We start from the raw sequence: 69,420 nt of genomic DNA, 5'->3' as shown, positions 1-69,420 counted from the left end.
TCTCGGTCTCGCTCTCTCGCTCTCTCGCTCTCTCGCTCGCTCTCTCGCTCTTGGTCTCTCGCTCTCGCTCTCGCTCTCGGTCTAGGTCTCTCGCTCTCGGTCTCTCGCTCTCTCGCTCCCTCGGTCTCACGCTCTCGCTCTCGCTCTCTCTCGCTCTCTCGGTCTCTCGCTCTCGGTCTCTCGCTCTCTCGCTCTCTCGGTCTCGGTCTCTCTCGCTCTCGGTCTCTCGCTCTCGCTCTCTCGCTCTCTCGCTCTCTCTCTCTCGCTCTCTCGCTCTCTCAGTCTCTCGCTCTCGGTCTCTCGCTCTCTCGCTCTTGCTCTCTCGGTCTCTCGGTCTCGCTCTCTCGCTCCCTCGGTCTCTCGCTCTTGCTCTCTTGGTCTCTCGGTCTCGCTCTCTCGCTCCCTCGGTCTCACGCTCTCGCTCTCGCTCTCGGTCTCTCGCTCTCTCGGTCTCTCGCTTTCGGTCTCTCGCTCTCTCGCTCTCTCGCTCTCGGTCTCTCGCTCTCGGTCTCTCGCTCTCTTGGCCTTTCGGGCTCTCGCTCTCTCGCTCTCTCGCTCTCTCGCTCTCGGTCTCTCGGTCTCGCTCTCTCGCTCTCTCTCTCTCGCTCTCTCGCTCTCTCGCTCTCGCTCTCTCGCTCTCTCGCTCTCGGTCTCGCTCTCTCGCTCTCTCGCTCTCTCGCTCTCGGTCTCTCGGTCTCTCGCTCTCGCGCTCTCTCGCTCTCGCTCTCGGTCTCTCGCTCTCGGTCTCTCGCTCTCTCGCTCTCTCGCTCTCTCGGTCTCTCGCTCTCGCTCTCTCGCTCTCTCGCTCTCGCTCTCTCGCTTGCTCTCCCACTCTTGGTCTCTCGGTCTCGCTCTCTCGCTCTCTCGCTCTCGCTCTCTCGGTCTCTCGCTCTCTCGGTCTCTCGGTCTCACTCTCTCGCTCTCTCGCTCTCTCGGTCTCTTGCTCTCTCTGTCTCACTCTCTCGCTCTCTCAGTCTCGCTCTCTCGGTCTCTCGCTCTCTCGCTCGCTCTCTCGGTCTCGCTCTCTCGCTCTCTCGCTCGCTCTCTCGCTCTCTCGCTCTCGGTCTCGCTCTCGCTCTCAGTCTCGGTCTCGGTCTCTCGCTCTCGGTCTCTCGCTCTCTCGCTCTCTCGCTCTCGCTCTCTCGCTCTCTCGCTCTCGTTCTCTCGCTCTCTCGCTCTCTCGCTCTCGCTCTCTCGCTCTCTCGCTCTCTCGCTCTCGGTCTCGCTCTCGGTCTCTCGCTCTCTTGCTCTCTCGGTTTCGCTCTCGCTCTCTCGCTCTCGCTCTCTCGCTCTCTCGCTCTCTCGCGCTCTCGCTCTCTCGCGCTCTCGCTCTCTCGCTCTCTCGCTCGCTCTCTCGCTCTCTCGGTCTCTCGCTCTCTCGCTCTCGCTCTCTCGGTCTCGCTCTCTCGCTCTCGGTCTCTCACTCTCGCTCTCGCTCTCGGTCTCGGTCTCTCGCTCTCGGTCTCTCGCTCTCGGTCTCTCGGTCTCTCGCTCTCGCTCTCTCGCTCTCGCTCTCTCGCTCTCGCTCTCTCGCTCTCTCGCTCTCGGTCTCGCTCTCTCGCTCTCACGCTCTCGATCTCTCGCTCTCGCTCTCGCGCTCTCTCGCTCTCTCGGTCTCTCGCTCTCGGTCTCTCGCTCTCTCGCTCTCTCGGTCTCGCTCTCGCTCTCTCGCTCTCGCTCTCTCGCTCACTCGCGCTCTCGCTCTCTCGCACTCTCGCTCTCTCGCTCTCTCGCTCTCTCGCTCTCGCTCTCTCGGTCTCGCTCTCTCGCTCTCTCGCTCTCTCGCTCTCTCGCTCTCGCTCTCTCGCTCTCGGGCTCTCGCTCTCGGTCTCGGTCTCTCGCTCTCGGTCTCTCGCTCTCGGTCTCTTGCTCTCTCGCTCTCTCGCTCTCGCTCTCTCGCTCTCTCGCTCTCGCTCTCTCGCTCTCTCGCTCTCTCGCTCTCTCAGTCTCTCGCTCTCGCTCTCGCTCTCGCTCTCTCTCGCTCTCTTGGTCTCTCGCTCTCGGTCTCTCGCTCTCTCGCTCTCTCGGTCTCGGTCTCTCTCGCTCTCGGTCTCTCGCTCTCGCTCTCTCGCTCTCTCGCTCTCTCTCTCTCGCTCTCTCGCTCTCTCAGTCTCTCGCTCTCGGTGTCTCGCTCTCTCGCTCTTGCTCTCTCGGTCTCTCGGTCTCGCTCTCTCGCTCCCTCGGTCTCTCGCTCTTGCTCTCTTGGTCTCTCGGTCTCGCTCTCTCGCTCCCTCGGTCTCACGCTCTCGCTCTCGGTCTCGGTCTCTCACTCTCGCTCTCTCGGTCTCTCGCTCTCTCGCTCTCGCTCTCGGTCTCTCGCTCTCGGTCTCTCGCTCTCTCGGTCTCTCGCTTTCGGTCTCTCGCTCTCTCGCTCTCTCGCTCTCGGTCTCTCTCTCTCGGTCTCTCGCTCTCTTGGCCTTTCGGGCTCTCGCTCTCTCGCTCTCGGTCTCTCAGTCTCGCTCTCTCGCTCTCTCGCTCTCTCTCTCTCGCTCTCTCGCTCTCTCGCTCTCGCTCTCTCGCTCTCTCGCTCTCTCGCTCTCGGTCTCGCTCTCTCGCTCTCTCGCTCTCTCGCTCTCGGTCTCTCGGTCTCTCGCTCTCGCTCTCGCGCTCTCTCGCTCTCGCTCTCTCGGTCTCTCGCTCTCGGTCTCTCGCTCTCGGTCTCTCGGTCTCTCGCTCTCTCGGTCTCTCGCTCTCTCGCTCTCTCGGTCTCTCGCTCTCGCTCTCTCGCTCTCTCGCTCTCGCTCTCTCGCTTGCTCTCCCGCTCTTGGTCTCTCGGTCTCGCTCTCTCGCTCTCTCGCTCTCGCTCTCTCGGTCTCTCGCTCTCTCGGTCTCTCGGTCTCACTCTCTCGCTCTCTCGCTCTCTCGGTCTCTCGCTCTCTCGGTCTCGCTCTCTCGCTCTCTCACTCTCGCTCTCTCGGTCTCTCGCTCTCTCGCTCTCTCGCTCTCTCGCTCTCTCGCTCGCTCTCTGTCTCTCGCTGTCTCGCTCTCTCGCTCTCGCTCTCTCGCTTTCTCGCTCTCTCGGCCTCTCGCTCTCTCGCTCTCTCGGTCTCTCGCTCTCGGTCTCTCGGTCTCTCGCTCTCGGTCTCTCGCTCTCTCGCTCTCTCTCGCTCTTGCTCTCTCGCTCTCGCTCTCTCGGTCTCTCGCTCTCCTCTCTCGCTCGCTCTCTCGCTCTCGGGCTCTCGCTCTCTCGGTCTCTCGCTCTCTTGCTCTCTCGCTCTCAGTCTCTCGCTCTCGGTCTCTCGCTCTCGCTCTCTCGCTCTCTCGCTCTTGGTCTCTCGCTCTCGGTGTCTCGCTCTCAGTCTCTCGCTCTCGCTCTCTCGCTCTCTCGCTCTCGGTCTCGCTCTCTCGCGCTCTCGCTCTCGGTCTCTCGGTCTCTCATTCTCGCTCTCGCGCTGTCTCGCTCTCTCGCTCGCTCTCTCTCTCTCGCTCTCTCGGTCTCTCGCTCTCGGTCTCTCGCTCTCTCGCTCTCGGTCTCGCGCTCTCTCGCGCTCTCGCTCTCTCGCTCTCTCGCTCTCTCGCGCTCTCGCTCTCTCGCGCTCTCGCTCTCTCGCGCTCTCGCTCTCTCGCTCGCTCTCTCGGTCTCTCGCTCTCGCTCTCTCGGTCTCGCTCTCTCGCTCTCTCGCTCTCTCGCTCGCTCTCTCGCTCTTGGTCTCTCGCTCTCGCTCTCGCTCTCGGTCTAGGTCTCTCGCTCTCGGTCTCTCGCTCTCGGTCTCTCGCTCTCTCGCTCCCTCGGTCTCACGCTCTCGCTCTCGCTCTCTCTCGCTCTCTCGGTCTCTCGCTCTCGGTCTCTCGCTCTCTCGCTCTCTCGGTCTCGGTCTCTCTCGCTCTCGGTCTCTCGCTCTCGCTCTCTCGCTCTCTCGCTCTCTCGCTCTCTCTCTCTCGCTCTCTCGCTCTCTCAGTCTCTCGCTCTCGGTCTCTCGCTCTCTCGCTCTTGCTCTCTCGGTCTCTCGGTCTCGCTCTCTCGCTCCCTCGGTCTCTCGCTCTTGCTCTCTTGGTCTCTCGGTCTCGCTCTCTCGCTCCCTCGGTCTCACGCTCTCGCTCTCGCTCTCGGTCTCTCGCTCTCTCGGTCTCTCGCTTTCGGTCTCTCGCTCTCTCGCTCTCTCGCTCTCTCGCTCTCGGTCTCTCGCTCTCGGTCTCTCGCTCTCTTGGCCTTTCGGGCTCTCGCTCTCTCGCTCTCTCGCTCTCTCGCTCTCGGTCTCTCGGTCTCGCTCTCTCGCTCTCTCTCTCTCGCTCTCTCGCTCTCTCGCTCTCGCTCTCTCGCTCTCGGTCTCGCTCTCTCGCTCTCTCGCTCTCTCGCTCTCGGTCTCTCGGTCTCTCGCTCTCGCGCTCTCTCGCTCTCGCTCTCGGTCTCTCGCTCTCGGTCTCTCGCTCTCTCGCTCTCTCGCTCTCTCGGTCTCTCGCTCTCGCTCTCTCGCTCTCTCGCTCTCGCTCTCTCGCTTGCTCTCCCACTCTTGGTCTCTCGGTCTCGCTCTCTCGCTCTCTCGCTCTCGCTCTCTCAGTCTCTCGCTCTCTCGGTCTCTCGGTCTCACTCTCTCGCTCTCTCGCTCTCTCGGTCTCTTGCTCTCTCTGTCTCACTCTCTCGCTCTCTCAGTCTCGCTCTCTCGGTCTCTCGCTCTCTCGCTCTCAGTCTCTCGCTCTCGCTCTCTCGCTCTCTCGCTCTCTCGCTCTCTCGCTCGCTCTCTGTCTCTCGCTGTCTCGCTCTCTCGCTCTCGCTCTCGCTCTCTCGCTTTCTCGCTCTCTCGGCCTCTCGCTCTCTCGCTCTCTCGGTCTCTCGCTCTCGGTCTCTCGGTCTCTCGCTCTCGGTCTCTCGCTCTCTCGCTCTCTCTCGCTCTTGCTCTCTCGCTCTCGCTCTCTCGGTCTCTCGCTCTCCTCTCTCGCTCGCTCTCTCGCTCTCGGGCTCTCGCTCTCGGGCTCTCGCTCTCTCGGTCTCTCGCTCTCGCTCTCTCGCTCTCGCTCTCTCGCTCTCTCGCTCTTGGTCTCTCGCTCTCGGTGTCTCGCTCTCGGTCTCTCGCTCTCGCTCTCTCGCTCTCTCGCTCTCGGTCTCGCTCTCTCGCTCTCTCGCTCTCGGTCTCTCGGTCTCTCATTCTCGCTCTCGCGCTCTCTCGCTCTCTCGCTCGCTCTCTCTCTCTCGCTCTCTCGGTCTCTCGCTCTCGGTCTCTCGCTCTCTCGCTCTCTCGCTCTCTCGCTCTCTCGCGCTCTCGCTCTCTCGCGCTCTCGCTCTCTCGCGCTCTCGCTCTCTCGCTCGCTCTCTCGGTCTCTCGCTCTCGCTCTCTCGGTCTCGCTCTCTCGCTCTCTCGCTCTCTCGCTCGCTCTCTCGCTCTTGGTCTCTCGCTCTCGCTCTCGGTCTAGGTCTCTCGCTCTCGGTCTCTCGCTCTCGGTCTCTCGCTCTCTTGCTCGCTCGCTCTCGCTCTCTCGCTCTCTCGGTCTCTCGCTCTCGGTCTCTCGCTCTCTCGCTCGCTCGCTCTCGCTCTCTCGCTCTCGCTCTCGCGCTCTCTCGCTCTCGCGCTCTCTCGCTCTCGCTCTCTCGCTCTCGGCCTCGCTTTCTCGCTCTCTCGCTCTCGGTCTCTCGCTCTCGCTCTCGCGCTCTCTCGCTCTCTCGGTCTCTCACTCTCGGTCTCTCGCTCTCTCGCTCTCTCGGTCTCGCTCTCGCTCTCGCTCTCTCGCTCTCTCGCGCTCGCTCTCTCGCGCTCTCGCTCTCTCGCTCTCTCGCTCGCTCTCTCGCTCTCTCGGTCTCTCGCTCTCTCGCTCTCGCTCTCGCTCTCTCGCTCTCTCGCTCTCTCGCGCTCGGTCTCTCGCTCTCGGTCTCTCGCTCTCGGTCTCTCGCTCTCTCGCTCTCTCGCTCTCGCTCTCTCGCTCTCTCGCTCTCGCTCTCTCGCTCTCTCGCTCTCGCTCTCTCGCTCTCTCGCTCTCGCGCTCTCTCGGTCTCTCGCTCTCGCTCTCGCTCTCTCTCGCTCTCTCGGTCTCTCGCTCTCGCTCTCGGTCTCTCGGTCTCTCGCTCTCTCGCTCTCTCGGTCTTGGTCTCTCTCGCTCTCGGTCTCTCGCTCGCGCTCTCTCGCTCTCTCTCTCTCTCGCTCTCTCAGTCTCTCGCTCTCGGTCTCTCGCTCTCTCGCTCTTGCTCTCTCGGTCTCTCGGTCTCGCTCTCTCGCTCCCTCGGTCTCTCGCTCTTGCTCTCTCGGTCTCTCGGTCTCGCTCTCTCGCTCCCTCGGTCTCACGCTCTCGCTCTCAGTCTCGGTCTCTCGCTCTCGCTCTCTCGGTCTCTCGCTCGCTCGCTCTCGCTCTCGGTCTCTCGCTCTCTCGGTCTCTCGCTCTCGGTCTCTCGCTCTCCCGCTCTCTCGCTCTCGGTCTCTCGCTCTCGGTCTCTCGCACTCGGCCTTTCGGGCTCTCGCTCTCTCGCTCTCGCTCTCTCGGTCTTGCTCTCTCGCTCTCTCGCTCTCTCTCTCTCGCTCTCTCGCTCTCGCTCTCTTGCTCTCTCGCTCTCTCGGTCTCGCTCTCTCGCTCTCTCGCTCTCTCGCTCTCGGTCTCTCGCTCTCTCGCTCTCGCTCTCGCGCTCTCTCGTTCTCTCGCTCTCGCTCTCTCGGTCTCTCGCTCTCGGTCTCTCGTTCTCTCGCTCTCTCGCTCTCGCTCTCTCGCTTGCTCTCCCGCTCTTGGTCTCTCGGTCTCGCTCTCTCGCTCTCTCGGTCTCTTGCTCTCTCGGTCTCTCGGTCTCACTCTCTCGCTCTCTCGCTCTCTCAGTCTCTCGCTCTCTCGGTCTCGCTCTCTCGCTCTCTCACTCTCGCTCTCTCGGTCTCTCGCTCTCGGTCTCTCGCTCTCTCAGTCTCTCGCTCTCTCGCTCTCGCTCTCTCACTCTCGCTCTCTCGCTCTCTCGCACTCTCGCGCTCTCGCTCTCTTGCGCTCTCGCTCTCTCGCTCTCTCGCTCTCTCGGTCTCTCGCTCTCTTGCTCTCGCTCTCTCGGTCTCGCTCTCTCGCTCTCTCGCTCTCTCGCTCGCTCTCTCGCTCTCGGTCTCGCTCTCGCTCTCAGTCTCGGTCTCGGTCTCTCGCTCTCGGTCTCTCGCTCTCTCGCTCTCTCGCTCTCGCTCTCTCGCTCTCGCTCTCTCGCTCTCGCTCTCTCGCTCTCTCGCTCTCTCGCTCTCGGTCTCGCTCTCTCGCTCTCGGTCTCTCGCTCTCTTGCTCTCTCGGTCTCGCTCTCGCTCTCTCGCTCTCGCTCTCTCGCTCTCTCGCGCTCTCGCTCTCTCGCGCTCTCGCTCTCTCGCTCTCTCGCTCGCTCTCTCGCTCTCTCGGTCTCTCGCTCTCTCGGTCTCGCTCTCTCGCTCTCTCGCTCTCTCGCTCTAGGTCTCTCACTCTCGCTCTCGCTCTCGGTCTCGGTCTCTCGCTCTCGGTCTCTCGCTCTCGGTCTCTCGGTCTCTCGCTCTCGCTCTCTCGCTCTCGCTCTCTCGCTCTCTCGCTCTCGCTCTCTCGCTCTCTCGCTCTCGGTCTCGCTCTCTCGCTCTCACGCTCTCGATCTCTCGCTCTCGCTCTCGCGCTCTCTCGCTCTCTCGGTCTCTCGCTCTCGGTCTCTCGCTCTCTCGCTCTCTCGGTCTCGCTCTCGCTCTCTCGCTCTCGCTCTCTCGCTCACTCGCGCTCTCGCTCTCTCGCACTCTCGCTCTCTCGCTCTCTCGCTCTCTCGCTCTCTCGCTCTCGCTCTCTCGGTCTCGCTCTCTCGCTCTCTCGCTCTCTCGCTCTCGCTCTCTCGCTCTCGGGCTCTCGCTCTCGGTCTCGGTCTCTCGCTCTCGGTCTCTCGCTCTCGGTCTCTTGCTCTCTCGCTCTCTCGCTCTCGCTCTCTCGCTCTCTCGCTCTCGCTCTCTCGCTCTCTCGCTCTCTTGCTCTCTCGCTCTCTCAGTCTCTCGCTCTCGCTCTCGCTCTCGCTCTCTCTCGCTCTCTTGGTCTCTCGCTCTCGGTCTCTCGCTCTCTCGCTCTCTCGGTCTCGGTCTCTCTCGCTCTCGGTCTCTCGCTCTCGCTCTCTCGCTCTCTCGCTCTCTCTCTCTCGCTCTCTCGCTCTCTCAGTCTCTCGCTCTCGGTCTCTCGCTCTCTCGCTCTTGCTCTCTCGGTCTCTCGGTCTCGCTCTCTCGCTCCCTCGGTCTCTCGCTCTTGCTCTCTTGGTCTCTCGGTCTCGCTCTCTCGCTCCCTCGGTCTCACGCTCTCGCTCTCGGTCTCGGTCTCTCGCTCTCGCTCTCTCGGTCTCTCGCTCTCTCGCTCTCGCTCTCGGTCTCTCGTTCTCGGTCTCTCGCTCTCTCGGTCTCTCGCTTTCGGTCTCTCGCTCTCTCGCTCTCTCGCTCTCGGTCTCTCTCTCTCGGTCTCTCGCTCTCTTGGCCTTTCGGGCTCTCGCTCTCTCGCTCTCGGTCTCTCAGTCTCGCTCTCTCGCTCTCTCGCTCTCTCTCTCTCGCTCTCTCGCTCTCTCGCTCTCGCTCTCTCGCTCTCTCGCTCTCTCGCTCTCGGTCTCGCTCTCTCGCTCTCTCGCTCTCGCTCTCGGTCTCTCGGTCTCTCGCTCTCGCTCTCGCGCTCTCTCGCTCTCGCTCTCTCGGTCTCTCGCTCTCGGTCTCTCGCTCTCGGTCTCTCGGTCTCTCGCTCTCTCGCTCTCTCGGTCTCTCGCTCTCTCGCTCTCTCGCTCTCTCGGTCTCTCGCTCTCGCTCTCTCGCTCTCTCGCTCTCGCTCTCTCGCTTGCTCTCCCGCTCTTGGTCTCTCGGTCTCGCTCTCTCGCTCTCTCGCTCTCGCTCTCTCGGTCTCTCGCTCTCTCGGTCTCTCGGTCTCACTCTCTCGCTCTCTCGCTCTCTCGGTCTCTCGCTCTCTCGGTCTCGCTCTCTCGCTCTCTCACTCTCGCTCTCTCGGTCTCTCGCTCTCTCGCTCTCGCTCTCTCGCTCTCTCGCTCTCTCGCTCGCTCTCTGTCTCTCGCTGTCTCGCTCTCTCGCTGTCTCGCTCTCTCGCTTTCTCGCTCTCTCGGCCTCTCGCTCTCTCGGTCTCTCGCTCTCGGTCTCTCGGTCTCTCGCTCTCGGTCTCTCGCTCTCTCGCTCTCTCTCGTTCTTGCTCTCTCGCTCTCGCTCTCTCGGTCTCTCGCTCTCCTCTCTCGCTCGCTCTCTCGCTCTCGGGCTCTCGCTCTCTCGGTCTCTCGCTCTCTTGCTCTCTCGCTCTCAGTCTCTCGCTCTCGGTCTCTCGCTCTCGCTCTCGCTCTCTCGCTCTCTCGCTCTTGGTCTCTCGCTCTCGGTGTCTCGCTCTCAGTCTCTCGCTCTCGCTCTCTCGCTCTTGGTCTCGCTCTCTCGCTCTCTCGCTCTCGGTCTCTCGGTCTCTCATTCTCGCTCTCGCGCTCTCTCGCTCTCTCGCTCGCTCTCTCTCTCTCGCTCTCTCGGTCTCTCGCACTCGGTCTCTCGCACTCTCGCTCTCGGTCTCTCGCTCTCTCGCGCTCTCGCTCTCTCGCTCTCTCGCTCTCTCGCGCTCTCGCTCTCTCGCGCTCTCGCTCTCTCGCGCTCTCGCTCTCTCGCTCGCTCTCTCGGTCTCTCGCTCTCGCTCTCTCGGTCTCGCTCTCTCGCTCTCTCGCTCTCTCGCTCGCTCTCTCGCTCTTGGTCTCTCGCTCTCGCTCTCGCTCTCGGTCTAGGTCTCTCGCTCTCGGTCTCTCGCTCTCGGTCTCTCGCTCTCTCGCTCGCTCGCTCTCGCTCTCTCGCTCTCTCGCTCTCACGCTCTCTCGCTCTCGCTCTCTCGCTCTCTCGCTCTCGGCCTCGCTCTCTCGCTCTCTCGCTCTCGGTCTCTCGCTCTCTCGCTCTCGCTCTCGCGCTCTCTCGCTCTCTCGGTCTCTCGCTCTTGGTCTCTCGCTCTCTCGCTCTCTCGGTCTCGCTCTCGCTCTCTCGCTCTCGCTCTCTCGCTCTCTCGCTCTCTCGCGCTCGCTCTCTCGCTCTCTCGCTCTCGCTCTCTCGGTCTCGCTCTCTCGCTCTCTCGCTCTCGGTCTCTCGCTCTCGGGCTCTCGCTCTCGGTCTCGGTCTCTCGCTCTCAGTCTCTCGCTCTCGGTCTCTTGCTCTCTCGCTCTCTCGCTCTCGCTCTCTCGCTCTCGCTCTCTCGCTCTCTCGCTCTCGCTCTCTCGCTCTCTCGCTCTCTCGGTCTCTCGCTCTCGCTCTCTCTCGCTCTCTCGGTCTCTCGCTCTCGCTCTCGGTCTCTCGGTCTCTCGCTCTCTCGCTCTCTCGGTCTCGGTCTCTCTCGCTCTCGGTCTCTCGCTCTCGCTCTCTCGCTCTCTCGCTCTCTCTCTCTCGCTCTCTCAGTCTCTCGCTCTCGGTCTCTCGCTCTCTCGCTCTTGCTCTCTCGGTCTCTCGGTCTCGCTCTCTCGCTCCCTCGGTCTCTCGCTCTTGCTCTCTCGGTCTCTCGGTCTCGCTCTCTCGCTCCCTCGGTCTCACGCTCTCGCTCTCAGTGTCGGTCTCTCGCTCTCGCTCTCTCGGTCTCTCGCTCGCTCGCTCTCGCTCTCGGTCTCTCGCTCTCGGTCTCTCGCTCTCTCGGTCTCTCGCTCTCTCGCTCTCTCGCTCTCGGTCTCTCGCTCTCGGTCTCTCGCACTCGGCCTTTCGGGCTCTCGCTCTCTCGCTCTCGCTCTCTCGGTCTCGCTCTCTCGCTCTCTCGCTCTCTCTCTCTCGCTCTCTCGCTCTCGCTCTCTTGCTCTCTCGGTCTCGCTCTCTCGCTCTCTCGCTCTCGGTCTCTCGCTCTCTCGCTCTCGCTCTCGCGCTCTCTCGCTCTCTCGCTCTCGCTCTCTCGGTCTCTCGCTCTCGGTCTCTCGCTCTCGGTCTCTCGGTCTCTCGCTCTCTCGGTCTCTCGCTCTCTCGGTCTCTCGGTCTCTCGCTCTCGTTCTCTCGCTCTCTCGCTCTCGCTCTCTCACTCTCTCGCTCTCGCTCCCTCGCTTGCTCTCCCGCTCTTGGTCTCTCGGTCTCGCTCTCTCGCTCTCTCGCTCTCGCTCTCTCGGTCTCTTGCTCTCTCGGTCTCTCGGTCTCACTCTCTCGCTCTCTCGCTCTCTCAGTCTCTCGCTCTCTCGGTCTCGCTCTCTCGCTCTCTCACTCTCGCTCTCTCGGTCTCTCGCTCTCTCGCTCTCGGTCTCTCGCTCTCGGTCTCTCGCTCTCTCGCTCTCTCGCTCGCTCTCTGTCTCTCGCTGTTTCGCTCTCTCGCTCTCGCTCTCGCTCTCTCGCTTTCTCGCTCTCTCGGTCTCTCGCTCTCTCGCTCTCTCGGTCACTCGCTCTCGGTCTCTCGGTCTCTCGGTCTCGCGCTCTCGGTCTCTCGCTCTCTCGCTCTCTCGGTCTCTCGCTCTCGCTCTCGGTCTCTCGCTCTCTCGCTCTCGCTGTCTCGCTCTCGCTGTCTCGGTCTCTCGCTCTCTCGGTCTCTCGCTCTCTCGGTCTTTCGCTCTCTCGCTCTCTCGGTCTCTCGCTCTCTCGGTCTCGGTCTCTCGCTCTCGGTCTCTCGCTCTCTCGCTCTCGCTCTCTCTCTCTCGGTGTCTCGCTCTCTCGCTCTCTCAGTCTCTCGCTCTCTCGCTCTCGCTCTCTCGCTCTCTCGCTCTCTCGCTCTCGCTCTCGGTCTCTCGGTCTCTCGCTCTCTCACTCTTTCGGGCTCTCGCTCTCTCGGTCTCTCGGTCTCTCGCTCTCGCGCTCTCTCGCTCTCTCGCTCTCTCGCTCGCTCTCTCGCTCTCTCGCTCTCGCTCTCTCGCTCTCTCGCTCTCGCTCTCTCGCTCTCTCGCTCTCGCTCTCTCGCTCACTCTCGGTCTCTCGGTATCGCTCTCTTGCTCTCTCGCTCTCTCGCTCGCTCTCTCGCTCTCTCGGTCTCTCGCTCTCGGTCTCTCGCTCTCTCGGTCTCGCTCTCTCGCTCTCGCTCTCGCTCGCTCTCGGTCTCTCGGTCTCGCTCTCTCGCTCTCTCGCTCTCTCGGTCTCTCGCTCTCGGTCTCTCGCTCTCGGTCTCTAGCTCTCGGTCTCTCGCTCTCTCGCTCTCTCGCTCTCTCGCTCGCTCTCGGTCTCTCGGTCTCTCGGTCTCTCGCTCTCTCAGTCTCTCGGTCTCTCGCTCTCGGTCTCTCAGTCTCTCGCTCTCGGTCTCTCGGTCTCTCGCTCTCTCGCTCTCGGTCTCTCGCTCTCGGTCTCGGTCTCTCGCTCTCGGTCTCTCGCTCTCGGTCTCTCGCTCTCGGGCTCTCGCTCTCGCTCTCTCGGTCTCGCTCTCTCGCTCTCTCGCTCTCTCGGTCTTGCGCTCTAGCTCTCTCGCTCTCTCGCTCTCTCTCTCTCGGTCTCGCTCTCTCGGTCTCGCTCTCTCGCTCTCTCGGTCTCTCGCTCTCTCGGTCTCTCGGTCTCTCGCTCTCGGTCTCTCGGTCTCTCGCTCTCTCGCTCTCGGTCTCGGTCTCTCGGTCTCGGTCTCTCGCTCTCGGGCTCTCGCTCTCGGGCTCTCGCTCTCGCTCTCTCGGTCTCTCGCTCTCTCGGTCTCTCGCTCTCTCAGTCTCGCTCTCTCGCTCTCTCCGTCTCGCTCTCTCTCTCTCGCTATCTCGCTCTCTCTCTCTCGGTCTCGCTCTCTCGGTCTCGCTCTCTCGCTCTCTCGGTCTCGCTCTCTCTCTCTCGCTCTCTCGCTCTCTCTCTCTCAGTCTCGCTCTCTCGCTCTCTCTCTCTCGCTCTCTCGCTCTCTCTCTTTCGGTCTCGCTCTCTCTCTCTCGCTCTCTCGCTCTCTCTCTCTCGGTCTCTCGCTCTCTCGGTCTCGCTCTCGGTCTCTCGCTCTCGGTCTCTCGGTCTCGGTCTCTCGGTCTCTCGGTCTCTCGCTCTCTCGCTCTCTCGGTCTCTCGCTCTCTCGCTCTCGGTCTCTCGCTCTCTCGCTCTCTCGCTCGCTCTCGCTCTCGGTCTCTCGCTCTCGGGCTCTCGCTCTCGGTCTCTCGCTCTCGGTCTCTCGGTCTCTCGGTCTCTCGCTCTCTCGGTCTTGCCCTCGCTCTCTCGCTCGCTCTCTCGCTTGCTCTCGCTCTCGGGCTCTCGCTCTCGGTCTCTCGCTCTCGGTCTCTCGCTCTCGGTCTCTCGCTCTTTCTCGCTCTCTCTCGCTCTCGCTCTCTCGCTCTCTCGCTCTCTCGCTCTCTCGGTCTCTCGGTCTCTCGCTCTCTCGCTCTCTCTCGCTCTCTCTCGCTCTCTCTCGCTCTCTCTCACTCTCGCTCTCTCGCTCTCTCGCTCTCGCTCTCTCGGTCTCTCGGTGTCGCTCGCTCTCGCTCTCGGGCTCTCGGGCTCTCGGTCTCTCGCTCTCGGTCTCTTGGTCTCTCGGTCTCTCGCTCTCGCTCTCTCGCTCTCTCGGTCTCTCGCTCTCGCTCTCTCAGTCTCTTGCTCTCGCTCTCTCGGTCTCTCGCTCTCGCTCTCGCTCTCTCGCTCTCGGTCTCTCTCTCTCGCGCTCTCTCTCTCTCTCTCTCTCTCAGTCTCTCTCTCAATTCAATTCAAATTGCTTTATTGGCATGACAAGGTACATCTTATGTTGCCAAAGCACAGAAAAACATGTATGATTGAACATGTAAATGCAGATCTAGACATAGTGTATAGACAGATATATCCCTGTATACATAAACTAGCTGGGGGGAGCCCGGCTTTGCCAGGACTGTTTTGGGCTGGGCTGTTTAAATCGAGTGCCAGGCTTTGGGCCCTGTCTGTGTCCCTCTGTGAATCTGCTGGCGGGCAACATTTCTACCTTTTAATGCCTTGAAAGATGAAAGTGAAAGTACTTATAAAACGTTTTTGGTAAATCTTATGCTATTTTTAAAAGAGAAACTAACTTTTTCAAAGCTGGATAAGGAGAGTAGTTTGAGCTGCAAGCAGTGAAAGAATGGCTGGCAGATCCCTGAGATGAAAACGATTAGTCCCGCCCACACACACACTTAATACCTTGAAAGATGAAAGTGAAAGTACTTATAAAACGTTTGCCGCTAAAGTTACGCAATTTCTCTGTTCCCCTAATAGATATGGGAGTTTTTGGTGGTCATTCAAATTTTTGAATTCAGGGCATATTTTTATTAATTTGGGGTAGAAATTCCCCCTTATGTCCTGATAGTTTCCACAAATTATGAGGAAGTGCATCTGTCTCCACCACTCCCTGAATGCAGTGACAGCATATCCCAGTCTCTCCCTCTCAGTGATTCCCAGTCTTTCGCTTTCAGTGATTCCCAGTCTGCGTCTCAATGATTCCCAGTCTATCTCAGTGATTCCCAGTCAATTCAATTCAATTCAATTCAAATTGCTTTATTGGCATGACAAGATACATCTTATGTTGCCAAAGCACAGAAATACATGTATGATTGACCACATAAACCCCGATCTAGACATAGTGTATAGACAAGTATACCCATGTATAATGTGATGAAATATTCCATTCATCACTGCCTGTGACTGTGGTTGGTTTCAGGTTTCCCCTCACCATTGTATTGCCTGTGACTGTGGTTGGTTTCAGGTTTCTCCTCACCATTGTATTGTATATTGGAATGTATGGAATGTGTTGTGTGTAGGGCTCCACCCATACCTGGCCTCTATGTAAGCCAGCTCAGTCTGGCCTCATATCCAGTACTGCAGAGCTCCAGATGGAAGATACCTCTCTCCACTGCGTATTATCTTCTAAGTTAATAAAAGCCTTGTTTCGTTTCGCTAACATCGAGTCTCGGGATTATTGAGGCACATCAATTTTATTAACTTATTTTTCAACACAATGGATCAACTCCTGAAACCCGAACGTTTGGATTTGGATCAGCATGCTCCGGACGCATCAGCACGCTTCGGACACTGGTTTATGTGTATGGAATTCTTCCTGGACAATTCCGCAGCCGTCAAAGACACTACGGACGCTGCGAGTATGAAACTCGGAATTCTGCGGAATTGGGTAAGCCACCGGGTTTACCCCCTCATCCAAGATGCCGACACGTACCTGGCCGCCTGCGACATCTTAAAGGCGCATTACCAGCAGCCTATGAATGAGGTGTATGCTAGGCATCTGCTCGCCACTCGCGCACAGCGACCTGGGGAATCGGTGGAGGAGTTCCTAGGCACCCTGAAAATGCTTGCCAAAGACTGCAAGTGCCGAGATGTAAAAGCCACAGTGTACACCGACGAGCTTGTTCGCGATGCCTTTATCACAGGCCTCAGCTCCACTTACATCCGGCAAAGACTGCTGGAAAAAACGGGATTGGACCTGAAACAGGCTGCGGACACCGCGCGATCCCTGGATGTGGCCCAGAGAAACTCGGACGCCTACTCTTCAGCCCGCGCCGTCCACGCTGCCACGTGTGCCCCAAGGGCGCCGCCATCTTGGAAGGCATCCTCCCCGCCCGGCAGCCCGACACCGCCGGGGCCCCGCTCTCCCCCCAGAAGCCCTACGACAGCCGCGACCCGTCGGGGACCCAACTGCTACTTCTGCGGGCAGCCAAAGCACACCAGAAACCTGTGCCCGGCGAAAGGCACCACCTGCTTTAAGTGCGGTAAGAAGGGGCACTTCGGGAAGGTGTGCAGAGGGAACCCCGCCGGAAAACCAAAACCCGCCACCGCCGCGTGTGCACCGTGGGAGCGGCCATCTTGGACGCCATCTTGCCCGACCTCGTGGGGTCCGCCATCTTGTGAGCAGACAGCGTGGACGCCATCTTGTCTCGATCAGGGCCCTACAGTGGCATCGGTCACACTGGACCAGACCAGGCCCCACCCGCTATCCAAATCAATGGTGGACATCGAGGTAAACGGGTGCGGGGTTAAATGTTTAATTGACAGTGGAAGCACGGAGAGTTTTATCCACCCTGAACTGGCACAACAACTCTCCCTAAAGGTGGTCCCTACTCGGGGTACCATCTCTATGGCTGATAAAACCCAGACATCGACCATTCTGGGTTACTGCACGGTACAATTGTCCGTTAACGGGACTGTATACGATCATTTTAAAGTATTAATCATGAAGAATCTATGCGCGAGCGTGATCTTGGGCCTGGATTTCCAGTGCAACCACCAAAGCATCACGCTCAAGTACGGTGGGTCCCAGCCGCCCCTCACAGAGTGCGGCCTGGCTACCCTGAAGGTAAAGCCGCCTTCGCTATTCGCGAACCTTACCCCTAACTGCCGGCCAATAGCGACCAAAAGCAGGAGGTACAGCTGGGAGGACAGGCGGTTTATCGCGACCGAGGTAGACAGGCTCCTGAAAGAGCGCATTATTGAATGCAGCAATAGCCCGTGGCGTGCCCAAGTGGTGGTGGTAAGGGGTAGCGAGAAGAAACGGATGGTGATCGACTATAGCCAAACGATCAACAGGTACACCCAACTAGACGCCTACCCGCTACCCCGCATATCAGAAATGGTGAACCAAATCGCCCAATACCGGGTGTTCTCCACCATCGACCTCAAGTCAGCGTACCACCAGCTCCCTATCAGACCAGAGGACCGCCCGTACACCGCCTTCGAGGCGAACGGACGCCTCTACCAATTCCTCAGAGTCCCCTTTGGGGTGACGAATGGGGTCTCGGTCTTCCAGAGGGAGATGGATCGCATGGTCGATGACCACCACTTGCACGCAACCTTCCCCTACCTCGACAACGTCACCATCTGCGGTCACAACCAGCAGGATCACGACTCGAACCTCGAGAGGTTCCTGAAAACCGCACAAAAACTCAACCTCACCTACAACGAGGACAAGTGTGTTTTCAACACCACGCGCCTCTGCATACTAGGCAGCGTGGTGGAGAATGGGGAAATCAGACCAGACCCCGACCGATTGCGCCCCCTACAGGAGCTGCCCTGCCCAACACTCCCAAAGCCCTGAAAAGGTGCCTGGGGTTATTTTCTTATTATTCCCAATGGGTCCCCAACTACTCCGACAAAGCCCGCCCCCTCTTGAAAGCATCCTCTTTTCCGCTCTCTGCTGAGGCCCACGCCGCCTTCAAAAGCATTAAGCAGGATATTGAGCGGGCCACGCTACAGGCAGTGGACGAGAACACTCCATTTCAAGTGGAAAGTGATGCGTCTGACTTTGCCTTGGCGGCCACCCTCAACCAGGCGGGGCGGCCCGTAGCTTTCTTCTCGAGGACCCTCCAAGGGCCCGAGATCAGACACTCCTCCGTGGAAAAGGAGGCCCAAGCCATCGTGGAGGCAGTGCGCCACTGGCGCCACTACCTAGCCGGCAAACGCTTCACCCTACTTACCGACCAGCGGTCGGTAGCGTTTATGTTCAATAATAAACAGAGGGGGAAGATTAAAAATGATAAGATTCTTAGGTGGCGGATCGAGCTCTCCACCTTCGAGTATGACATCATTTACCGGCCAGGGGCCCTTAACGAATCCCCAGATGCCCTCTCACGAGGGATGTGTGCCAGCGCCACCGGGGATCGGCTACAGACCCTCCACAACGACCTCTGCCACCCAGGGGTCACGCGGCTGTTCCACTTCATAAAGTCCCGCAACTTACCCTACTCGATTGAGGAAGTTCGGTCTCTGACCAGGAACTGCCGCACTTGCGCTGAGTGCAAGCCTCGGTTCAACCACCCTGATAGAGCCCACTTAATCAAAGCTACACGGCCCTTTGAGCGGCTCAGCTTAGATTTCAAGGGCCCCCTCCCGTCCGTCGACCGCAATGTTTACTTCCTGAACATTGTGGACGAATACTCCCGGTTCCCATTCGCCTTCCCCTGCCCAGACATGACCAGCGCCACGGTCATTAAATGCCTCAACAGCCTGTTCTGCCTGTTCGGTATGCCGAGCTACATCCACACGGATAGGGGGGCGTCCTTCATGAGTGAAGAGCTACGCCAGTACATGCTGTCCAGGGGTATCGCCACGAGCCGTACCACCAGCTACAACCCCCGGGGTAACGGTCAAGTGGAGCGAGAGAACGGGACAGTATGGAAAGCAGTCACTCTAGCTCTAAGGACCAAGGGCCTCCCTATCTCCCGCTGGCAGGAAGTCCTCTCAGATGTGCTCCATTCGATACGGTCGCTATTGTGTACTGCCACTAATGCCACGCCTCATGAACGAATGTTTAGCTTTCCCCGGAAATCCACCTCAGGCGTATCCATGCCGTCATGGCTCTCCACCCCAGGTTCGGTATTCGTGCGAAGGCATGTGAGGGGCCATAAGACGGACCCTCTCGTGGAGCCAGTGCACCTACTCCACGCCAACCCCCAATACGCGTATGTCCGGCACGCCGACGGAAGGGAGGACACCGTGTCAATAAAAGACGTCGCCCCAGCCGGTAACGACAACAACCACGGCAATAGCAGCAACAACGACCACAGCAACTCTTACCCACCCACTACTCTTTCATCACCCCCGGAAGAACATCGACCAACGGCACCCCCACCAACTACCCCTTCAACAACCCTGGCGGCACCCCCGGCAGAGACCCAGGAGGCCACCGGGGACACCCAGCCGACACCCGCGACACCACAACAGCCACGTCGGTCGCAGAGGACTACCAAACCCCCGAACAGACTAAATCTATAGAAGGGGTGAATGTGATGAAATATTCCATTCATCACTGCCTGTGACTGTGGTTGGTTTCAGGTTTCCCCTCACCATTGTATTGCCTGTGACTGTGGTTGGTTTCAGGTTTCTCCTCACCATTGTATTGTATATTGGAATGTATGGAATGTGTTGTGTGTAGGGCTCCGCCCATACCTGGCCTCTATGTAAGCCAGCTCAGTCTGGCCTCATATCCAGTACTGCAGAGCTCCAGATGGAAGATACCTCTCTCCACTGCGTGTTATCTTCTAAGTTAATAAAAGCCTTGTTTCGTTTCGCTAACATCGAGTCTCGGGATTATTGAGGCACATCATATATATAGATATACACACATATAATATGCATATAATCTTTTCTTAGATTTAATGTGTCACTGGTTGTCCCTCTGCTTGTGGCAAGCTGTAACATAGTTTGCCGCTATAGTTACACATTTTCTCTGTTCTCCCAATAGATATGGGAGTTTCTGGTGGTCATTCAGATTTTTGAATTCAGGGCATATTTTTGTGAATTTTGGGTAGAAATTCTCCCTTCTGTCCTGATAGTTTCCTCTCTCAGTGATTCCCAGTCTCTCTCAGTGATTCCCAGTCTGTGATTCCCAGTCTCTCTGTGATTCCCAATCTCTCTTAGTTTTTCACAGTCTCTCAGTGATTCCGTCTCTCTTTCGCTGTGATTCCCAGTCTCTCTCTCTCTCTCTTGCAGTGATTCCCAGTATCTCCCAGTGCATCCCAGTCTCTGTAATTTTGTCTCTCTCTCTCTCTCTGTGATTCCCAGTCTCTCATTCAGTATTTCTCTGTGATTCCCAGTCTCTCTACAGTCTCTCTGTGATTCCCAGTCTCTCTACAGTCTCTCTGTGATTCCCAGTCTCTCTCAGCGATTCAGTCTTTCGCTTTCAGTGATTCCTAGTCTCTCTCTGTGTTTCCTTGTCTCTCTCAGTGATTCCCAGACTCTTTCTCAGTGATTCCCAGACTCTTTCTCAGTGATTCCCAGTCAGTCTCACTGATTCTCGGTGTTTATTTTTCTCGGTGCCTCCTCCTGGTGACTGGAGGCCGCGGTGCGGTGCTTGTCTCCGCCTCTCGCCGTGTTCGGGGTGAGTTGTGCTGTGACCGCTCGGTATTTATCGGCGGCTTTAAAGTCCACGGATTCCCCATCGCTGCGGGGCCAGCAGCTGCGAATGAACCCAGGCCTGGGCCGCCGGGAGGTGAGTTTGACGCGCACAGGATATCGCGGGCCTGGGGCTGGAGTGGGGGCCGGGCCGGGCCTGGGGCTGGAGTGGGGGTCGGGCCGGGCCTGGGGCTGGAGTGGGGGTCGGGCCGGGCCTGGGGCTGGAGTGGGGGTCGGGCCGGGCCTGGGGCTGGGGCTGGAGTGGGGGTCGGGCCGGGCCTGGGGCTGGGGCTGGAGTGGGGGTCGGGCCGGGCCTGGGGCTGGAGTGGGGGTCGGGCCGGGCCTGGGGCTGGAGTGGGGGTCGGGCCGGGCCGGGCCGGGCCGGGCCGGGTGTGGGTGCGGCACTGGGCCCAAGCCGATCAGAAAGCGACCAGCGGACGGGTCCGGGAGTCATTTTAAATTCTGACGGTGGCGCCACTGTTAATTTGTTTTTTTTAACTCCTCGATCTTAGCCGCCCCGAGTTACAGCCACTTTTTAAATGTTTCTCATTTTAAATTATTCCTTGTCAGAGCGCCTGGTGTTAATTTATTAACATGAATTTGTGGACTTATTTTGGAGGATATTTTTCATTTACACTTTTTTTGGTTTTAAAACTTTTTTTTAAGTCCACTAGTATCTGTTAAACCACTGGAAAGTGGACTGTAAGTGAATCCCTTTCAGAACTTCAGCAGAACAGGTATTGGTGAGGAAAGAGGACATGGGAAAAGCATGTCTTCCACAAAGCATCCAAGTGTAAGCTGGAGAGTTGTGTGGTGAGCAGCATGTGAAGGTGATGGGGGCTGGTTTGGATGTCCCCAAATACAGTATTTCATGGTTGAAGTGGTACGAAATGAAAGAAGGCATGCCAGAAAGATCAGCAAGCGCCTAAGCTGCAACGGCCATTATATCACCAAACATACCTGCACGTCTTGGCACACCAACTGCCAATAATCAAGGACAACTGCCTCCACAGGCTCCATGACAGTAGGAATCAGTTGCAGAGCATTGCCATTTGCTGCAAGGACCCCTGCAGCTAACCTACAACATAGGCATGGTACTGACAGTGGCTACAAAGAGCTTGTGTCTGGGGCTTATTGAAGATATGCAACACTGCTGTTCTAGTCTGTATCCTGGAATGCCAGAGAGGGCACCTCTTCTCGTAACGTGCCTCCATATTGGGTTTCCTTTCACTTCATTTTTGCCTAGCACGTGTTTCCGCCTCTTTCCTTTTAGACTTGGCTAGGTGGAAGATAGGAGGCTGGCCAAGAGAACATTGGGGTAGTCAAGTCTAGAGGTAACAAAGGGATGGATGAGGGTTTCGGCAGCAGATGAGCTGAGGCAGGGGTGGAGACGGAGGTGGAAGTACACAGTCTTGGTGACGGTCCAATAAATTACATTTTAAGTGCAGTAAGTGTTGTTATCTAGGCAGTTATAACAGCCAATTTGTGCACAGCAAGGTCCTACAGACAGCAAATGAGATGAATAACCAGTTAATCTTTTTTGTGGTGTTGGTTGAGGGATAAATGTTGGCCGTTAAGGTTTTAAACAATCTAATACCCGAGTGGTTGAGCATCTGCTCTTAAGAGGCATTATTACAGTAACCTCTATCCACTGCCAGTATGCAAGAGGTTTTCTTCTCTTTTTCTATTTTAATGAAATATGAGCTTTGGGCCTAGGCAGCGGAAGGCACAGCCGCCAATGGTGGAGCAATTAAAATCAGGGATGTGCAACAGGCCAGAATTGGAGGAGTGCAGAGATCTCGAAGGCTTGTAGGACTGGAAGCGGTTACAGAGATAGTGCGGGGCGAGGCCATGGAGAGATTTGAAAACAAGGATGAGGCATACGCTGGTATAAGGGCTGTGTGATATCTAGTAAAGGGAAAACAATGAATGAATATTGTATGAATTAATGTGAACAACCTAAAAATTGTAATCAACTGAAACTAATTGACCTACTATCTTGTCAGTGTCTTGCTGTAGGGATGAAAGAAGTCAAGAAGGTTGGTCAGGCAGAATATTACCTCTCTGAATCCATTTTGACTGTTGTTAATTAAGTTATATTGTACAGATAATTTACAAGTTTACACCTAATAATTGAGTCCATATTTTATATCAGATGGCACTAAGACTAATAGGCCTGTAGTTACCTGTCTGTTTTGTCCCCCTTTTTTTAATATTGGCAACACATTGGCCTGTTTCCAATCTACTAGCACCTCTCCAGTGTCCAGCGAGACTCTCGTAATGATTGTTTAACTACTACTAGATTATACTGATGTTAAATAAAAAGAACTAGCATTTATACAGTACCGATGTCAAGGATCGCAAGCTTCATCAACTCTTGGACACCAACGCCCCTCCGGAACCTTCTTCCCCTTCACTTTCCTCTGACCCCCCTCTCCCAATCTCACCCCCTGCCGTGTTTTCACTATCCCCTCTGACCTTCCACTCTCTGACCCCGAACGATCAGTCCTCAGCAAAGGCCTGAGCTTCATCCCCTTACGCCCCCACCTCAATGAATTTCGAGCTCGGCACGATGTTGAGCTCTTTTTCCGCCGCCTTCGTCTCCGTGCCCACTTCTCTGGCCAGGAGTCTTCCCCCTGCACAACTGACCCTTTCTCCCGCTTGCAGAATTCCCATTCTACCTGGACCCCTCCCCCTGGCCTCTTACCCTCTCTAGATCTTTTCATCGCTAACTGCCGCCGTGACATCGGCCGTCTCCATTTCTCTGCTCCCCTCACTCACTCCAACCTACCTCCCTCTGAACTTGCAGCACTCCATTCTCTTAGATCCAACCCTGACATTGCCATTAAACCCGCTGACAAGGGTGGTGCTGTTGTTGTTTGGCGCACTGACCTCTACCTAGCGGAAGCTGAACGCCAACTCTCCGACACCACCTCCTACCTCCACCTGGACCATGACCCCACTACAGAACATCAAACCACCGTTTCCAAGACTGTCACTGACCTCATCTCCTCTGGAGATCTTCCCCCCCAGCTGCCACCAACCTCATAGTTCCCCAACCCCGCACAGCCCGCTTCTACCTCCTTCCCAAGATCCACAAACAGGACTGCCCTGGTAGACCCATCGTTTCAGCCTGTTCTTGCCCCACGGAACTTATCTCTTCCTATCTTGACTCTATCTTTTCTCCTCTTGTCCAGTCTCTTCCCACCTACATCCGCGACTCTTCGGACGCCCTCCGCCACTTTAACAGTTTCCAGTTTCCTGGCCCCAACCGCTTCCTTTTCACCATGGACGTACAATCCCTCTACACCTCCATCCCCCACCGGGATGGCCTGAGGGCGCTCCGCTTCTTCCTTGAAGAGGCCCGACCAGTCCCCATCCACCACCACCCTCCTCCGCCTCGCTGAACTTGTTCTCACATTGAACAACTTCTCCTTTAACTCCACTCATTTCCTCCAAATCAAAGGTGTTGCCATGGGTACCCGCATGGGTCCTAGCTATGCCTGCCTTTTCGTGGGCTATGTGGAACAATCTTTGTTCCAGTCCTACTCGGGTCCCCTCACCTCTTTTTTCCGATACATTGATGACTGTATCGGTGCCATTTCCTGCTCTCGCCCCGAACTTGACAATTTCATTCACTTTGCCTCCAATTTCCACCCTTCCCTCACCTTCACATGGTCCATCTCTGACTCTTCCCTTCCCTTCCTCGACTTCTCCGTCTCCATCTCTGGGGATAGGTTATCGACCAATATTCACTACAAGCCCACTGACTCCCACAGCTACCTGGACTACACTTCCTCCCACCCCGCCTCCTGTAAGGACTCTATTCCATTCTCCCAGTTTCTCCGTCTCCGCCGTATCTGCTCCGACGATGCCACCTTCCACACCAGTGCTTCAGACATGTCTTCCTTTTTCCGCAACGGAGGATTCCCCTCTACCGTGGTTGATACTGCCCTCGACCGTGTCAGTTCTATCTCCTGTACTTCTGCCTTCACCCCTGCCCCTCCCTCCCGGAACCACGATAGGGTTCCCCTTGTCCTCACCTTTCACCCCACCAGCCTCCACATTCAACGGATCATCCTCCGGCATTTCCGCTACCTCCAAAGTGATCCCACCACCAAACGTATCTTCCCCTCCCCTCCCCTTTCAGCATTCCGTAGGGACCGCTCCCTCCGAGACACCCTAGTCCACTCCTCTATCACCCCAAACAGCCCTTCCCCTTCGCCCAGCACCTTCCCATGCAAGCGCAGGAGATGCAACACCTGCCCATATACCTCCCCCCTTCCCACTGTCCAGGGCCCCAAACACCCCTTCCAGGTGAAACAGCGATTTCTTGTACTTCTCGCAATCTAGTATACTGTATTCGCTGCTCACGATGCGGTCTCCTCTACATTGGGGAGACCAAACGCAGATTGGGTGACCGCTTTGCGGAACACCTCCGTTCAGTCCGTATGGGTGACCCCGAGCTTCCGGTCGCCTGTCATTTTAATTCACCGCTCCATTGCCACTCGGACCTCACCGTCCTTGGCCTCTTGTATTGTTCCACGGAAGCTCAACGTAAACTCGAGGAACAGCACCTCATCTTCCGATTAGGCACTCTGCAGCCTTCCAGACTCAATATCGAGTTCAACAATTTCAGATCATAACCTCGGCCCCATTACATTTTTCTTGTAATTTTTCCACTCCTTTTCCCCCCCCCTTTCCTTTTGTTTCTCTCTCACACCTGGCAGCTATCTCCTGCCCTGCCAGTACACTTCACACCTAATCTCAGCCTATTACCATCTCGTCTAGCTTCGAACACCTTTTATTGTCTCTTTCTCTGCTTTTGTTTCTTTTACTTCTTTTGTCAGATCGCAGATTTTCTTTCCAGTTTTGAAGAAGGGTTCGACCCGAAACGTCAACTCAAATTTCTCTCCACGGATGTTGCCTGACCTGCTGAGTTTTTCCAGCATTTTCTGTTGTTATTTATACAGTACCTTTTGTGTCCTCAGGTTATATCAAACTGTTTCAAAGCCAATGAATTATTTTTGATGCGTAATCACTTATATAGGTTGATGCAGTAGCCACTTTCTGCATAGCAAGACCCTGTGCTAGGACACCGTTAGAACAAAACTGCTTTTCTTTGGATAGTGCCAAGATATTTTTATATCCACTTAAGCAAGCAGATGGGGCCTTGGTCCCAAATATTCTTCTACTGTATTTATCTTGTGATCTTGTAACCTTTCCCCCTGAAGTTTTCACCTTTTAGAATGCTGGTGGAAGCATGCAGGTTTACAAAAATAAAAAGCATTTGCAATGGGGAAGTTCTAAGTGATTTTGAAAGAAAGCTGCTTAAGTTTCTGACATTAATTTAACTTTGCAAATAATATGATATACTAGACAGTTCAAAAACATCAGGGTAAGGTAAACCAGCCATTATATAACTTAATTTCAGATATGAAAGATTGTGATGGGGTGAGTAGGGAAAGACTAGTTCTTGTTGGGGAATCATCAATTTTAAATTGTCACTGAAAGTGAAGAGAGCTTAGGAGAAATTTCTTTACCCAGACTGTTTTAGGAGCGTGGAGTGCTTTACCTTAGGGAGCAGCTGATGCAGAGAGCATTGCAGGGGAATATACAGTGCTACGAGGAGAGAGCAGGTAAGTGGGATTCATTTTGGATTGTTGTAGCAAAGCTATGGCCGAATGGCAGCCTTCTCTACCATAAATTTCTATGGTTAGAACATAAGAAACAGGAGCAGGAGTTGGCCAATCGGCCCCTCAAGCCTGCTCCGCCATTCAATAAGATCATGGCTGATCCAATCTTGGCCTCAACACTACTTTCCCGCTCTCTCCTCATACCCCTTGACTTCCTTGTAGTTCAAATGTCTTGTCAATCTCCACCTTGAATATATTCAATGACTCCACCTCCACAGCTCTCTGGGGTAGAGAATTCCAAAGATTCACGACCCTCAGAAGAAATTCCTCCTCATCTGTGTCTTAAATGGGCGACCCCTTATTCTGAAACTATGCCCCCTAGATCTAGATACCCCCACTAGGGGAACCATCCTCTCAGCATCCACCCTGTCAATCCCCTTCAGAATCTGAGATGTTTCAATAAGATCACACCTCATTCCTCTAAACTCCAGTGAGTATAGGCCCAACCTGCTCAACCTTTCGTCATACGTCAACCACTTCATCCCAGGAATCAACCTCGTGAACCTTCTCTGCACTGCCTCCAATGCAAGTATATCCTTCCTTAAATATGGAGACCAAAACTGTACGCAGTACTCCAGGTGTGGTCTCGCCAGCGCCCTGTAAAGTTGCATCAAAACTTCCCTACTTTTATACTCCATACCCCTTGCAATAAAGGCCAACATTCCATTAGCCTTCCTAATTACTTCTATGTCCTAATGATAAAAATAATAAACTGCATATGCTACTGCTTAAGTTTCTTATTCACGCCAAAGCAGTTGCATTTTTAATTTCTGACCCTGTCACAACCAAGATGCAAGATGCAGATTCCCAGCTCATTGCACCTCACTGACAAATTGGAAGCACATCACCTTCAGGTCAAGTCATGCAGTAACAATGGGCCGGATATTCAGATCCCTACGGGTGCGTACGCGCTGTGTACACACCTGTAGGACATCGGAAATGCCGGTTTCAGGCATGCGACGCGCATGTGCTGAAAACTGGCATTTCCAATCTGTCACGGACGCCTGCCCTGGAGAAGGGCCTCTGTGGGCGGATAGTTCCGCTTTCTAGAGAACCTCCGCCCGCTGAAAACCCTTAGAATTCTTATGTCTGGTAAAAGCAGGCATTTGTCCTGCTTTTACCAGCATAAAATTTAAAAAGTAAAATAAAAAAATTCACTCATTTATAATTTTATTAAAATACTTTTTTTTTAAAGTAAATTTATTTTTAGCCTGGTAAAAAACTTTAATTTTTTTCAAAACATTACATTTTTGTTTAAAATATTTAATTTATTGTAATTTCAACTAATTTAAAAAATGTATTTAATGTTTTGCAGTGTTTTTGGGGTGATCTCCATTCATATATTTGACAGGTCTATCTGTCAAATGTATGAAGGGAGATTCCCTTCTTCGATTGGCTCCCCATGGCCCACGTGATCCCAGGGACGCTTGCGAACCGCATGCGCCTCTGGGATACGTGGGCCCTGCGCATTTCGAGTTGGAGAGGCTCAGGAGCGGAAGTGTCTGGACCTCGGGAGCCCTTGGGAAAGTCCGTAGATTTTTTCCAATCGGAGGCCTCCGCACGCGGGAAGCCTCCGATCGGGAAATACGACCCAATAATGACATCGAAAGTCACAACACAACCAAAGTAGCATAAAACCCACCCATTCAAACCTTCCATTAGTCCACAAACTCAGTAATAATTCTTTGCCTGTTTGTATTGTCTTTCAGGATGGCTGCACATTGCATAACGAAAATTGCTTTCCAAACACTGCAAACTAAAACTGGTTATACTAGTCGGTATCTTTGTACTGAGAGTGCAAGGCATTTTAGCACTTTGTTTGTACAAACCATGGTGAAAGTAATGACTCCCCCATCCAGATGCATCATACCCTACTGGAAACCAGGCCCCTGGATTATGCCTCTAAAAACCTTTACAACAGCTGGTGAGGGTGAGCCTGGGACAGCACAGCACAGGGAGAAACAGGATCCAAGAGCACGAAGAACAATAGGGAGCATTGGCAGAAAAATTCACCACCGGATCATTCACGTGATAGATGAAAATGGAGAGAACCTGGGAAATCTGCACAGAGCTGATGTTATTCGTATCATGGATGAGCGTGGGGTCAAGATTGTATCTCTCAGGGAAAACGCAGACCCTCCAGTATTCAAACTAATGACAGGAAAACAGATCCATGAGGAACAAATGAAACTCCGAGAAAAACAAAAGGACAAACCTAAAACTGGTAAGTGGATGGATTGTTTCTTCTTAACTGAGATATTTATCAAATGTATCCTTTTTTAATGAAACCTCTTCCTTCTCCCCCCCCCCCCCCTCACCTATCAGAAAAAGAGAACATTCTAAATATGGTGATTGATTGATTTTTCTTAAAACTAGGACCATCTGGTGCCATGTTTCCTCCATCGGATAAGGCATTAAGACTGTGGGTATTTCTGGTGATTCCGATGGACATTAAAAGGTCCATTGGCAGTATTCAGAGACCTGTAATGTTCCCTCTCTCAAACCTCCTCTCAGTCAGTAACACCTAAAACAGATTGACTGGGTGTTCAACTCATTACTGTTTGTGGGACATTGCTAACACACAATATCTATTATGTTTACCTTCAGTTTAATAATAAATATTGGGACTCTCACCTGTAAATAATTAATATCAAGGTCTGGCTGTAGGCCGAGAAGGGCTTGATAACTAGATAGCACCAAGACAATATCTGTTGATTACAAAAACTTAGTTGTTAAATATTAACTGAGCAGTCTAAAAAAATCTAAATTACATCAAAAATGGAAGCAAAAGCTGAACAATTTATCTCTGCAGAGCGAATGGGTGGCCAGAGCCACCCAGTGGCGAGACTGTGGAACTGCAACATCACAGGCTGTCACATTAATGGGAGAATTCTATCACAAACGTGACAAGGCAGACATCATCAAATGTGGACACAATTATCATTGAAAAGCTCATACCCACTGTTGACATAGGACTTCTGAATGGAAAGATAACAGAACATACTGATCTGAATAATATAAAAAAATATAAACGTGGGTTTTCTCCGGGTGCTCCGGTTTCCTCCCACAGTCCAAAGATGTGCGGGTTAGGTTGATTGGCTATGATAAATTGACCCTTAGTGTTAGGGGGATTAAATACGTGGGGTTACGGGGATAGGGTGGGATATGTGTTGGTGTAGGGGTTACGGGGATCGGGTGGGACATGTGTCGGTGCAGGCTCGATGGGCCGAAATGGCCTCTATCTGCACTGTGGGGTTTCTGTGATTTCTGTGACTCAGGACATGAAAAGCAAATTTAAAAGTTTTTAAAGAACATCTTTACTCAGTGAGAAATATTTAAAACCATTTTCTAAATAGGGCAATATAAGCAGTAAAATGGATGTTCAAAATACAGCTGCATGCTACAATGGAAGAGTTAATACACTAGAGATGAGCTTTGATGGGCTGAATGGATTTCTCGCCTGACTTTTCTTACGTTCTTACTAAACAAATGATCAGATAGTTAAGGTGTCAAATTAAGAAATATGAGGGGAGAGTCTGTATACATAAAAATTTGCATTTATATAGTGCCTTTAACATAGAAAAACATTCCAAAGTGTAATAGAGGTGTAACCAAAAATGAACACAGAGGCAAGGAAGGAGCTACTAGGTGTGAACAAAAGCTTGGTTAAAGAGGTGGGTTTTATGGAAAGACTTGGAGGTGGAGTGGCAGAGGGATTTAGAGAAGGATTTTGAGCATGAGGTCTAGATGGCTGAAGGCACAAATTTTAACAGAAACTAAATTTAAAAAATTGTACCAAAAGATTTTTTCTCACTCCTTCTGAATGCAGGACCTTGCCAAATCAAGGAGCAGACTTTCTCCGCAGATATTGCAAAGCATGACCTGCAAACAAAAACTAAGCAGATCCAGCAGTGGATTGAGAAGAAGCACCATGTTCGGATTACAGTTAGAAAAGGAGCTGCTGTGGACAAAGCAGATAAAATGGTAGGACTTTATGCATCTGATTAACAAAGACCAAGTATGTCTTGGGTAAATCAATCTACATTTTTATGCTCTTGACAAAATATAGATGACTGCCTCTAGTACCATATTCATTCTTCAGATGGAAGCAGCTTTCATATACCACAATAAGCCCAGTGCCCCAGACTTGCATAAATGTGACCTTTTAAGATATTTTGACATGGTAGCATTATGCATTTGACCCTTCCCCCTTGTTACCTCTCCTGATTCTTTAGTGCTTGGAAAAACAAAATTTTGGAATCACCATTTGTAACCAAAAGGTAGCAACTGTGACATGATCAGCAATGGTGCATAACCTGCCTGTTTTCTTGACATTTTTTGTAATTCAAATGTAAAGATAGACACTAGCAAATGTTCTGCATGAAATGAACATGTCTTTTGAGTCATAGTGTATCTCATTTTATTGAAACTAAAGGAGTCTCATCTGATTAGAATGGTTAGATGATTTGCAGATGCTTGCTTTCAGAGAATGATAACCTTACAAGGTGGGCAACTTCATTCCTGTCTTCCACACACAACTAGGATGACAGCAAAGTGGTACTGTTACTGAATTGAGGAGATAACACACTAATATAGAAATGCTCTTCCAAAATGCAAATTGTCTTCTGTAGAGGCCCAAATATTTGGTGAAGCTTTGCAGTGTGCTCTGTGTCTATGCTTTAAATGTTTTCAAATTTTACACTTGGAAGTACCAAAAACGTAGCCATTGAAAAAGTCATAGTCATTGGTTTTTCTTCAAGTTCAAATGGTAATAATGCAGAGCATATTATACCATCTGAACATTGCGAGCTATAGGCCATGAAAATATGATTTCTAACCTGCATGGTGTGTTGTAGATTTAATGAGTTAATAGATAAAATTGTAAGGGCCTTGGAGAGCTATGGTGACTGCAGCAATATAACATAAAAGCACAATTTACCAGGTTGGTGCTCATCTAGTGAGGGAGGTATCTCTGGTTTCCTTTGTAAAATGAAGTGACATAGTTGAAAGCAGACCATCTCGATTTGGAATCTGGTACTTGAAATTGCAGCGTGATTTTAACTGGTTAGCTGGGAATTTCTTCAGGGGCGCTCCTGAAAACTGTGTCTATCGTGGGTTCCCAGTTAAGTTGGCTGACCAGGATAACTTGAGGAAATTCCCAGTGCTAGTTCTTGAAGAATCAGCTTTTAAATCAATTCCCCAGGCATTAGTTATGCAGTGTAAAGTTGTTCCTGCTGAGGATATGGTAACTTGCTAAAAATAGGCTTGACTGACCCCTTTGAGTTTCCATACAGCTATCCTAGTGATCGATAATGGATTGCATGTGCAGAATTTATTTCATAGCTGACTTGGTTGGTGCTGCTAATTAGTTTGCTTTGCTGTATCCCACATCATAAAAGCCCAGTTATAAAATGTGGTGAAGCTACAATTTGCACTGGCCTTAGCCCACTCAGTCCTGGCCAAAACAAAAATCCAGAATAAAGAGAGTTTGTGTGTAATGTGGTTTCTCTGCAGCTTGCCTTCTTGGGCTGCACTATTTCTGTCATAAAGCAGATACTAACTTTCTAGAACACAGAATTGCCAACGGTTATGGCTGTTTTCAGCAGCATAGTTGGAAATTTAGCTTCAGTCACAAACACAACGTGGTCAGGAAAGAGAAGATTTACATTTTATATGGTTCATCAGATATCGCATCTAGTATTTTTCTAATTGTAGATACTATTTGCAGTTGGATTGAGCTAGGATACTTATTTCCATTTAAAATTTTGAATTTACAGTACATGTGTGAATGTGGAATAATTTTTCAAGCTTTCTTCTAATCTAATAATCTCTTATCTAAGGAAATGCTGCTGGATCAAATTGTTCAGTCCATGCCTGACAAAGCTACCTACGTGTTCAGACCAAAGGTCACTAAAGAAGGGAAAGCAGTTATGTGCATTCTACGGCACCTGTCTGAAAAAGAACTGAAGGAGTACAAACAAAAAGTGAAAGCTGAAGCAGACTCTGTCTAAAGGTGCATGCTCCAAAACTACAAAAACTCACTATTCCAAAGCAAGTCAAAAACAGAACTTTAATTGTTAAATATATTCTTAACTTGTTCACAAAGCATTTCTGAATCCTTCATTTAACACAAGTTACATTGCTGACATTACATTTCAGATTTATCATAAAAAGTTGACTAGGAATAACATGCATGTTGACAGAATAAGGCCACTTCGGTGAAGTGCCACAGGGTAAATGGCAGCACTGGAACTGGAAGGCAGCAAGCAGTGTGGAGGAGAAAAAACATTGTTTAACAAATGTATTTAACAGAAAAAGGCCATTTGGCCTAATATATAGCAGAACTATAGTGAGCAGGTTTTTTACTATAGAATGACAGGATTAAACTATTAGTATATAAACAGACAAGAAAGTATTAGGAAGTATGAAAATAAACAATGTATAGGAATAAGAAAAGCCACAGTATTGCTTCCTATTACTGTTAGGAAGTAAAGGTAGATTTGAGCTCCTCAAGCTCAAACAATAAATAGTAGGGTATAGCATTGGAAAGGTCACGGACGTATCCATGGAAAGTCTTGATTGAAGTCTGTAATCTGGTTACAAAATCTCATTACCCTTTGAAGCAAGTTAATGAAGAATTTACAAATACCACATAGCAATGTAACAAGCCTTCAGAGTCCAAGATTTCCATCTCATTAATACTATAAATGAGGACATTAATTGGCTACCACCGGCTCAGTCAGCTCAGTTTTTTCCTTTATTTCTGACATCTTGGCCTTTTCAAGCATTTCAGTTAAAGTACTCGAGGCAGCAGCTGGCTGTTTCTTGGGAGGGATGTATCCAGCAAGACGAGAGGAAAGACCACGCTTCGGCCGTTTTCCCTGTCGGAAACAAGATGTAAACTGTATGACAGAACTAAAAGATTATTTTCTCAGAAGCACCCTGCTGCTTACTATGAAGCCCTGTGGGCTAACTACAAAAGACAGAATAATTCATGTTGAAATAAGTTTTCATTTTATACTAGTGACGATTGAAATCCCCAGAAGAGTAAGCAATGAAATGCCATCAGATTTGCTGCTCCAAGATCATTTTGTATCTCTGCTGGATTATTACATCCTCTGCACTTGTGTTAAAACTAGATTTCCTCTGCTGTTTTGATGATCTTTTTGAACTTTTGGGCGTTCCTTTTCCACCAGCAGGTAGTGGTTTCCAGTGCACAAACTAAACAGTGGGGAAAATATAGTTTTAGTGCAACTAGAAAATGCATCAGGGACTGGAGTTTAGTGGGCTAATTAATGAGCTTGCAGACTATAGTCAGGATACCTCAGCTAAAATAATAAAATACCATAATCATGGAACATGCTGGCAATGCACAAGTTAGTCAACAGCTAGACAAGAAAGATGGATTAACTTTGCACATGGAATCCTTCAGCAATATTGACAAAAGCAAATACTGTGGATTCTGGAAATCTGAAATAAACACAGAAAATGCTGGAAATACTTAGCATGTCTGGCAGCATCTGTGCAGAGAGAAACAGAGTTAACACTTCAGGTCAATGACTGTACATCAATTCTAATAAAAAGTAATTGACCTGCTGAGTGTTTCCAGCATTTTCTGTTTTTATGTCTAAAATGTTAACCTGGCTTATCGGATGTACATTTACTGGCTTAGCAGTTTTTCTTTTCAACTTTTGATATTCGATCCATGCAAAATAGCAGTGCCAAGCATCTAACTGTGCTAAGGTTAAAGAATTCTGGAAAAGTACTTTATAAATACACTAATTGTAGAAGTAAAATATAAAAAGGACCAACTACACTTTATCAGTAGTTCTTGAGCCAAGAATGTGTCCCCAAGCAGGACACTTCCTGCACTATTCCAGTTAAAGTACTGAGAATTACAAGTGCTCAAATAGCTTGAACTTTAAAAATCTCATTGGCTCTTTCACAACCACTGAGTGGTTCAATCTCTTCTACTACTAACATCTGCAGGAGTGATGAAAAATTTAGTATCACACCTGTCTTGTGATTATAAGGAGGCATGGATGATCACTGTGTAAGAGTTCACATATATTGAATTATTTGCATGCATTTACTTTTTGGCACACAATATAGTCACATAAAATACAATTTTTTTTTTTTTAATTCAACAGTATAAGAGGTACCTTTAACTTCTGTTTTTTAGGGTCATGAACAACAGAGTGGCGTTCCAAGCTTTGCTGCAACACAAATAAGTGGTAATATTTTAAGCATCTTACAATATTGGTCTATTTAGAGCACACTTGTCAGTTAAGGGGAATTTGCTCCATTAATTTTCAAAAGAATGGTTTTGTCCATAAATTAGTACATGCAAATAGTGTTTCTGTATTCAGTTATAAATTTATACCAAATAAACAGTCAATTTGTGTACTACATTCTGCAGATGTAGGGAACTAGATCTCTAGAATCTGTAACTACTTTTAAATTTGAATCAAAACAAGACAGAAACATTAATGTTCACACCAAAAAAAGCTAGGCTACTATGTGGAATCATTGTCAGCAGGTTCTCAATAAAAGGCTTGTACTATAACTAATATTTATAATTTAGAACAAAATAAAAAACTTACTTTCATGGAAAAGTCTTTCCTACAGCCAGGGTGTTCACAAACAAAATTTCGTTGTCCGTCGTGAAATGAGAGAATATGACTTCGCAGATTAAATGACGTTGTGTAGGTTCTCTCACAGCCCTTTCTGGGACATCGGAAGACTTCCCTCTCTTGAGTATGAATTTTAAGGTGTGCTTGTAAAAAGTCTTTGCGTTTGAAATTCTTATTGCATTGGCTACAAACAAAGGCTTCTAAATAAAAATTCAAAAATATATTAAGCAAAATTATAAATTACATTCCACCAATCGCATTTAATATAAAAATTTTTAAGTTTCACTTTCAAGCACTTCTCTCTCCACATTTTACATAAATAACTACTCTAGTGAGCGAAATGAAATCTACTAAGTACAAATAAGCTAGCAGCCCAAGAGAAAATTTATAACTATCCCAAACCCTCTCCCCAGAACAGCAGTTGTGGATCAGTACAGGTGACAGTTCTATATTTGAGTTCTGAAACTGTAGATATTCTTTAGAATTCAAGAAAAAAAAATCAAGATAATCCTCATCAGCAGCCTTTAAAATTAATTTAACATCTCATATCTTTCATTTTTGTTTAAATGTTGGAATATGTAAACTACAGGAAACGCTCTTAACCGGCACCTAAATATCCAGAAATCTCTCTTAACCGGCAAAATTCAGGAGTAGGTTCAGGTAAGTTTTACTATATATTAGTGGCCGTGTAACCGGGATTCCTGCACCTGTGGCCGTGCAACAGGGACTCCTGCACAAGTGCCGTGTAACCGGGGCTCCTGCACCTGTGGTCGTGTACGGGGCTCTCGTACCTTGGTAAGTATACCTCTCTGTAATACGGACTTTTTGATCAACCGGCACCACGCCGGTCCCGTCGGTGCCGGATAAAAAGAGTTTCCTGTACTATGCAAGCATTACTGACCGAACATGCATAAAAGGATTAATAGAAGGGAAACATGGCTCAGTAGCTTAAACCTAGAGCTATGAAGAAAAGCCAAAGCAGCGACAGGAGAGTAAGGGGGTGTGGGGGCAAACATGATCCAACTTTTTAAAGTAATGAAAAGAATCAATACACGGGTTATGAATATTTTATTCAACGAGGGGCCAAAATAAAATAAAGACACTATAATGAGCTGAAGCCAAGTGGTAAATGAGTAACTTCCTCATACTTAGTGTTACAGAATAGACACTGTTGCCTGGGACAGTCTCTTTAAAACACTCCAAAGGAAATCTTAAAACTTTCCAATAGAAAACGTACAGATTCCTGAAATAACAGAGGATATGGGCATGAGGTAGGATTTAGATGAAAACAATAAAATTGGAATCTGGATGAGAGGGTGAGTTAGGTGCCATTTTTCTCATCCATGTTATTACAATTGCTAGAGATGGTTATTAAATCAACAGTACATCAAACAACCTGGTTATTTCATTCTAGCTCGTTTATCCCACAAGGCTAAAAAAAAATTTAAACAAAAATGTCAAAGGGATATTCCAGGATCTTATTGCCATAGAATCAATTTAAATCCAGCCCTCTTATTATTAAACAGGATGCATTGCACATTGTCGAGCACAAGATAGAATTAAGCAGTAAGCATTTTTGTCCCACATACAGGAAACTCTCTGGTATCTGGCACGGAGAGGGTTATCTACCGAGGTTATTTTTAACAAACAAAGAGCCAAACACCTGTTACTGAGGTGTTCGGACTTCCGACAGCGCCAAGAAGCTGAGTAGTGGCAGTTTGGAGAACTACCCCCACTGACTAACTCGACCACCGCGGGGGACTCAGACTCGGCAACATTTCCGGTTATTGAGGTGTTTTCGGAGTATGAATTTTGCCGGTTAGTAGAGAATTCCGGATATTTAGGTGCCGTTTAAATGAGAGTTTCCTGTATGTCAACACGATTCAATTACTTTAGAGTTGATACTCATTTCTGTGGTTACCTGTGTGTTGCTTCTGCTTGTGGTCAAGTAACTCTGTCCAGGTCTTACCAATAAATGAGCAGCATTCCACTTTGCATGCATAACCTGCAGAACAATATGGCAATTCAATTAATTGTTAAAACTTCACTCTATATTTTGTGTACAGAACTGCCACTGGGGAATAGAAGAGCAGAAATATGCAACTCAAGTCTGGAGCTACATGCTTGCTGATGTCAAGTTTATTTTTTTCAAATCTAAGTTGACATTTCCATTAATCTGTACTGCCTGTGTGGTATAATAATTCAGTTTTACAATTAATATGTTGACTAATCATAAAGATCATTTTCTTCTGTATAAAGAAAGATAAGTGTATCCACATGAGCCAGAAATCCAAATAAAATATGACAGTCCAATTATATACAAAGCAAATGATTCTTGATAAAGTACTAGTAATTTAAATATTGTTGGGCTTTTCATTCACCAGTGTTTCGACACACTAGTTTAACACCAGATCTTGCAAGAAACCAATTGGTCTATATACCTGACCTTTTAACAAACCAATAAAATTTAGGTAATCAGTTACTGATGGTATTTAATTAGCCATTGTAGCTGAATGGTACCAAATGTATAGATCTGAAAATGGAAGAGACACTTGTCAAATTTTCAAAACACTACAGCAAAATAATACCCATTACATTTTTGGTTCTTTTCTAACCTTGGCCCAGATTATTTCAGCTCTTGTATTTTAGATCACTCATGGATAAGTCCCAACTCCCAATACCTTTCAGTGTGTCTATCGTTGCATTAAGATCTAAAGTAAGCTTTCGGTAACATACCTGGGAAATGAACAGCAAACCCTGTCTGATAATTGCTTTTACATACTAGACTTACTCTGCCTCCCCAAGATCTCAATTCCGTCTTTGAAAGCATTACAAGACATAATTTTAAGTTTAAATGATCAAGCAAATTTACTGTACAAAAGACAAGCAGGCAAATAAGTTAGTCATAAGAGCCATGTATTTACAGTAGTCATCCTGCCATCTAACTCAGCAAGTGAACAAAATAATAAAAATCACAACTCTTAAGCTAATGCTTGTAAATAACTTTTAAATAGTCTCTTTTCCTAGAATTTCTTAACATTGTGGTAAAATAGTTCATCTAAACTTTTTTTCCTGGAAATTCCAGATGTTTTTTCTCTTCTAGGAGTTTCAAACGGATTGAAAATGTCAGGTATCAAATAGACTCAATTTATGCAGCTTGCCAAGGTTGGGCATAGGTTATTACCCTTTTCGCTAATTATATTGCATATTCTACAATATGTAACCATCTGTTCTGGTGTGAGAGACTCATTAAAGAGTCCTTTTTATATCCTAACTTACTGTTTGACATTTCCTGGATTTTGAATATTGGATCATTCAAATTTATAAAGAAACTGTCATATACAAACTGACCCAACCACACAGCATTCCTCCAGCTTGTAACTGACAAAAGTTGCAACATTGGGCCGGATATTCCGCCCCCCTCGAGTGAGTAAGAGATGTGTACGCACCCGGAAGGGCCTCGCAAGTGCCGGATTCAGGCATGAAAAGCACATGCGCCAAAAGAATTCTCTTAACAAATCATCCGCATGCCCGGGAGAAGGGCCTCTGCAGACAGGGAGTTGCGCTTTCTGCACAACTTCCGCCTGCTGAAAACCTTTACATATCTTGCGCCTGGTAAAAGCAGCATAAGAGTTTTAAAAAAATTTTAAATACAATTTTTTCACTGGTTTATAATTTAAAAATACTTTTTAAAAAGGTTTATTTTTAGCCCCATAAAAAACTAATTATTTTTCAATAAATTAAATACATTTAATTGTCATTTTAATTAATTTAAAATGAGGTTTAAAATTTTTAAAAAATATTTGTTTAAGTGATTCCCATTCATACTTTTGACAGATCGGTGCATAGAGACCTGTCAAAAGTGTGAAGGGGGATTCCCTTCTTTGATTGGGATGGCCCACGTGATCCCAAAGTCGCTTGGTAACCGCATGCGCCCCAGGGATACCTGGGCCACTGCGCATTTCGTAGAGCAGAGGCCCAGGATCGCAAGCCTCAGGACCTACGGAGCCAGCAGCTAAGTTCGTAGATTTTTTTCCGATCGAAGGGATCCGTCCGCACATCGGAAATTCAGGCCCACTGTATTGAAATAAGCTTGCATAGGGATCTGAACTACAGTAAACTGCTTATGTACTGTGACTGGATTTAAAGGAAGCATTATATCAAAACTATACAAATACAGGGGTACTTCCTTTTTGTCACATATGCCTATATTTAAATCCACTTGCTGATGGGAGCTGTGCATTTTAAAGAGCAACCATCCTACACAAGTTTGTTTTTTTTGAGGGGTGGGTGGACAGTATAACAGAGAAAGAACAGTTAATGGTGAGTTGTACTAAAAAAAAAATCACAATATTGTCGCACCAGTCTCATTGCATAACTGCACCATAATATACTGGCAAAGGGGAATCCTAACTCCAGTTACAAACAATAGGATAAACCCGTATATAACAGTTTTTGCCATTTATCGTAATCAACAGATTAAAAACACTTTACCAGAGTAGTCGGCCCTATTTGCATTACTTAGAAGCCGGTTTTATCATGTGTGACGAGATGTTAGGAATAGTTGAACTATGCCATTCTCCTATTTGAAGGTTGGAACATAGAAGGACACACCTGCATGTATCTTTTCATGACGTTTCAATTTGCTTGGAAGACAGAAACGTTTGTCACACCCCTCATAATTGCACCTAGTAAAAAATTGAAATTCAAATAAATGTTAATGTTTCATGATAAAAAAAAAGTGCAATTATAGCAGAACTTGATACCTACTTGAATGGTGGCACATTTGTGTGTTCATATTGATGCACTTTGAGTTGCTGATGTTTCTTGAATGATCTACCACATCCTTCAAAATCACACTACATGGCCAAATACAAATTTGTCAATAATCACATGTATCAAATCTAATATAGCAGTTGACAGGTAAAAACCAAAAGATATTCATAGGTTCTTAGTTATATTTAATCTTGTAGAAGTGTGACAGCCCAAGCAGCACTTATATTCAAGCAGTAACTCCAATAATTAACACAAACAGTTGCTGAACATGGTTAAAGTTTTAACAACTTTTGTCAGCCTCAACTCAGTAGCAGCACTTTCATACAAGTCAAAAGGTCATGGGTTCAAGCCCCACTCCAGAGACGTGAGCACATAATCTAGGCTGACACTCCAGTGCACTACTTAGGGAATGCTGCTTTGTTGGAGGGCCTAGTCAGGGTTGCAATAGGACAGCTATAATCAGCTTCAACTCCCCTGGACCAGGAGAAAATCTTGCATGATTTTCATTCCTGATCACTATCCAGTAGCCCGTACTAGTATGTGTATGGATGCAAGAGATGCCATGATCAGGGTGGCTGTTACACTTCTCCCGCTCCCTTCTCCCCCTCCCTTTCCCCCCCACTAAAACAGCCTGCCAACATTCCAGGTCTAGTCTCATACAGGAAGATAGGCCACTAGGAAAAGATACTGGAGGGAAACCAACATCCATGAAAATGTACTTCCGCAGGAGTCAATGCCTTCAGGAGAGGAGACGGAGAAAATTGGCAAAGAAAATTCTACTATATTCAACAGTTACCATAATATGCCAGTGCCCCAGCTGTCAACCTTTGGGAAATCTGGCTCCTGGAATTTCACAGCCTAGAACACTAACACTGCTTTATGTATACAACACCATACTCGCTGTATGCGAGGAAGCTCCCATTTTGAGAACACAGGACACATGCATTACCAGTTTTTGGTCAGTTTGGAGTGGCCTATTTGGGATTTCTGTCTAAAAATATATACATTGGTAATTATACAGTTTAAAAGGAGCAGATAAGGGCAAAAGATTAATTACCAAATAAAGCTTTTCTACATTGTCATGCTTTCTTGAGATATGCTTCTTCAAATTGTCCTTTGTAGTGAAAGTTTTATTGCATCTTTCATCTGTACATCTGCAAGGCATAAAAAGTTAAAGGATAATCCATTTGGAGTGCTTCAAAGTGCGAACAAAACTAAAAGAAACCGAATAGTTACTTCATATTGTGGTGCTTTCAGTGATCGAGAAAGGAACCTCCTGAGCTTCACCTTTCATTAACTGCATCTTGTTCGTTCACCTCATACACAATCCCATTCGCTTATTGCACTGTCCTTTCTGTCTCCAAATCCCCCAATGCATTGATTTTGGATTCTTGGTCTATAAATCCCTCCATAGACTTGTCTACCCTACCAGTGCAATCTCCTTCAGCCTCGTGTTCTAGCTTGCACACTCTGATGTTCTAACTCTGGCCCATTGTGCATACCATTCTCTCCACTCCACTGTTGGTGGCAAAACCTTCAGCCATCATGGTCCTGCACTCTTCCTAAACCCTCCACCTTGCTCCATCTCTCCCCACATTCAAAAGCCTCCTCAGTCACCTTGCAACTCCTGCTCAGTGTACATTTTCCCTGCTGTAAAACTCTTGCACTGCCCCAATAATATGCTTAAATCACAACCTCAAGTGATAATGCAACCTGCTCTATGGCCATGGTTGATTATGGTGCAAATGTTTCTCTAATGCATCAGGGTTGACATTCTTGGCATAATTTTCTAGTGCAGGGATCTCAGACATTTGCTTTCCCCCCTCCCTTTCTGAACAAATGTGATTCATAGAAACGCTTTAAAGACATCCAAGAGCAAAACATCTCTGAACTCAGGTTATTGGTATGAAAGCTTCAATCTTAATTTTGCAGTAAGGGGGAATTAAATATTCATCTCAGTTTATGTTTACTAACATCACTTGAAAAGCTGGGAAATGAACAAAGATCACTACAGCTCTTATAGTGACACACCATTATTTGAAAAAAAGACAGCAGAAAAAAATCAGTTCTTGAGTAACATTTATGACTGCTTGATTAGTGAAGAGTTACATTTTTTTGAGGTGATTATAGACAAAGTAGATAGGGGAGTGTCTTTGGATGATGTCTATATGGACTTTCAGAAGGCATCTGATAAGGTACCACAAAAGTGATCAAAAATGAAAGTACATGAAATTGGAGGCAACCTTGAGACAGGAGTTGGTAATTTGATTGGGAGGTAGATGGAGAGCTTTTACCATATATAATCAATGACTTGGATGAAGGGAGAGAGAATTGTATATCTAAGTTTGCAGATGACACGAAGTTAGGAGCATAGTAAATTGTGTAGATAGCAAGTTACAAAGGTACATAAACATTAAATGAGTAGACAAAACTGGTAGATGGAGTTCAATGTGGGGAAGTGCCAGGTCTTCCACTTTTAATCCAAAAAAGACAAATCAGAATGTTTTCTTAATGGCGAGAGACTAGGATTGTGGAGAAGCTCCCCCTAACCCCAAACAAAGGCTTGTAGAAATCTGGAACCCCTCTCCCCAAAGAGGCTGTGGATGCTGGATCAATTAAACTTTAAGACTGAGATCGATAAACTTTTGTTAGGTAAAGGTATCAAAGGATCAGCCATGATCTGCTGGAACAGGCTCGATGTGCTGAATAGCCTACTTCTGTTCAACATAAGAACAGGAGTAGGCCATTCAGCCACTCGAGCCTGTTCCGCCATTCAATGAGATCATGGCTGATCTGCGATCTAACTCCATATACCCACCTTTGGTCCATATCCCTTAATACCTTTGGTTAACAAAAAGCTATCAATCCCCCGATTTAAAATGAACAATTGATCTTGCATCAATTGCCATTTGCAGAAGAGTTCCAAACTTCTACCACCCTTTGTGTGTAGAAGCGTTTCCCAATTTCACTCCTGAAAGGTCTGGCTCTAATTTTTAGACTATGCCCCCAAGTTATAGAATCCCCAACCAGCAGAAAAATTTTCTCTCTATCGGTTCCCCTTAATATCCTGAAAACTTCGATCAGATCACCCCTTCGCCTTCTAAATTCTAGGTAATACAACCCTAATTGGTGTAATCTCACCTCGTAACTTAATCCTTGAAGTCCAGCTATCATTCTGGTATGCCTACACTGCACTCCCTCCAAGGCCAATATATGCTTCCTAAGGTGTGGTGCCCAGAACTGCTCTCAGTACTCCAGGTGTGGTCTAACCAGGGCTTTGTATAGCTGCAGCATAACTTCTACCCCCTTGTACTCCAGATACATTCCATTAGCCTTTTTGATTATTTTATGTACCTGTTCATGACATTTTAATGATCTATGTACCTGAACCCCCAAGTCTCTTTGGATAGTCACTGTTTTTAGCTTTTCACCATTTAAAAAGGTACCCTGTTCTATCCTTTTAGGTCCAAAGTGGATGACCTCACATTTGCTTACATTGAAATCCATTTGCTTGTTTTGCCCATTCACTTAATCTACCAATATCCCTTTGTAATTTTATGCTTTAACCTACACTGCCGCCTATTTTTGTGTCATCGGCAAATGTGGATATATGACTTTCTCTGCCATCATCTAAGTCGTTAATAAATAGTGTGAATAGTTGAGGCCCCAACAGCTCCCTCCGGGACACCACTCGTCACATCCTGCCAATTTGAGTACCTACCCATAATCCCTACTCCGTCTCCTGCCGCTCAGCCAATTTCCTAACCAGGTCAATAATTTGCCCTCAATTCCATGGGCTTCTACCTTAGATAACAATCTCTTATTAAATGCCTTCTGGAAGTCCATATAAATAACATCCATAGACAATCCCCTGTCCACTACTTTAGACACCTCTTCAAAAAATTCAATCAGGTTTGTTAGGCATGACCTACCTTTCACAAATCCATGCTGGCTCTCCGATCAATTGAAAATTTGCGAAGTGTTCAGTCGCCCTATCCTTAACTATAGACTCTAGCAATTTCCCCAACACGACGTTAGGCTAACTGGTTTATAATTCCCTGGTTTCTCTCTTGCCATTCTTAAAAAGCAGAGTGACATATACAATTTTCCAATCTAACGGGACAACTCTTTTTTTTTTTAATTAGTTCATGGGATGTGGGCATCGCTGGCAAGTCCAGCATTTATTGCCCATCCCTAATTGCCCTCGAGAAGGTGGTGGTGAGCCGCCTTCTTGAACCACTGCAGTCCGTGTGGTGAAGGTACTCCCACAGTGCTGTTAGGGAGGGAGTTCCAGGATTTTGACCCAACGATGATGAAGGAATGGTGATATACTTCCAAGTCAGGATGGTGTGTAACTTGGAGGTGATGGTGTTCCCATGCGCCTGCTGCCCTTGTCCTTCTAGGTAGTAGAGGTCACGGATTTGGGAAGTGCTGCCAAAGAAGCCTTGGCAAGTTGCTGTAGTGCATCGTGTAGATGGTACACACTGCAGCCATGGTACGCCAGTGGTGGAGAGAGTGAATATTTAAGGTAATGGATGGGGTGCCAATCAAGCAAGCTGCTTTGTCCTGGATGGTGTCGAACTTCTTGAGTGTTGTTGGAGCAGCACTTATCCAGGCAAGTGGAGAGTATTCCATCACACTCCTTACTTGTGCCTTGTAGATGGTGGAAAAGCTTTGGGGAGTCAAGTGGTGAGACACCACAGAATATCTAGCCTCTGACCTGCTCTTGTTGCCACAGTATCGATGTGGCTGGTCCAGTTAAGTTTCTGGTCAATGGTGACCCCCAGGATGTTGATGGTGGGGGATTCAGTGATGGTAAGGCTGTTGAATCTCAAGGGGCAGTGGTTAGAGGCTCGCTTGTTGGAGATAGTCATTGCCTGGCACTTGTGTGGCACAAATGTTACCTGCCACTTATCAGCCCAAGCCTGAACATCATCCAGGTCTTGTTGCATGCGGACATGGACTGCTTCATTATCTGAGGAGTTGTGAATGGCACTGAACACTGTGCAGTCGTCAGCGAACATCCCCATTTCTGACCTTATGTTGGAGGGAAGGTCATTGATGAAGCAACTGAAGATGGTTGGGCCTAGGACACTGTCCTGAGGAACCCCTGAAGCAATGTCCTGGCGCTGTGATGATTGACCTTCAACCACCACAACCATCTTCCTTTGTGCTAGGTATGACTCCAGCCAGTGGAGTTTCCCCTCCCCGATTCCCATTGACTTCAGTTTTACTAGGGCTCCTTGATGCCACACTCGATCAAAAGCTGCCTATGGAATTCAGCTCCTTTGTCCATGTTTGTACATAAGCTCTAATGAGGTCGGAAGCCAAGTGGTCTTGGCGAAACCCAAACTGGGCAGCAGTGAGCAGGTTATTGGTGATTAAGTTCCACTTGATAGCACTATCGATGACACCTTCCATCACTTTGCTGATAATTGAGAGTAGACTGATGGGGCGGTAATTGGCCGGATTGGATTTGTCCTGCTTTTTGTGGACAGGACATACCCGGACAGTTTTCCACATTGTCGGATAGATGCCAGTATTTAACTACTGGAACAGCTTGACTAGAGGCGGCTAGTTCTGGAGCACAAGTCTTCAGCACGACAGCCAGGATGTTGTCGGGGCCCTACCCTTTGCTGTATCCAGTGCGCTCAGCCGTTTCTTGATATTATGTGGAGTGAATCGAATTGGCTGACGACTGGCTTCTGTGATGGTGGGGACCTCAGGAGGAGGCCAATATGGATCATCCACTCAGCACTTCCGGCTGAAGATGGTTGCAAACGCTTCAGCCTTGTCTTTTGCACTCATGTGCTGGGCTCCACCATTATTGAGGATGGGGATATTCATGGAGCTTCCTCCTCCCATTAGTTGTTTAATGGTCCACCACATAAGAACATAAGAAATAGGAGCAGGAGTAGGCCAATCGGCCCCTCGAGCCTGCTCCGCCATTTAATAAGATCATGGCTGATCTGATCCTAACCGCCAATCTACTATCACATCTACTACATCCACCATTCACAACTGGATGTGGCAGGACTGCAGAGCTTTGATCTGATCTGTTCATTGAGGGATCTCTTAGCCCTGTCTATAGCATGCTGCTTCTGCTTTTTAGCATGCATGTAGTCCTGTGTTGCAGCTTCCCCAGATTGGCACCTCATTTTTAGGTACATCTGGTGCTGCTCCTGGCATGCTCTTCTACACTCCTTATTGAACCAGGATTGGTCACCTATCTTGATGGTAATGGTAGAGAGGGATATGCCGGGCCATGAGGTTACAGATTGTGGTGAAATACAATTCTACTGCTGCTGATGGCCCACAGCGCCTTATGGATGCCCAGTTTTGAGCTTCTAGAGCTGTTCTGAATCTAACCCATTTAGCACAGTGCTAGTGCCACACAACACGATGGAGGGTGTCCTCAGTATGAAGATGGGACTTCATCTCCACAATGACTGTGCGGTGGTCACTGCTACCAATGCTGTCATGGACAGATGCATCTGCGACAGATAGATTGATGAGGATGAGGTCAAGTAGGTTTTTTCCCTCGCGTTGGTTCTCTCACTACCTGTCGCAGACCCAGACTGGCAGCTTTGCAGCTCCTTACTAGCAGGGAAGTGCGGGTGGCCCATGAGGGATGATGGCAAGGGGACATGGAAGTGGGGGCTCTTCTCAGAGCGCTCCCACTTCTCCCCCGTTGCCTCCCCCTCAGTCAGAGCCCCACATGATTCCTCGGATCCCGATGGCCAAGTCTGCCCCTGCACAATCGCAGGAGGAGCAGACTTTGGCGGGGCCATCACAGAGGACGTCTGCCAAAAGTGTCTGACGAGTTGCAGCAGGGAAGTGAGCAGCCTGCCTCTACCTCTGCTGAAGCCACAGGGGTTGCACCTTGTACATGCACACGGAAAAGAAAAATGACAAAAGTAGACGCACATAGGTCTATGAAAAAATGTGTGTTAAGTTTCAGTTATTGATGACACACAAATGTTTTTCTTTGCACCACTTTCGGGTCTTGTCCATTGTTGCCTCAAACCTTGGAAGTGGCTTTTTGTCACTTGGACCGAATGGTGAGTCATTATTTAACCTCGAACATTGGGGCTTTGAGTGAGAGGAATGCTTTATGGTGTTGTTGGGGGCAGGGGGAACTTAGCACAGCATGTGGCAGGCATGTGGCTGCATTGGAGTAAGTTAATTAAATCTGGCCATGATGAGGCCATCCGGAGCCTCCCGGGCAGCAATGTGCAACGCTGCTGGTGCCATCTCCACCTCAGGTTCTCCTCATCTTCCACCTGCTCCTCCTCGGAAGAGGTGTGCTGTCCGCCATGCACCTACTGCAGCTCCAATTCTCACTGCTGCGCTATATTGTGTAGCGAACAGCAGACAATGATTCTGGAGACCTTGACTGGTGCATACTAAAGGGCTCCTCCAGGTCTGTAAAGGCATCTGAAGCGCATCTTCAGCATGCCTATTGCTTGCTCTATGACATAGCTGGTGGACATGTGGCTACCAATATAACACTCCTCTGCCTCAGTACTTGGCCTCCTCAGGGATGTCATTAGCCATGTTTTCAGTGGATAGCCCTCATCTCCAAGCAGCCAGCCGGTAAGTCTGTTTGGAGATGCGAAGAGCTGAGGGAGGGCAGACTGGCGCAGCACAATGAGTCATGACAGCTGCCAGGGAATCTGGCACATTTTTTTTTATGGTTGCAGACGAGCTGCACATTGAGGAAGTGAAAGCCCTTGCGATTCACAAACACTCCTGGGTGATGGGGTGCCTTCATGGCCACATGTGTGCAGTCGATAACACCCTGCACCTGTGGGAAGTCAGCCAGAGCCGCAAAGCTGAGCGCCCGCTCAGTAACAGTGGCCTAATCAGTGGGAAAGTTGATATCATTGGCTGACTTGACTTGTGAAACATGGCATTGGTCACCTGGGTGATGCATCTGTGGGCAGCTGACTGCAAGATCCTGCAATTGTCTGCTGTTGATCCCTGGAAGGAACCAGAGGTGAAAAAGTTGAGGGTGGTGGGGACTTCGACAGCCACTGGTAAGGAGTGTCCACCAGGACCTGTGGGCAACAGGTCTCGTTCCAGCAAGCTACAAGTGTCTGCGACAACCTGGCACAATAGCCTGTGCCTCCCGAAGCACTGCTGCTCAGTTATTTTCCAAAAACTCATCCTCTGCCTGTATACCCTTTGTTGGGGGGTATCGCCTCCTGCACGCTGCAGTGCCCCCTCTCTCCTGTGGACACCAGGTCGTTGAGGAGAAGGTCGGTGGTGTTGTTGCTACTGCTGCTGGTGGGGCTCATCCTGGTCCTATTCTGAGGACCAAGGTAAGAAAGCATCAGCGGCACCCATGCTGATGTAGTAGATGGCAGGTAAAGTGGAGAGGAGATGGCCAATCCCTCAATGTTGTGATAGTGAGTAGCAATGTGGTGAGAATGGCTTCCCAGGTTTCAAAAATGACCTGCAAGCTGCTGACACCGAAATCTGTGGACAAAATGGAGTGAGCAAGAGCCTTTCCATGAGGCAAGTAATGAGGTGTAATGTTGCAGTATTTGTGCTTTTCCCAGCTGTCAATGAACTTGCCAATGGCCACTGAGCTTCCGCCTCCCCTTCACAGACCAGGTACCCGACCTGCCCCCAAACTCTCACACATGGCAACGGGAAAATTGCAGCCACCGCCTGAAAGGGTGGTAAAGGCAGAAACCCTCATCGCATTTAAAACGTACTTGGATATGCACTTGGAAGTGCCGTAAACTGTAAGGCTACAGACCAAGAGCTGGAAAGTGGGATGAGACTGAATACCTCTTTCAACCGGCGCAGACACGGTGGGCCAAATGGTCTCCTTCTGTGCTGTAAATTTCTATTATTCTATGATCAGGGCGGTTACGACAATAGGGCAATTGTTTAACAATATGAAGCCCGGTCATGCAGTGTCCGAGACTCTGAACTGATTCAGTTATTAGAACAAGATTTGAGGTGGGTGTGGAACAATTCAGAACTTAGTATTTCAGATAGAATCAGCTTTAGCTAAATTATACTCAAACCCAGTAATCAGCAGAGACAATAATTGGGTTAGTATTGCGATGGCAAATAAGCGCATGTGCGAAAACCCGGAATTTGCGATCAGTCAAGATTCTGCTCGACAGATCGTACGCATCCGCTGGAAATTGACATTCGCTGGCGCAGGGTTGGGCTATTTGCCCAACTACTGCCCAGCAAATGCCCATGAAACTCTTATGCTTGGTAAGAGCAGGCGTATGGCCTTCTTTTACCAGCGTAAGGGTTTAAATAAATATTAAAATAACATTTTTAAAACAATTTAAACATAACCTAAACTAATTTTAAAGGTTTTTGTATGTTTGGCCCCTTGAAAAATTTTTACATTTATTTTTCAAAAAATAAATTTTTTGTTTTAAATGTTTAATTAAATTGTATTTTAATTGATTTTGAACATATGATTATTTTTATTTCCGTGCTGTGAAATGCATTTTTTAGGCAATTCCTAATTATGCTTATGGGGATTCCGTACGTAAATGGAATCCCCATGAGCATAACAGGAATCCCCTTTGTCATTGGTTGGGCCAGCCCACATGATCCCAAGGTCACTTGTAACCACATGCGCCCCTGGGATACTTGGGCCTTTACGCAGGCGTACGCCTGCAGGCCCAGGAGTGTAATCTTCGAAGGTCCGGAGCAATCAGGTAGGTGCGTATTTTTCTTGCGGTTCGGAGGCGTTCGCCCACGGGAAACCTCCGACTACAATTTCTACCCCATTATCATTTACCGCAAATAAATTACATTTCTAATATTTACATTTTATCTTCCATTCTTCATTCAAATAATACTTCAGAATACAATATTTATATTAATCAAATCAACTTTTATTGTCATTGTTAGTGCACAAGTGCAGTACAACGAAATGTAGGCTTGCGGCTCCCGAGAGTGTACATTTAGATTAAGACATTTAAACATTCAACATACATTTGGCTTGTAATACATTAACATAAACATAACCATAATAAAGTGCATTGGCAGATGTGCAGACTTTAGAGTTTATTTGTGGAGTTCAGTAGGATGACAGCCCTGGGAAAGAAGCTGTTCCTAAATCTGGTCGTACGGGTGCGAATGCATCTGTAGCATCTCCCAGATGGCAGGAGGGCGAACAGACTGTGGCTGGGGTGGGTAGGGTCTTTGATGATGGACCGTGACCTCCGTAAACAGCGTTTCTGGTATATGTGTTCTATGGTCGGTAGCCGGGTGCCGGTAATGCGTTGGGCAGTTTTGACTACCCGCTGCAGGGCTTTCCGGTCATAGTAGCTACAGCTGCCATACCATACTGTGATGCAGTTCATCAGGATGCTCTCTATTGTGCAGCGGTAAAAGTTAGAGAAGATCAGGGGTGACAGGTTACATCCCTTCAGCCTCCTTAGGAAATATAGGCGCTGCTGGGCCTTCTTCACCAGAGAGGAGGTATTGAGGGACCAGGAGAGGTCTTCCGTGATGTGGACTCCGAGGGACTTAAAGCTGTCCACCCTTTCCACCACAGCCCCATTGATGTGGATGGGGGTGTGACTTCCGCCTTTAGACTTCCTGAAGTCCACAATGATTTCTTTGGTTTTCTTGATGTTAAGGGCCAGGTTGTTATCGGCGCACCACTTCACGATATTCTGGACCTCCTCCCTGTAGGCTGACTCATCGTTGTTGGTGATCTGGCCTACTACCGTGGTATCATCCGCAAACTTGATGATGGTGTTGGAACCATGAATAGGAGTAGAGGAGGGGGCTCAGCATACATCCTTGTGGGGCCCCCATGTTCAGGGTCGGGGGGGGGGGGAAAAGGTGTGGTTACCTAATTTGACAGACTGGTTCTGATATAGTGCCACTGGGAATAATTAAAGATATTGAAGATGGATTTTGGACTTCATTATAAAACCAAAATACCAGTTTTAAGGAAACTGAAAGGGTTGGTTAGAAACCTGGATTAATTACCTGAAACTCATGTTCAAGACGGCATGCTGGGAAGGTTGGCCACATTCAAAAAGTCTTATTCAGCAGACTGTCTAGGAGGTTAAATATAAGGCTGTTGCGAAGCCTTGAATGTCTGAGAGAAGTTATTGTAAACATCAGATACTGTACTATCAACTATTTTTAAAAGCATGGGAAAGTACTAGAAACTTGTTTTGCACTAGCAAAAAGGGTATAAAACCAGCCATTTCAGCAAATTCAGAACGACAGTCCATGAGAGCAAGAGACAGTCCAGAAGAACACCACACAGGATGTCGAAGGATTATTAACCACTTAGTCTCCTGAAGCAGAAGAATTGGCCATTTTGAGTTTTGTGTTGTACTGCTGACTTAAAAGGCTGTATAAAATCACTATCTGTAAAACTTGTATTTTAAAGCTAATAAAACCAAAAGTTAGAAAAGTAATACATCATGGTTGATTCTTACCTATTACAGTAGAGTTAGAGGCACAGGATGCGGCCATTCAGCCCATCGAGTCCGTGCCGGCTCTCTGTAGAGCAATCCAATCAGTCACATTCCCCAGCTCTATCCCCGTAGCCCTGCAAGTTTATTTCCCTCAAGTGCCTATGCAGTCTCCCCTTGAAAACATGGAGTGTCTCCGTTTCCATCAGCAGCGAATTCCAGGTCATCACCACTCGCTGTGTAAAAAGATTTTTCCTCACGTCCCCCCTGTATCTCTTGCCCAAAACCTTGAATCTGTGTCCCCTAGTCCTTGTACCATCAATTAGTGGGAACAGCCTTTCCCCATCTAGCCTATCCAAACCCATCATAATCTTGTACACCTCTATCAAATTACCCCTCAACCTCCTTTGCTCTAATGAAAACAAATCCAGCTTCTCCAACCTGTCCTTGTAGCTAGATCCCCCATCCCCAGAACCATTCTGGTAAATCTCCTCTGCACCATCTCAAAGGCCTTCACATCCTTCCTAAAGTGTGGTGACAAGGACTGGACGCAATACTCCAGTTGTGGCCTAACCAGCGCTTTATAAAGGTTCAGCGTAACTTCTCTACTTTTGTACTCAATACCTCTATTTATGAAGCCCAAGATCCCATATGCTTTGTTAACCACTCTCAATATGTCCTGCCACCTTCAGGGACCTATGCACATTAACTCCCAGGTCCCTCTGTCCCTGCACACTCTTTAAAACTGTGCCATTAAGTGTATATTGCCTCTCCCTGTTCCTTCTGCCAAAATGCATCACCTCACACTTCTCTATTAAATTCCATCTGCCACTTGTCTGCCCATTCTGCTAGCCTTTCTACATCCTGTTGCAGTCAATTGGTATCATCACTGTTTGCCACACCCCCAAGTTTGGTGTCATTGGCAAATTTAGAAATTCTACCTGTATTCCAATATCCAGGTCATTTATATATCAAAAAAAGCAGTGGCCCCAAGTGTTAAGAGAATATGAAAACAAACACCGTACACTAAATTAAAGAATGTCTTAATGTATACACCGACCTGAATAGCTTTTCTCCTTTATGAATCTGAAGGTGTCTTGCAAGGTGACCTTTTCTGGAGAAACCTTTTCCACAACCCTCATATTCACAAGCAAATAGTTTCTGAAAAAAACCAAATCAAGATTGTGATATACCTATCAATTCCTCCAATAAAAGGCGAAAAGTTACGAAGGTGACTAAAAGGTTTTTATTGACTAAATAACAGAGCCCACTCTCGTGGGTGATCCGATCCAAGCAGGAGGAATACCAGCCAGTCGCTCACCTTTATACCTGGCCTGGTGGGTGGAGCCAAGGCGGAGTCGGCAGTGGTCATCCCAGGTATAGCAGTGTGGCAAGAGGCGACCTCGTACCGTGATACAATAGTGGTCAGTGATACAGTTATAACGAACAGTGGTGAACAGTGCTAACTACTAACAGTGATACGATAGTGAACGTGGTTTACCACATTCACCCCTTGTTTAGAATTAAGTCCGGCGGGGTGAAGTGTACTACCAATTCTGGTAGGTCAGTCTGTCCGGAGGCTTCGTAAGCCTCTCCGATCGCCGCAGCGGTGGTGTTGCCTTATCCGGTGCTGGTGCCTTATCCAGTGTTGATGCTGGTGTTTGCGTGGTCGGCGAGGGCTCGTGGGGTTCCGGCATGCCGTCTACCTGGACTGAGGTTGGGGGGGGGGGGGTGGTGGCGGTGTTTCCGGATCGGCTGAGGGGGCGAGGTCTCGGAGGGAGACAGTGTCCTCCCGCCCGTCTGGGTACGCCACGTAGGCGTACTGGGGGTTGGCGTGCAGGAGGTTCACCCTCTCGACCAGGGGGTCCGTTTTATGGGTCCTCACGTGTTTCCGCAGCCAGACCGGCCCCGGGGCGGTCAGCCAGGTTGGTAGAGTGGTTCCCGTAGTCGACTTCCTGGGGAAAACGAACATTCGTTCATGGGGGGTGGTGTTAGTGGCCGTGCAAAGTAATGACCGGATGGAGTGCAGCGCTGTCGGGAGGACTTCTTGCCAGCGGGAGGTTGGGAGGCCCTTAGACTTTAAGGCTAAGAGGACGGCCTTCCATACCGTTGCGTTCTCTCTTTCCACCTGACCGTTACCTCTGGGGTTGTAGCTGGTGGTCCTGCTTGCTGCAATACCTCTCTCTAGGAGGAATTGCCGGAGTTCCTCGCTCATGAAGGAGGAGCCCCGGTCGCTGTGTATATAGTTCGGGAACCCGAACAAGGCGAAGAGGGCATTCAGGCACTTAATGACCGTGCTACTGGTCATGTCGGGGCAGGGGAAGGCAAAGGGGAAACGGGAGTACTCATCAACGATGTTGAGGAAGTACACATTACGGTCAGAGGACGGGAGGGGCCCCTTAAAGTCGATGCTCAGGCGCTCGAAGGGGCAGGTGGCCTTGATCAGGCTTGCTCGGTCCGGCCTATAGAAGTGCGGTTTGCACTCCGCACAGGTCTGGCAGTTCCTGGTCATGGTCCTGACCTCCTCGATGGAGTAGGTCAGGTTGCGGGCCTTAATGAAATGGTAGAGTCTGGTGACTCCGGGGTGGCAGAGCTGGTCGTGGAGGGTCTGAAGCCTATCGATATGCGCGCTGGCGCATGTCATTCGTGAAAGGGCATCAGGGGATTCGTTCAGCTTGCCTGGCCGGTACAAGATCTCATAATCGTAGGTGGAGAGCTCGATTCTCCATCTCAAAATCTTGTCATTCTTGATTTTGCCCTTCAGCTTGTTATTAAACATGAAAGCCACCGAACGCTGGTCGGTGAGGAGGGTAAATCGTTTGCCTGCCAGGTAGTGCCTCCAGCGCCGTACTGCCTCCACGATCGCCTGGGCCTCTTTCTCGACCGACGAATGTCGGATCTCGGGGCCCTGTAGGGTCCTTGAGAAGAAGGCCACTGGCCTCCCCTCCTGGTTTAGGGTGGCGGCTAAGGCGAAGTCGGATGCGTCGCTCTCCACCTGGAAGGGGATGGACTCGTCCACTGCGTGCATCGTGGCCTTGGCTATGTCTCCCTTAATGAGGGAGAAGGCCGCGCACGCCTCCTCCGTGAGGGGGAAGGAAGTGGCTTTCAGGAGGGGTCTGGCTTTGTCCGCGTAATTGGGTACCCATTGGGCATAGTAGGCGAAAAGCCCCAGGGTTCTCCTAAGTGCTTTAGGGCAGTGGGGGAGGGGTAGCTCCATGAGGGGGCGCATTCTTTCTGGGTCGGGGCCGATGATTCCGTTCTCCACTACGCAGCCGAGGATGGCAAGGCGCGTGGTGTTAAACACGCATTTCTCCTTATTGTAGGTGAGGTTCAGCCGTTGGGCCGTACGGAGGAATTTCTCCAGATTCGCGTCATGTTCCTGCCGGTCGCGGCCGCAGATAGTGACGTTATCTAGGTAGGGGAATGTAGCCTGCAGTTCGTTCTGGTCAACCATCTGGTCCATCTCCCTTTGGAAGACCGAGACCCCATTAGTGACACCGAAGGGGACCCTAAGGAAGTGGTATAGGCGCCCATTCGCCTCGAAGGCGGTATACTGGCGGTCCTCAGGGTGGATAGGGAGTTGGTGGTAGGCCGACTTCAGGTCGATGGTCGAGAATACTTTATACTGTGCAATCTGATTGACCATGTCAGATATGCGGGGGAGGGGGTATGCGTCCAGCTGGGTATATCTGTTTATGGTCTGGCTGTAGTCGATGACCAGGCGGTTTTTATCGCCGGTCTTTACGACTACGACCTGGGCACGCCAGGGGCTGCTGCTCCCCTCGATAATGCCCTCTTTCAGGAGGCGCCGCACCTCAGAGCTAATGAAGGCTCTGTCCCCGGCGCTATACCGCCTGCTCTTGGTAGCGACGGGTTTGCAGTCAGGGATAAGGTTAGCAAACAGAGAGGGTGGCGGGACCTTGAGGGTGGAGAGGCTGCAGGTGTTACGCGGTGGGCGGTTTAACGTTTGCTGGTTGTTGACTGTGAGTGGGGGGAGGGGTCCACCGTATGCTAGGGTTACGCTTTGGAGGTGGGATTGGAAGTCCAGCCCTAGTAGGACGGCAGCGCAGAGATGGGGGAGGACGAGGAGTTTAAAGTTTTTATACTCCGTGCCCTTAACCGACAGGGTCACGACACAGTAGCCGCTGATGTCCGTGGCGTGGGACCTCGATGCCATCGAGATTCGGCTGCGCGTTGGTAGGACAGAGAGGGAGTAGTGGCTCACCGTGTCTGGGTGGATGAAGCTCTCCGTGCTTCCGCTGTCGAACAGGCAGGTCGTGGCGTGGCCGTTCACTTTGATGTCCATCATTGACTTGAACAGATGGTGCGGGCGGGCTTGGTCCAGGGTGACGGAAGCTAGTGTGTAGCTGAGCGAGTCGTTGTCATCTGCGGGCGAGGCGGTCGGGCGTGGTGAGTAAAATGGCGTCTCCCACGAGGTAGGGCCCCATGAGGCACTATTGGGGTCGGTTGCCTTAATCAAAGATGGCCGCCCCCATGACTCATGTGTGGGGATGCTGGCCTCAGTTGCCCTAAACAAAGATGGCCGCCCCCATAGTTCGCATGCAGCACTGCTGGCCTCTGAGGATCCGCTCCTGCAGGCCTTGGAGAAGTGGCCTTTCTTCAGGCAGGTTTTGCATATGGAGTTCTTGGCTGGGCAGCGCGACCTCGGGTGCTTCTCCTGGCCACAAAAAAAAACAGCCGGCGGCCCGATCGCGGATGCCCGATGTCGGGGCCGGTCGGGTCCGGGACGCCGACGCAGAGGTAGGTCCCGGGGACGGCGCTGGGAAGGGTGCTGTGGTAGGGGTCGGGCCCGAGTCCCAGGGTCGCGAGCAGTACCTGGTGAATGCTTCCTGATCTTGGTGGGCCACTTCCAGGGAGATAGCGAGGGCTTCAGCTTTTTCCATGCGGAGGTCTTTAGCTTCCAGCAGTCTTTGCCGTGAGTACTCGGACCGTAGGCCTTTCAGGAATGCGTCGCGGATATTATCTTCAGTATTTTCGGCTGCCGACACCGATTTAAAGTCACAGTTCCTGGCGAGTGCATATAGCGCCTGTGAGAATTCGGCTACTGATTCTCCTGGCTGTTGCGGCCGTGATCTTAGGAGGTGCCTAGCGTACATGTAGTTTACCGGGGTCCGGTACTTCTGTTTCAGCAGGTTGATGGCGGTCTCGTAGGTAGTCATGTCCTCGATGAGAGTGTATACTCTCGGGCTCAGTTGTGCCTGCAGGACACTTAGTTTGGATGCCTGAGGGACGCTGGATTCTCTCAGGTATGATTCGAAGCAGACCAGCCAGTGTTTAAAGTCTGCAGCTGAGTTTGCTGCTCGTGGGTTCAGGTCCAGGTACGGCGGTCTGAGGGCTCGCAGCCAAGCTGGCTGGTGTGGCTGTGCTCCTGGGAGCTGCGCTGGTGGCTCCTCCGCCGGTTGTGACTCGTTGTCGGACATCATTAAATTTAGTCAATAAAATTGATATACCTATCAATTCCTCCAATAAAAGGCGAAGAGTTACGAAGGTGACTAAAGGTTTTTATTGACTAAATAACAGAGCCCACTCTCGTGGGTGATCCGATCCAAGCAGGAGGAATACCAGCCAGTCGCTCACCTTTATACCTGGCCTGGTGGGTGGAGCCAAGGCGGAGTCGGCAGTGGTCATCCCAGGTATAGCAGTGTGGCAAGAGGCGACCTCGTACCGTGATACAATAGTGGTCAGTGATACAGTTATAACGAACAGTGGTGAACAGTGCTAACTACTAACAGTGATACGATAGTGAACGTGGTTTACCACAGATTGTTTTTTCAAGCTTTTTCTAGAAGTTCTTTGCAAAAATCATTCAATACCAAAGACAAAAAGATTCACCTGCAGAACTCTTCTTCCCCCCCCCCCCAAGTCATGTACAGCAGCACTTTCAAATTCCCAACTGTCTAGCCTTTGGCCCTCCATTCACCGCATTACTTCTGCAGCTCAAATCACACCCTCGCCTCCGCCTTTGATGCCCTTGTCCCCAGCAAAATGCCTCTCCTCCATTGTCCAGCTGAGTGGGACTGCCCTTGCCTGGTTCTACTTTTGCCTATCCAGTCGTAACCAGAGAATCTCCTGCCATACCTTCTCTGTCCGCTCCCACACAGTTAACCCAAGGATCAATCTTTGGCACCCTCCTACTTCTCATCTATATGCTGCCCCTCAACAAAAACCAACCAAAAACATATCAGGTTCTCCATGTACACTGACGGCACCCAGCTCTACCTCACCACCACCCCCCCTCTCGACCCCTCCTATGCCGGTGTTGTCATGGTGTGGAGATGCCGGAGTTGGACTGGGGTGGACAAATGTAAGAAGTCACACAGCAGTGTTGTCAGACTGCTTATCCGTTATTCAGTTCTGGATCAGCCAAAATTTCTTCCAATTAAACAAACATCGGGAAGACCGGAGCTATTGTTTTCAGCCCAACACAAACTATATTCCCTAGCCACCGATATCATCCCTGGTCACTGTCCCAGGATGAATCAGACTGTTTGCAATCCCAGCGTCCTATTTGACCCTGAGCTTCCAACCCCATATCCTCTCCATCACAAAGACCGCCTACTTCCACCTCCGTAATATCACTACAGCTCATCTGATGGAAACCCCCCTCCATGCTATTGTTACCTCCAGACTCTACTATTCCAATATACTCTCCTGGTTTGTATCCCATCTTCCATCCTGCATAAACTTAAGCTCATCCAAAACGCTGCTGCCCATATCCTAACTTGCTGCAGGTCCCGTTCACCCATCACCCTGTGCTTGCATTGGCTCCTGATCCACCCATACCTTGATTTTAAAATTCGATCCTCGTGTTTAAATCCCTCCATGGTCTCTTTGCTCCCGATGTTATCTTCTCTAGCCCTACAACCCTCCGAGAACACTGTTTTTAATCTGAAGAGCCTTGGGAAGTTTGCTATCCTTAAATGCGCTTTGTATAAATACAATTGAGATTTTCAAGAGCTGGAAGAAGTGCCAATAGAAGAGCCACAACAAGGTTGATCCCTAATGTCTGAGCTGTGAGGCTTTTACTAGACTATTCAGCATGAGTAAGAGGTAGCTGAGTGATGACTATATAGAGGTATAGAAGATAAGAAATGTTATGTAAAAAGTTAATGCAGAATATTATCCCTAGGATATGTAGCGGCCTCCACCCTGTTGATCAGCTGCTCCTGCAGCGCACTTCTAACGTTGAATGAAGCAGCGCATCCTGACTGAGGCTTTGATTGGAGGTGTGACTCGGGCCCAGTGGAAAAGATACCCGGGCACCACTCCTGCCAGTATCAGTGGCCGGGCCGGGCCGGCGCTCTTACCTCCCCCGTGTGTCTGCAGAGGTGAGCTTGCAGCCGCCAGTTCTTCGAGAACGTAGCTCCGCAGCCGAAAGAGCAAATGAAGAGATTCCCCGAGAGTCTGGCCGCTGCCTTGCCCAGCTCCGGGGGCATCTGCCACTCTCCCAGCCCCTTCGCCAACAGCGCCTCTCCACCGCCAGCAGCCGCGCTCGGCTCCAGCTCCAGCTCCGCCTCCTCCTCACTCCCGGCTCCGCCGCCAGCAGCCGCGCTCGGCTCCTCCTCCTCACTCCCGGCTCCGCTCAGTGCCCGGGTCCCGCGATCCATGCCCGCGCTCACATGGAGCGCACAGCCTCAGCGACTCTGCTAAACTGGCCTGGAGAGGGAGGGGGCGCCTCTCCTGCTATACACATGACACCCCACGGTACAGCCGAAGATGTAACCACCTACTTCAGCTACTATATTTCAATAAAGTAGAGACCTGAAATCTGCCACAAACAGGTGTGATTATAGAGCTGCGGGTCTGTACAAACTCCTACCTTTACTAAATACTACCCCCTCCTCCTTGGACTGGTCTTGCTGCGTCAGTCGCTGCGCCCTCGCGCCCGCCAACGTTTCTCGCTTTTAAACCGAGTCACGTGGGCTGGAGCGGCTCGAGGAGATTTAACGCATGCGTGGTGTTCAGACCTGCTGTCCAGAGTCCCCGAATAAATAAACTCCATCCGAATCCTCCACATTCACCTCGCCCTGCCTTTGCAACCTCTCCAGTCCTGTGGTCCAGCATGTACCCCTTCACTGGGTGATCTCTCCTTAACCCTCCACCTTGCTACCTCCCTCTCTACCTTCAAAATCCTCAAAACCGACCACTGGGACTGTGAATTTTGTCCCCCCACCCATTCATTATTCTACAGCTTAACATTTGTTCCTTGCCTTCCACATTTCATAGCAGAGAGCGTTGATGAGGGTAATGCGGTTGACGTGGTGCACATGGATTTCCAAAAGGCATTTGACAAAGTGCGTTTGATAGGCTTGCCAGAAAAGTTGAAGCCCATGGAAAACTTCTTAGGCAGGAGAATAAAAGGGACAGTGGCAGCATGGATACGAAATTGGCTGTGACAGGAAACAGTGAGTAGTGGTGAACAGTTGTTTTTTTGGACTGGAGGAAGGTATACAGTGGTGTTGGTTCTAGGACCACTGCTCTAGGACCCTGTTCCTGGGACTAGGGACAGGGTCACCAGCAAGGCTTGGAAGCTAAGCTAGGGCCAGGCCTGGTTAGTACCCTGGAGGGGTGACCATCAGGGAAGACCAGGTGCAGAAGGTCACGGAAGGAGCCCCAGGAGGGGCGGCTGGTGAGCAGGCCCGGGCGTTGGGCTGAAGATTGTCAGACAGGAGGAATGGTGGAAATGGAATGGCGGCGCGCACAGACGCAGCGGCTTTGCTTCTCCCAGGACGGTGCTATTTACATTTAATGTTATTTGTACTGGACTCATGGGAGCTTGCAAGATCACATTTCGTTGTTCATGTACTTGTGCATTGTACAATGACAATAAAGTTGAATTATTATTTCTTGATATATATTAATGACTTGAATGTGGGTGTACAGGGCAGAATTTCAAAATTTGCAGATGACACAAAATTTGGAAGTATAGTGAACAGTGAGGAGGAGAGTGATAGACTTCAGGAAGACATAAGACAGGCTGGTGAAATAAGCGGACACGTGGCAGATGAAATTTAATGCAGAAAAGTGTGAAGTGATACATTTTGGTGGAAAGAATGAGGAGAGGATATATGAATTAAATGGTACTGTAGTGTATGTACCTTTAAGAGAGAACTACTTTTACAGCTCCTGTATACTGTAGTACCGGCAGTGACCACACCTGTATATAAGCCTTGAGCATGCCTCTGTACCCCCAGTCTGGAGACTACCCTACTCCAGTAAACACCTGTTGATTGTTAAGTTATAGCATCCGTGTAGTTATTGAAAAACATCATACTCTCAGAATCACGGATCTAACAGTGGCGACGAGTGTCGATTCGAATCTACCTACAACTCTGCATTTCCCTTCGAGGATTTGCTCCGGGAGGGCGGTGGAAGAAAGTCGAGGCCAGAAGCACGGGCGTCGACCACGAGCAACCGCCCAGTCGTCCGGCAGAGAGTGAACATCGCAGGGGAGGCTGTGGAGAGCCGGGCTTGGTTCCCCAGCCACGACGATCAGCAACAGACTGACAACAGGTACAGCGCAGACCCTTCCCGGACAGCGGCGGCTGGAGCCGACCGACAGCAGAGAAAAAGCCGAGCAGCGTCGACGGGGTAAGATAGAGGGTGAAGCACACAGGGCACAGCCGGGGGTTGAAAACCGAGCGGCGTCGAGGAAAAACAAAACAGAGAGAGAGAGGGTAAAGCAGCAGCCGGGTTCAGGACCGAGCGGCGGAAACGGGAAAGGCGCACAGAAAAAAAAACGCGCAGAGCACAGCCAGGGCTCAAGGGCTGAACAGTGTCCGCGGGGAGAAGAAGGGAGAGCGCGGGAGACGCCATTGAGCCGCGGAGAAGAAGGGAGAGCGCGGGAGACGCCATTTTTGACAGTTAAGTCACACCCAGGGATGCCGAAGAGTGGCAGTATCTCTACGTTCGACAATGAAGTCAAAGATTGGGCAACATATGTGGAACGTATTGAGGTGTACTGCAGGGCGAATGAAGTGCCAGATGCTAGGAAAGCACTGGTTTTGTTAAATTCCATGGGTGCAAAAACTTATGGGTTACTGCGAAGCCTAATAACCCCAGAGAAGCCCGTGAATAAGAATTTCGAAAGCATAGTAGACATCCTACAGGACCACTTAAACCCCACACCGCTGCAGATAGCAGAAAGATTTAAGTTCCATAAAAGGAACCAACATAAAGCCGAAAGCAATGCTGAGTACTTAACGGAACTGTGCAAGCTATCGAAACACTGCCAGTTTGGAGTGGGACTAGCAGATACGTTAAGGGACAAGTTTGTGTGTGGGCTTCAAAGTGAAGGAACCCAGAAACGGCTTCTATCAGAAAAGGATCTTACGCTGGACAAGGCTTTCAGTATGGCAGTATCACACGAAGCAGCCGCAAGGGGCGCTGCAGAGATACAACGGAGACCGCAAGAATATAGCACCAATGAAATGTCCTATGGAACAGGGAAGTGTTATCGCTGCGGCAGAACAACACACGACCAGAAGGATTGTTGGTTCAAGGACCAAGTGTGCAGACAGTGTGGGAAAGCAGGACACATAGCAAGAGTCTGCAGGTCTGGGAAGAAAACCAACAGCAAGAAATCTCCACAGGAGAAGTACAAAAAGGTACATAAGGTGACGGACAGTAGTTCAGACGAACAGAAAAGTGATACAGACTCCGGAAGCAAGGAGCTGGGTTGTCTGAAACTACATAAGGTAACCAAAATGGAAGATCACCAGACCATCTGGGTTACACTCAAGATAGACGGAGTCCAAGTGAAAATGGAATTGGACACAGGATCAGCCCTAACAGTCATAAACCAAAGGGACTACAAGCGGCTATTTTCACATATACCCTTGAAAGCTACAGAGATTGTCTTGAAGACGTACACGGGGCAAAAAGTCTACCCCAAAGGAAAAATAAGGGTGAAAGTGATATGCAAAGGCCAGGAAATACCTAAAATGGACTTATATGTATTGCCAGATGGAGGACCACCACTGCTAGGACGTGAATGGATCCGGAAGATACAATTAGATTGGCATTCCATACAGGCACTGAAGGTTGAGGCCAAAAAGGATGATGACGTCACACCTGGACGACTGTCAAAAATGCTAACTGATGCAAAAGAAGTGTTCCAGGAGGGACTCGGAACACTAAAAGGCATAACAGCAACGATTAAAATAGAGGAAAATGCAAGCCCAAAGTTTCTTAAGGCCAGACCAGTGCCTTATGCGATCAGACCAGCCGTCGAAGCAGACCTGGAAGGTTTGGAACGTTCAGAAGTACTGTCCAAAGTAGACTGGAGCGAGTGGGCTACACCCATCATTCCTGTAATGAAGAGATCGTTGAGTAATACGCCTGGGGAACCAAAGAAGGTCCGCATCTGTGGGGATTTTAAGATGACAGTGAACCCAGTCCTTCACACGGTACAATATCCGCATCCACGAATTGAGGATATTTTCGCCTCGCTATCTGGAGGTAAACGCTTCACCAAAATTGATCTGGCCCAGGCGTACTTGCAAATGGAGGTAGAAGAAGCCTCGAAACAATACCTCACGATCAACACTCATAAAGGTCTCTACCAATACAACCGGCTGGTGTTCGGGGTAGCATCGGCTCCGGCTATTTGGCAAAGGACGATGGATCAAGTCCTGCAAGGGATTCCAGGGACCCAGTGTTATTTGGATGACATCCTGGTCACGGGTGAAAATGACAGTGATCACCTCGCCAACCTGGAGAAGGTGCTCACCAGATTAAAGGAATATGGGCTACGAGCTAATCGCCACAAGTGCGAGTTTTTCCAGAAGCAGATCTCGTATTGTGGCCACGTTATCGATGAAGAGGGGTTACATAAGTCCCCTGAAAAGATTGAGGCAGTAGTCAAGGCTCCAGCACCGGAAAATGTGTCACAACTGAGGTCGTTCCTCGGGCTGGTAAACTACTACCATAAGTTCTTACCAAATTTGTCTACGGGATTACACCCACTGAACACCCTACTGCAAACAGGGGTACCATGGAAGTGGAATGACGAACGTAGATGAGCTTTCCAGAAGTGTAAAGAATTGATCACATCAAAAGAGGTGTTGGCCCATTTCAACCCAGCACTACCAATTCGTTTGGCATGTGATGCATCACCCTATGGTATTGGAGCGGTGCTGTCGCACAAATTCCCAGACGGGTTGGAGAGGCCAGTAGCCTTTGCGTCTCGGTCACAAACCTCAGCCAGGCGCAACTACACCCAGATTGACAGGGAGGCCCTCAGCCTAGTATGGGGAGTAAAAAAATTCAACCACTATCTGCATGGGCAGAAGTTCACCTTGCTGACTGACCACCAACCACTTGTCTCCATCTTTAATCCTAAGAAGGGCGTTCCAGTGATGACTGCACAACGGTTACAAAGATGGTCCCTGTTTCTAGGGGCGAATCAATATGAAATAGAATATAAAGGCACGAAACAGCATGGAAACGCTGATGGGCTATCACGCCTGCCACTGCCTACTGTGGAGGAAGCACCAGCAGTGGACCCTATCGAGATATTTTATTCGTCAATAATTGAACGATTGCCAGTAACGAACACGGATATAGAGAAGGAGACCCGCAATGATCCGACGCTGTCTCGGGTATATGATTTGACAGTGAGGGGATGGCCAACACATGGTGACTCACTGTTGCCAGCATTCTCAGCCAGAAGAGAACAGCTGTCAGTATGCCAGGGGACAGTGATGTGTGGATCCAGAGTGGTGATTCCACCCAAGTTAAGGGAGAGAGTGCTAAATGAGCTTCATGAAGGTCATCTGGGAGGAGTGAAAATGAAAAGCCTTGCTAGGGCCTATGTGTGGTGGCCAGGACTCGATCAAAAAATCGAGGACCTAACCAAGAGCTGCTCAGGATGCCAGAAGGTCCAAAATGCACCACCACATGCCCCTCTACACCCATGGGAGTGGCCCTCCTCTCCATGGCAACGGGTGCATATTGATTTTGCTGGTCCATTCATGGACTCAATGTTCTTAATAGCAGTGGATGCTCATTCGAAATGGCCTGAGGTGATAAAAATGTCCTCAATCACTACAGAGAAAACGATTGCAGTCCTACGGACCATATTTGCCAGGAACGGCTTGCCAGAGCTGTGGTGTATGTAACCTGTTCCACCTTAAGAGAACTACTTTAAGAGATGTACTACTTTCTCTTGGCTGCTGTATACTGTAATACCGGTGGTGACCACACCGGTATATAAGTGTTGTGTAAGGATTTGCTGGGCAGTTCAGCCCTGACCTCCGAATAGTAAAGACCTGTTAAAAGTTATTCTTGTTGTCTGTGTCAGTGATTGATCCTAAACATAACTGGGACACACAGACTCAACAGTGGCGACGAGTCCGATCTTACCCTGCGGCAGTTTTACATCCAAGGCAGCTTCATCCTCAGAACGGGCGTCGAGAAGAGGCATCCGCCCTCATCATCCTGCTGAGCACCATCGCACGGGAGGCATCGAGAACCCGGGTTAAAAAGAAAAAGAATTCTGACCACGAAGCCCTCCATCAGCGACAGGCAGTGATCATCCCTTCTACCATGGTGGTGGGTAAGCCGATCAGCGACACGAGCAAAAAGTCGGCCGCGTTGGCTGTGGAGTAGGGGAGGGAAAACGGAGGAATACGGGCGGAGAGCTCGACCACAGCCGGTAGAAAGGGCCGGGCTGCAATCGAGGCCGAGAGGCGCAGCGACTGGGGCAACTTAAGGCTCGAGAGCCGCGGAGAACTCAAACGCAGCCAGTGTACAGGACCGGGCTGCAAGCGGGGCTGTGAGGCAAAGCAGCGTCGGGGAGTGAGAACCGCTGGGGAGGTGAGAACGGCAGCAGCAAGGCAATCGCCATTGCAGCCAGCGGGGGAAGAAGGCAAACGCGGGAATCCGCCATTGTAGTCGGCGGGGGAAGAAGACGAGCGCGGGAAAGACCGCCAAGCACAGGAAGCCGCCATTTTAGTAGGCGGGGGAAGAAGACAAGCGCGGGAAGCCGCCATTTTGAAAAAAAAAAATTGCAAGGATGCCTAAACATGGGAGCATTAATACCTTTGATAGCAATATCGAAGATTGGACCACGTATGTAGAACGCATGGAAGTGTATTGTAAAGCAAATAAGGTACCAAATGATGAGAAAGCACTAACCTTATTAAGCTCAATGGGTGCGAAAACATACGGGCTATTGAAGCACCTTCTATCACCAAATAAACCGGCGGATCAGACTTTCACGAATATTGTTACTGTCCTGAAAGATCATTTAAACCCCACGCCGCTGATGATAGCAGAACGATTTAAATTTTACAGAAGAACGCAGCTGAAGGACGAAAGCAACGCTGAATTTTTAATTGAACTGCGTAAGCTAGCAAAGTACTGTCAGTTTGGAACAGGACTAGCAGATGCGCTGAGAGATAAATTTGTGTGTGGATTGTTAAAAGAAGGAACACAAAAGCGACTGCTTGAGGAGAATGAGCTTATGCTTGATAAAGCTGTCACTATTGCAGCATCGCACGAAGCCGCAGCGAGAGGCACTGCGGAAATGCAGCTACGGTCACCGGAACTCAGCACCAATCAAATGGTCTTGAGTACAGTAAAATGTTATCGTTGTGGAAAGACAACACACGATCAGAACCAGTGCTAGTTCAAAAATCACGAATGCAGAAAATGTGGCAGGCTTGGTCACATAGCTAAAGTATGCCGGTCAGGAAAGAAGACCAGCAACAAAAAGTCACCGCAGGAAAAGTACAGAAAGGTACACAAGGTGACAGAGAACAGTTCGAACGAACAGAAGTCAGATTCAGACTCCAGCAGTAATGAACTGGGTAGTCTAAGAGTACACAATGTTGGTAAGGAAGCAGACCTCCAAACAATTTGGGTCACACTTCAGATCGCAGGAGTCCAAGTGAAGATGGAATTGGACACTGGATCGGCATTGACGGTCATGAATAAGAAAGATTACAAAAGGTTATTCCCACATATTCCCCTACGGGATACGGAGATTGTATTGAAAACATACACGGGGCAAAGAGTATACCCCATCGGGAAGATAGAGGTAAAGGTGGTCCACAAGGGCAAAGAAAGCCGAGGAATGGATTTATATGTGCTACCTGAGGGAGGTCCACCACTACTGGGACGAGAGTGGATTAGGAAAATGAATATGGACTGGCATTCCTTAAAAGCACTAACGGTAGATTCCGGTGCAAAAGATGTCAAACCTAAACGATTGTCCAGAATATTGGACGATGCTAAAGAGGTGTTCCAACAGGGACTGGGAACACTGAGAGGAATTACGGCAAACATCAAGGTTGAAGAACATGCAAACCCGAAATTTTTCAAAGCCAGACCGGTACCTTATGCAATACGACCTGCTGTGGAAGCTGAGCTGGAAGGGCTAGAACGTTCAGGAGTACTGTCTAAGGTAGACTGGAGTGAGTGGGCCACGCCCATTGTCCCCGTCATGAAGCGTTCATCGAGCAACAAGCCGGGGGAACCGGGGAAGGTTCGCATCTGTGGAGATTTCAAGATCACTGTTAATCCGGTGCTTCACACGGTGCAGTATCCGCTTCCGCGGATTGAGGATATCTTCGCTTCGTTGTCTGGCGGGAAACACTTCACCAAGATAGACCTGGCGCAGGCGTACTTACAGATGGAAGTTGAGGAAGAGTCACGCCAGTATCTCACGATCAACACGCATAGAGGCTTGTACCGGTATAATAGACTGGTTTTTGGAGTGGCATCGGCTCCGGCAATTTGGCAGAGGGCCATGGAGCAGGTATTACAGGGAATTCCAGGTACACAATGTTACCTGGACGATATTCTGATTACAGGAGATGATGACGAGGAACACCTTGCAAACTTGGAACTGGTGCTCACCAGATTGAAAGAATATGGTCTTCGAGTTAATCGCCAGAAATGTGAATTCTTTCAGAAGCGGATCTCGTACTGTGGTCATGTCATTGACCAGGAGGGGCTTCATAAGTCTCCTGACAAGATCGAAGCTGTTGTGAAGGCTCCCGCTCCGGATAATGTATCCCAATTGAGGTCATTTCTAGGGTTGATTAACTATTAACATAAGTTTCTGCCAAATTTATCCACGGTGCTGCACCCGCTGAACGCTCTTTTGCAGAAGGGAGTACCATGGAAGTGGAGCAAGGACTGTAAGAGGGCCTTTCGCGAAAGCAAGGCATTGATCACCTCAGAGGAAGTGTTGGCTCACTTCAACCCAACGCTGCCTATTCGTTTGGCTTGTGATGCTTCTCCATATGGTATTGGGGCAGTACTCTCACACAAGTTGCCAAATGGCCAGGAGAGGCCAGTTGCGTTCGCATCCAGATCATTGACCTCCGCTGAGCGCAACTATGCTCAGATAGATAGGGAGGCTCTCAGCCTTGTGTGGGGAGTAAAGAAGTTTAATCATTACCTGCAGGGCCAAAAGTTTACGCTTCTGACAGACCACCAGCCGTTGGTATCCATTTTTAACCCTAAGAAGGGTGTTTCGGTGATGACAGCACAGAGACTCCAGAGATGGTCCCTTTTCCTAGGGGCACATCAATATCAGATAGAATTCAAAGGTACAAAGCAGCATGGTAATGCTGATGGGCTGTCGCGCCTGCCACTACCTACAGAGGAGGAGGCACCGACAGTTGACCCTGTTGAGTTATTTCACTCGACCATCATCGAATGTTTACCAGTCACCAATGCAAGTATTGAAAGAGAAACCAGGAACGACCCGACACTGTCCAGGGCCTACGAAGTGACAGTGAAGGGATGGCCAGCACATGGTGATCCACTGTTACCGGCATTCTCAGCAAGACGAGAACAGCTGTCCGTCTGTCAAGGAACATTGATGTATGGAACAAGGGTGATTATTCCTCCTAAGTTAAGAGAGAGAGTTCTAAAGGAACTGCATGAAGGTCATCTGGGGGGAGTCAAGATGAAAAGCCTTGCTAGGGCTTATGTGTGGTGGCCGGGTATCGACCAACAGATAGAGGAGCTGACGAAAAGCTGCTCAGGGTGCGAAAAAGTGCAAAATGCACCTCCGATTGCACCGCTGCATCCATGGGAATGGCCTTCAACCCCATGGCAACGTGTACATATTGACTTTGCTGGTCCTTTCATGGACTCCATGTTTTTAATTGCGGTGAACGCACATTCTAAATGGCCAGAAGTGATTAAGATGACTACCACTACCTCGGAAAAGACGATCACGGTGTTAAGAACGATATTTGCAAGAAATGGATTGCCAGAACAAATATGTTCAGACAACGGACCGCAGTTCGTGTCAGAGGAATTCCAGAGATTCATGAAGAAGAATGGGGTGAAACATTATACCTCTGCCCCATATCATCCGGCTACAAACGGGTTGGCCGAGAGATTTGTACAAACGTTCAAAAAAGCGATAAAGGCCATGAGCGAAGATCAGATTCCACTACAACACAAGGTGGACAAATTCCTACTAGCATATCGAAACGCCACCCATGCAGTGACAAACCAAAGTCCTGCCATGATGTTCTATAACAGGAGGTTGCGGTCCAGGTTGGACTTGTTAAAACCAAATGTGCGGAGGGAAGTTGAAAACAAACAGTTCCAGCATATAAATAACAAGACCACTCGGAGTTTCGAAATAGGACAACCAGTGTTAGCCCGGGATTATAAAAACGAGAAATGGCAATCTGGAACAATTCGGGCCAGACAAGGACCCCTGATGTACACGGTAGATGTTGGTGAAAATGTAATACGGCGTCATGCTGACCAACTGGTAGAATCGAGAACAAGGGTCGAACCCATGGTTACGGCAGAGACAACCGTGGAAGAAGTTAGTGAACCTGAAGCATCTACCTCAGAAGTGAATGTACCTGATGATGATGTCCAATCCATAAGAGACCAACTAGATGAGTCACCCCAACAACGAGAATCAGAGACCCCTGAAAGGCATTATCCAACTCGAATCAGGAGGCCTCCTCAGAGACTGAATCTTTGAACTGTTTTGCATGAAGTTGTATATATGTTATTATGTTATGTTAAATGGGGATATAACTGTTAAGCTAAAAAGGGAGGATTGTGGTGTATGTAACCTGTTCCACCTTAAGAGAACTACTTTAAGAGATGTACTACTTTCTCTTGGCTGCTGTATACTGTAATACCGGTGGTGACCACACCGGTATATAAGTGTTGTGTAAGGATTTGCTGGGCAGTTCAGCCCTGACCTCCGAATAGTAAAGACCTGTTAAAAGTTATTCTTGTTGTCTGTGTCAGTGATTGATCCTAAACATAACTGGGACACACAGACTCAACAGGAGCAGATTTGCTCTGATAATGGACCACAGTTTGTGTCCGAAGAGTTTTGGAAATTTATGAGAAGGAATGGGGTAAGGCATTACACATCCGCCCCGTATCATCCAGCCACAAATGGATTGGCTGAGAGGTTCGTACAAACCTTTAAAAAGGCGATAAAGGCCACGTGTGACGATGAAATTCCACTACAGCATAAAGTGGACAATTTCTTATTAGCCTACAGAAATGCGACACATGCAGTTACCAACCAGACCCCGGCCATGATGTTCTTTAACCGAAGGTTGAGATCTCGTCTGGATTTGCTCAGACCAAATGTGCGAAGAAATGTTGAGGATAAACAATTCCAGCACATCAATGAGAAGCCGACAAGGAGCTTCAACGTAGGACAACCAGTCTTGGCCCGTGACTACCGAACAGAGAAATGGCAACCCGGAACGATATGCACAAGGCAGGGGCCATTAATGTACACAGTGGATGTCGGGGAGAACATTGTGAGACGCCACATCGATCAGATCTTAGCGTCACAGGAATGAGTCAACCCCATGTCTCGCGTACCTGGGGATGAACCCGACATACCGGTAGCATCTACCTCAGAACCAGTAGCAGTGGAAACCGATGAATTAACCGACGAAAAGGGGTCAGAATCGCCTCCGCACCAAGAACAAGAACCTCAGGAAAGGCGCTATCCCGAAAGGATCAGGAAGCCGCCCCAAAGACTGAATCTATAAATGGACTATTGTTGTTTAATGTACATGTTAAAGTGTTAATTGTTATTTGAATATTATGGGTACTGCTAATCTAAAAGGGGAGGAATTGTAGTGTATGTACCTTTAAGAGAGAACTACTTTTACAGCTCCTGTATACTGTAGTACCGGCAGTGACCACACCTGTATATAAGCCTTGAGCATGCCTCTGTACCCCCAGTCTTGAGACTACCCTACTCCAGTAAACACCTGCTGATTGTTAAGTTATAGCATCCGTGTAGTTATTGAAAAACATCATACTCTCAGAATCACGG

At 49.6% G+C, this 69,420-nt stretch overlaps 2 protein-coding genes across 8 annotated transcripts; one reads left to right on the top strand and one right to left on the bottom strand.

Annotated features, from left to right (window-relative positions):
* The first annotated feature begins 19,548 nt into the window (after positions 1-19,548).
* Positions 19,549-38,757, top strand: mtif3 (mitochondrial translational initiation factor 3). Of its 5 annotated transcripts, none has more exons than XM_085999275.1 (7): positions 19,549-19,665; positions 26,974-27,488; positions 29,094-29,248; positions 31,105-31,277; positions 33,447-33,498; positions 35,489-35,715; positions 35,964-38,757. In XM_085999275.1, the coding sequence occupies exons 2-4, from the start codon at positions 26,975-26,977 to the stop codon at positions 31,273-31,275; spliced, it is 840 nt and encodes a 279-aa protein (XP_085855401.1). In that variant the 5' UTR covers positions 19,549-19,665; position 26,974; the 3' UTR covers positions 31,276-31,277; positions 33,447-33,498; positions 35,489-35,715; positions 35,964-38,757. The 5 variants fall into 5 exon arrangements, with proteins under 5 accessions (XP_085855401.1, XP_085855403.1, XP_085855399.1 ...); XM_085999277.1 differs by having other exon boundaries at positions 31,105-31,315; XM_085999274.1 differs by lacking the exon at positions 35,489-35,715 and adding an exon at positions 25,116-25,207 and having other exon boundaries at positions 19,561-19,665.
* gtf3ab (general transcription factor IIIA, b) lies at positions 31,316-57,760 on the bottom strand. Of its 3 annotated transcripts, none has more exons than XM_085999270.1 (9): positions 57,425-57,753; positions 51,157-51,257; positions 39,731-39,827; positions 38,668-38,756; positions 38,512-38,585; positions 35,819-35,902; positions 33,868-34,097; positions 33,427-33,480; positions 31,316-32,145 (listed from the first exon to the last, which is right to left on the bottom strand). In XM_085999270.1, exons 1-9 carry the CDS (start codon positions 57,722-57,724, stop codon positions 31,981-31,983), a joined length of 1,194 nt encoding a protein of 397 aa, XP_085855396.1. In that variant the 5' UTR covers positions 57,725-57,753; the 3' UTR covers positions 31,316-31,980. The 3 variants fall into 3 exon arrangements, with proteins under 3 accessions (XP_085855396.1, XP_085855398.1, XP_085855397.1); XM_085999272.1 differs by lacking the exon at positions 57,425-57,753 and adding an exon at positions 54,322-55,509; XM_085999271.1 differs by lacking the exon at positions 31,316-32,145 and adding an exon at positions 32,152-32,485 and having other exon boundaries at positions 57,425-57,760.
* Positions 57,761-69,420: the final 11,660 nt, after the last annotated feature.

Source organism: Somniosus microcephalus, chromosome 10, assembly GCF_052327205.1.
Source record: "Somniosus microcephalus isolate GS21.2 chromosome 10, FLI_Smic_1.0, whole genome shotgun sequence".
NCBI classification, from domain to species: domain Eukaryota; kingdom Metazoa; phylum Chordata; class Chondrichthyes; order Squaliformes; family Somniosidae; genus Somniosus; species Somniosus microcephalus.
The sequence above is the reverse complement of the archived record's forward strand: the minus strand, read 5'-3'. Positions and strand labels throughout refer to the sequence as shown.

What these genes read in the sequence shown, in the direction of transcription:
- mtif3 (XM_085999273.1), top strand. Translation starts at nt 26,975, where the DNA reads ATGGCTGCACATTGCATAACGAAAATTGCTTTCCAAACACTGCAAACT. An exon ending in AAAGGACAAACCTAAAACTG is followed by an intron (nt 27,489 to 29,093) that starts GTAAGTGGATGG and finishes TTCTGAATGCAG; the next exon opens with GACCTTGCCAAATCAAGGAG. An exon ending in TGGACAAAGCAGATAAAATG is followed by an intron (nt 29,249 to 31,104) that starts GTAGGACTTTAT and finishes CTCTTATCTAAG; the next exon opens with GAAATGCTGCTGGATCAAAT.
- gtf3ab (XM_085999270.1), bottom strand. Translation starts at nt 57,724, where the DNA reads ATGGATCGCGGGACCCGGGCACTGAGCGGAGCCGGGAGTGAGGAGGAG. An exon ending in ACAAATGTGCCACCATTCAA is followed by an intron (nt 38,586 to 38,667) that starts GTAGGTATCAAG and finishes ATTTTTTACTAG; the next exon opens with GTGCAATTATGAGGGGTGTG. An exon ending in CTAAAAAACAGAAGTTAAAG is followed by an intron (nt 32,146 to 33,426) that starts GTACCTCTTATA and finishes TGTTTCCGACAG; the next exon opens with GGAAAACGGCCGAAGCGTGG.